The 72089-nt window shown below is 37.5% G+C and overlaps 1 protein-coding gene across 1 annotated transcript in view; it reads left to right on the top strand.

Annotated features, from left to right (window-relative positions):
• Positions 1-71809: 71809 nt before the first annotated feature.
• LOC112711199 (protein SIEVE ELEMENT OCCLUSION B-like) overlaps positions 71810-72089 on the top strand; it is a 5774-nt gene continuing 5494 nt past the window's right edge. The window contains exon 1 of the mRNA XM_072203165.1: positions 71810-72089. This exon is cut by the window's right edge and continues 74 nt beyond it. Within this exon, the coding sequence (XP_072059266.1) occupies positions 71891-72089 (199 nt within the window). The 5' untranslated portion in view covers positions 71810-71890.

Here is a 72089-nt window from a genome sequence, read left to right as displayed (position 1 = left end):
ATGGCCGAATTTGGAGAGGAGGAAGAGGCAGTGAGCACCACTGAGGAAGACCTCAATGGATGTCCATTGGCCTCCAATGAGTTCCATAATGAGGAACCATGGGAATCTGAGGCTCACACTGAGACCATAGAGATTCCATTGGATTTACTTCTGCCATTCATGAGCTCTGATGAGTATTCTTCCTCTGAAGAGGATGAAGATGTCACTGAAGAGCAAGTTACTAAATACCTTGGAGCAATCATGAAGCTAAATGACAAGTTATTTGGTAGTGAGACTTGGGAGGATGAACCCCCTTTGCTGACCAAAGAACTGGATAACTTGAATAGGCAGAAATTACCTCAAAAGAGACAGGACCCTGGTAAGTTCTCAATACCTTGTACAGTAGGCACCATGACCTTCAAGAAGGCTCTGTGTGACCTAGGGTCAAGCATAAACCTCATGCCCTTCTCTGTAACAGAGAAGCTAGGGATCTTTAAGGTGCAAGCCGCAAGAATCTCACTAGAGATGGCAGATAATTCAAGAAAACAAGCTTATGGACTTGTAGAGGATGTTCTGGTAAAGGTTGAAGACCATTACATCCCTGCTGATTTCATAGTCCTAGAGACTGGGAAGTGCATGGATGAATCCATCATCCTTGGCAGACCCTTCCTAGCCACAGCAAAGGCTGTGATTGATGTTGACAGAGGAGAATTGATCATTCAAGTGAATGAAGAATCCCTTGTGTTTAAGGCTCAAGGATATCCCTCTGTAACCATGGAAAGGAAGCATGAAGAGCTACTCTCAAAACAGAGTCAAACAGAGCCCCCACAGTCAAACTCTAAGTTTGGTGTTGGGAGGCCACAACCAAATTCTAAGTTTGGTGTTGAACCCCCACATTCAAACTCTAAGTTTGGTGTTGGGAGGTTCCAACATTCCTCTGAGTATCTGTGAGGCTCCATGAGAGCCCACTGTCAAGCTACTGACATTAAAGAAGCGCTTGTTGGGAGGCAACCCAATGTTATATTTATCTATTTTCCTTTGTTATTTTATATAGGTTGATGATCATGGGAAGTCACAAAATCAATTGAAAAAGCAAAAATAGCATGAAAAACAGAAAGAAAAATAGCACACCCTGGAGGAAAACTTGCTGGCGTTTAAACGCCAGTAAGGGCAGCAAATTGGCGTTTAACGCCCAGTCTGGCACCATTCTGGGTGTTTAACGCCAGAAAGGGGCACCAGACTGGCGTTAAACGCCAGGAAGGGGCAAGAAGATGGTGTTAAATGCCAGAAATGGGCACCAGCCCGGCGTTTAATGCCAGAATTGGCAAAAGGAGCATTTTTGCCCGCCACTTGGTGCAGGGATGAATTTTCCTTGACACCTCAAGATCTGTGGACCCCACAAGATCCCCACCTACCCCACCACTCTCTCTCTTCTTCACCCATTCACTAATCACCTCAACACCTCTTCCCCAAAAAAAACCCTCACTTATCAAATCCCACTATTCTCTTCACCACTCACATCCATCCTTCATAAAACCCCACCTACCTCACCATTCAAATTCAAACCATTTTCCCTCCTAAACCCACCCATACATGACCGAACCCTACACCCCATCTCCACTCCTATATACACCCATCTTCACTCCTTCCTTTTCACACAACCTAAACACTACTTATCCCCCTTGGCCGAACCACAAAGCAACCTCCATCTCCTCTATTTCTTCTTCTTCTACTCTCTTCTTCCTTCTTTTGCTCGAGGACGAGCAAACCTTCAAAGTTTGGTGTGGTAAAAGTATTGCTTTTTGTTTTTCCATAACCATTTATGGCATCTAAGGCCGGAGAAACCTCTAGAAAGAGGAAAGGAAAGGCAAAAGCTTCCACCTCCGAGTCATGGGAGATGGAGATATTCATCTCAAGGGCGCATCAAGACCACTTCTATGAAGTTGTGGCCATGAAGAAGGTGATCTCCGAGGTCCCTTTCAAACTCAAAAAGGGTCAACTTTGATCAAAGGTTGGACCAAGTCCTCATGGATACCACTAAGAAAAGGATGGAGCAAACAAGAGATCACACTCATCATGAAATCCCTGAGATGCCTCAAGGGATCCACTTTCCTCCACAAAACTATTGGGAGAAAATCAACACCTCCCTAGGAGAATTGAGCTCCAACATGGGACAACTAAGGGTGGAGCACCAAGAACATTCCATTCTCCTCCATGAAATTAGAGAAGATCAAAGAATCATGAGAGAGGAGCAACAAAGGCAAGGAAGAGACATTGAGGAGCTCAAAGCACTCCATAAGATCTTCAAGAGGAAGAACAAGCCGCCATCACTAAGGTGGACCCGTTCTTTAACTTCCTTGTTCTTTACTTTCCTGTTTTTCGAATTTTCATGCTTATGTTTATCTATGTTTGTGTCTTATTATCATTAGTGTCTTAGTGTCTATGCCTTAAAGTTATGAATGTCCTATGAATCCATCACCTTTCTTAAATAAAAAAATGTTCTTAATTGAAAAAGAGAAGAATTGCATGAATTTTGAATTTTATAGCAGATTAATTTTTTTGATGTGGTGGCAATACTTTGACTTCTGAATGTATGCTTGAACAGTGCATATGTCTTTTGAATTCGTTGTTCATGAATGTTGGCTCTTGAAAGAATGATGAAAAAGGAGACATGTTACTGAGGATCTGAAAAATCATAAAAATGATTCTTGAAGCAAGAAAAAGCAGTGAATACAAAAAAAAGAGAAGAAAAAGAAAAAAATAAAATCATGATCCAAGGCAAAAAGAGTGTGCTTAAGAACCCTGGACACCTCTAATTGGGGACTCTAGCAAAGCTGAGTCACAATCTGAAAAGGTTCACCCAGTTATGTGTCTGTGGCATGTATGTATCCGGTGGTAATACTGGAAGACAGAGTGCTTTTGGGCCACGGCCAAGACTCATAAAGTAGCTGTGTTCAAGAATCATCATACTTAACTAGGAGAGTCAATAACACTATCTGGATTCTGAGTTCCTATAGAAGCCAATCATTCTGAATTTCAAAGGATAGAGTGAGATGCCAAAACTGTTCGGAGGCAAAAAGCTAAAAGCCCCACTCATCTAATTAATACTGATCTTCATAGATATTTTTGGAATTCATTGCATATTCTCTTCTTTTTATCCTATTTGATTTTCAGTTGCTTGGGGACAAGCAACAATTTAAGTTTGGTGTTGTGACGAGCGGATAATTTATACGCTTTTTGGCGTTGTTTTTAGTATGTTTTTAGCATGTTTTAGTTAGTTTTTATTATATTTTTATTAGTTTTTATTTAAAATTCACTTTTCTGGACTTTACTATGAGTTTGTGTGTTTTTCTATGATTTCAGGTATTTTCTGGCTGAAATTGAGGGACCTGAGCAAAAATCTGATTCAGAGGTTGAAAAGGACTGCAGATGCTGTTGGATTCTGACCTCCCTGCGCTCAAAGTGGGTTTTCTGGAGCTACAGAAGCCCAATTGGCGCGCTCTTAATTGCGTTGGAAAGTAGCCATCCTGGGCTTTCCAGCAATGTATAATAGCCCATACTTTTCTCGAGATTTAATGGCCCAAACAGGCATTCCAAGTCAGCTCAAGAATTCTGGCGTAAAACGCCAGAATTGGCACAAGAATGGGAGTTAAACGCCCAAAGTGGCACAAAAGCTGGCATTTAACTCCAATAAAAGTCTCTACACATAGAAGCTTCAATGCTCAGCCCAAGCACACACCAAGTGGGCCCGGAAGTGGTTTTTTATGTAATTTACTCATCTTTGTAAACCCTAAGCTACTAGTTCTCTACAAATAGGACCTTTTACTATTGTATTTTACATCTTTTGATCATGTGTTTATGATTGAAACATCTTTGGGAGGATGGCCTCTCGGCCATGCCTAGACCTTGTTCTAATGTATTTTCAATGGTGGAGTTTCTACACACCGTAGATTAAGGTGTTGAGCTCTGCTGTACCTCGAGTATTCATGCAATTACTATTGTTCTTCTATTCAATTCGGCTTATTCTTGTTCTAAGATATTCATTTGCACCCAAGAACATGATGAATGTGATGATTATGTGACGCTCATCATCATTCTCACCTATGAACGCGTGCCTGACAACCACTTCCGTTCTACAAGCAAACAAGGCTTGAATGTTTATCTCTTGGATTTCTTAATCGGAATCTTCGTGGTATAAGCTAGAATTGATGGCGGTATTCAAGAGAATCCGGAAGGTCTAAACCTTGTCTGTGGTATTCTGAGTAGGATTCAAGGATTGAATGACTGTGACGAGCTTCAAACTCCTGAAGGCTGGGCGTTAGTGACAGAGGCAAAAGAATCACTGGATTCTATTCCAACCTGATTGAGAACCGACAGATGATTAGCCGTGCTGTGACAGAGCGCGTTGAACATTTTCACTGAGAGGACGGGACTGTAGCCATTGACAACGGTGATGCCCAACATACATCTTGCCATGGAAAGGAGTAAGAAGGATTGGATGAAGACAGTAGGAAAGCGGAGAAACGAAAGGGACAGAGCATCTTCATACGCTTATCTGAAATTCTCACCAATGAATTACATAAGTATCTCTATCTTTATTTAATGCTTTATTCATAAATCATTCATAACCATTTGAATCTGCCTGACTGAGATTTACAAGATGACCATAGCTTGCTTCATACCAATAATCTCCGTGGGATCGACCCTTACTCACGTAAGGTTTATTACTTGGACGACCCATGCTGGTTAGTTGTGCAGAGTTGTGATAAAGAGTTGAGATTACAATTGAGCGTACCATGTTGATGGTGCCATTGATGATCACAATTTCGTGCACCACACGTCCTATACTAGTCCATAAGCCTTTTTCATGGATCTGTCTGCCATCTCTAGTGAGATTCTTGCAGTTTAAACCTCAAAGATTCCCAATTTCTCCATTACAGAGAGTGGCATGAGGTTTATGCCTGACCCCAGGTTACACAGAGCCTTCTCAAAGGTCCTGGTGCCTATGGTACAAGGTATTAAGAACCTTTCGGGATCCTCTTTCTTTTGAGGTAATGTTTGCTGAACCCAGGTATTTAGTTTATCAATGAGCAATGGAGGTTCATCCTCCCAAGTCTCATTACGAAATAGCCTGGTATTCAGCTTCATGATTGCTCCTAAATACTGGGCAACTTGCCCTTCAATAATATCTTCATCCTCTTCAGAGGAGGAATAGTCATCAGAGCTCATGAATGGCAAAAGTAGGTTCAATAGAATCTCTATGGTCTCTAGATGAGCATCAGATTCCTTAGGTTCCTCAAATGGGAACTCCTTTTTGTCCAGAGGATGTCCCATGAGGTCTTCCTCACTGGGATTCACGTCCTCCTCCTCCTCTCTAGGTTCGGCCACACCAAGTAAGGTTATGGCCTTGCACTCTCTTTTTGGATTCTCTTCTGTATTGCTTGGGAGAGTACTAGGAGGCGTTTTAGTGACTCTTTTACTCAGCTGGCCCACTTGTGCCTCCAAATTTCTAATAGATGACCTTGTTTCATTCATGAAACTTAGAATGGACTTAGATAGATCAGAGACTATGTTTGCTAAGCTAGAGGGGATCTGCTCAGAATTCTCTGTCTGTTGCTGAGAGGATGATGGAAATGGCTTGCTATTGCTAAACCTATTTCTTCCACCATTATTAAAGCCTTGTTGAGGCTTTTGTTGATCCTTCTATGAGAAATTTGGATGATTTCTCCATGAGGGATTATTGGTGTTTCCATAGGCTTCACCCATGTAATTCACCTCTGCCATTGCAGGGTTCTCAGGATCATAAGCTTCTTCTTCAGAAGATGCTTCTTTAGTACTGTTGGATGCATTTTGCAAACCATTCAGACTCTGAGAAATCATATTGACTTGCTAAGTCAACATTTTGTTCTGAGCCAATATGGCATTCAGAGCATCAATTTCAAGAACTTCCTTCCTCTGAGGCGTCATATTACCCACAGGATTCCTTTCAGAGGTGTACATGAACTGGTTATTTACAACCATTTCAATGAGTTCCTGAGCTTCTGTAGGCATTTTCTTCAAGTGAATAGATCCACCTATAGAATGGTTCAATGACGTCTTAGACAATTCAGACAGACCATCATAGAACATATCCAGGATGGTCCATTCTGAGAGCATGTCAGAAGGACACTTTTGGGTCAGTTGCTTGTATCTTTCCCAAGCTTCATAGAGGGATTCACCTTCTTTCTGCCTGAAGGTTTGAATATGCACTCTAAGCTTGCTCAGCTTTTGAGGAGGAAAGAACTTGGCAATGAAAGCCGTGACCAGCTTATCCCAAGAGTTCAAGCTATCTCTAGGTTGAGAGTCCAACCATATTCTAGCTCTGTCTCTTACAACAAAAGGGAAAAGCATAAGCTTGTAGACCTCGGGATTAACTCCATTGGTCTTAACAGTATCACAGATCTGCAAGAATTCAGTTAAAAACTGAAAAAGATCTTTAGATGGAAGTCTATGAAACTTGCAATTCTGTTGCATCAGAGAAACTAATTGAGGCTTTAGCTCAAAAATGTTTGTCCAATGGCAGGGATTGAGATGCTTCTTCCATGGAAGTTGGAAATTGGTGCAGTAAAGTCACCAAGCACCTTCCTTGTATTGTTGTTGTTGGTTTCAGCTGCCATATCATTTTCCTGTTCGAAAATTTAAGTTAGGTCCTCTTCAGAGTAATGTGCTTTAGCTGCTCTTAGCTTCCTCTTCAAGGTCCTTTCAGGTTCAGGATCAGCTTCAACAAGAATGCCTTTTTCCTTGTTCCTGATCTTATAAGAGAGAAGAAAACAAAGAAAGTATGGAATCCTCTATGTCACAGTATAGAGATTCCTTTATGTGAGTATAAGAGAAGAAGAATAAGAATGAGGAAAAAAAGAGAAAAATTTGAACTCAGAGAGAGGGAGAGGGTTCGAATTTTTTATGAGTGGAGGAGAAGTGTTAGTAAATAAATAAAATAAATAAAGGAAGATGAGAGAGAGAGTTTTTGAAAATAATAAAAACGAAAAGGAAAATATTTTTGTTTTTATTTGAAAATTTAGTTAGAATTCGAAAATTAAGAGAAGAAATAAAATTTAAATTTAAATTTAAAACAATTAGTTAATTAAAAAGAATTTTGAAAAAAGAAGGTGATTTTCGAAAATTAGAGAGAGAAAAGTAGCTAGGTGGTTTTGAAAAAGATAAGAAATTGTAAAACAACAAAAAGTCAATTAGTTAATTGAAAAAGATTTGAAAATCAATTTTGAAAAGATAAGAAGTTAGAAAAAATTTTGAAATTGATTTTGAAAAAGATATGATTTGAAAAAGATATGTTTGAAAAGATATGATTGAAATTTATTTTGAAAAATATTTGAAAAGGGAATTAAAAAGATTTGATTTTTAAAATTAAAACTGATTACTTGACTAACAAGAAACTAAAAGATATGATTCTAGAATTTAAAGATTGAACCTTTCTTAACAAGAAAGTAACAAACTTCAAATTTTTGAATCAATCACATTAATTGTTAGTAAAGTTTTTTGAAAACTTGAAATGAAATTAAGAAAAAAATTTTGAAAAACAATTTTTAAAAAATTTTCGAAAAACATGAAAGAAAAGATGAAAAAGGTTTGATTTTTGAAAAAGTTTTGAAAAGATAGGATTTTTGAAATTGAAATCTTGACTTGACTAACAAGAAACAACTTATTTTAAAAAATTTTTACTAAGTCAACCCAAAGATTTCGAAATTTATGAGTGAAATAAGGAAAAGATATTTTTTATTTTTGAATTTTAATGTGGAAAGAGAAAAACACAAAAATGGCTCAAAACATGAAAAATTAAGATCAAAAGAAAGAAAATATGCAAGAACACTTTGAATGTCAAGATGAACACCAAGAACACTTAGAAGATCATGATGAACATCAAGAACATATTTTTGAAAATTTTCAAGAAAAGAAAAACATGCAAGACACCAAACTTAGAGATTTTTCATGTTTAGACACTATGAATTTAAAAATGCATATGAAAAACAACAAAAGATACAAAACAAGAAAATATGAAGATCAAACAAGAAGACTTGTCAAGAACAACTTGAAGATCATGAAGAATACAATGCATGAATTTTTTGAAAAATACACAAATTTTAAAAACATGCAATTAACACCTAACTTAAAAATTGACACTAGACTCAAACAAGAAACACAATATTTTTGTTTTTTATGTTTATTAATTTTTTTTGGATTTTTTGAAAATTATTTTGGAAAAAGAAAAAGAAGAGAAATTTTGAAAGATTTTTGAAAACTTTTTGAAAACAAAAAAAAGGTTGACATAAGTAGAAAATTAGCTAATCTAAGCAACAAGATGAACCGTCAGTTGTCCAAACTCAAACAATCCCCGGCAACGGCGCCAAAAACTTGGTGCACGAAATTGTGATCATCAATGGCGCCATCAACATGGTACGCTCAATTGCAATCTCAACTCTTTATCACAACTTCGCACAATTAACCAGCAAGTGAACTGGGTCGTCCAAGTAATAAACCTTACGCGAGTAAGGGTCGATCCCACGGAGATTGTTGTTATGAAGCAAGCTATGGTCATCTTGTAAATCTTAGTCAAGCAGATTCAAATGGTTATGAATGATTTATGAATAAAGCATAAAATAAAGATAGAGATACTTATGCAATTCATTGGTGAGAATTTCAGATAAGCGTATGGAGATGCTTTGTCCCTTCCGTCTCTCTGCTTTCCTATTGTCTTCATCCAATCCTTCTTACTCCTTTCTTTGGCAAGCTGTATGTTGGGCATCACCATTGTCAATGGCTTCAGTCCTGTCCTCTCAGTGAAAATGTTCAACGCGCTCTGTCACAGCACGGCTATTCAGCTGTCGGTTCTCGATCATGTCGGAATAGAATCCAGTGATTCTTTTGCGTCTGTCACTAACTCCCCACAATCGCGAGTTTGAATCTCGTCACAGTCATTCAATCCTTGAATCCTACTCAGAATACCACAGACAAGGTTTAGACCTTCCGAATTCTCAAGAATGCCGCCATCAATTCTAGCTTATACCACAAAGATTCTGATTAAGGAACCCAAGAGATATCCACTCAATCTAAGGTAGAACGGAGGTGGTTGTCAGGTACGCGTTCATAGGTGAGAATGATGATGAGTGTCATGGATCATCACATTCATCAAGTTGAGGAACAAGTGATATCTTAGAATAAGAATAAGCTGAATTGAATAGAAGAACAATAGTAATTGCATTAATACTCGAGGTACAGCAGAGCTCCACACCTTAATCTATGGTGTGTAGAAACTCCACCGTTGAAAATACATAAGAAGTTTAGGCATGGCCAAGAGGCCAGCCCCCATGATCTAAGATAGCATAAGACTACTCAAAGATAGCTACCAAGATGTCTAATACAATAGCAAAAGGTTCTATTTGTAGAGAACTAGTAGTTTAGGGTTTACAAAGATGAGTAAATGACATAAAAATCTACTTCCGGGCCCACTGGTGTGTGCTTGGGCTGAGCATTGAAGCATTTGTGTGTAGAGATTCTTTTTGGAGTTAAACGCCAGCTTTTGTGCCAGTTTGGGCGTTTAACTCCCATTCTTGTGCCAGTTCCAGAGTTTTACGCCAGAATTCTTGAGCTGACTTGGAGCACCTGTTTGGGCCATCAAATCTCGAGCAAAGTATGGACTATTATACATTTCTGGAAAGCCCAGGATGTCTACTTTCCAACGCAGTTTAGAGCGCACCAATTGGGCTTTCGTAGCTCTATAAAATCCACTTCGAGTGCAGGGAGGTCAGAATCCAACAGCATCTGCAGTCCTTTTCAGCCTCTGAATCAGATTTTTGCTCAGGTCCCTCAATTTCAGCCAGAAAATACCTGAAATCACAGAAAAACACACAAACTCATAGTAAGGTCCAGAAAAGTGAATTTTAACTAAAAACTAATAAAAATATAATAAAAACTAACTAAAACATACTAAAAACAATGCCAAAAAGCGTATAAATTATCCGCTCATCAGAGGTACAGAGGTATGCTAAGAAAATGCCCCTTTGAAATGTTTTCAGAGTGGGTACAGTTAGACATCTTCTATTATGGGCTCACAGAAAAAGCTCAGATGTCTTTAGACCACTCAGCTGGTGGATCTATACACATGCGGAAGACGATTGAAGAGGCTCAAGAGCTCATAGATACAGTTGCTAGAAATCAACATTTATACTCAAGCAGTGAGTCCCCTATAAAAAAGAAGCTATGGCAGTAACTATTGATCCTAACCCTCAAGAACAGATGGTTGAGCTTAATCAGCAATTACTCATGATGACAAAACAGTTAGCAGAATTTAAAGAGATGCTCCAAGAAACTAAAATTGCTAACAAGAATATGGAAGCACAATTAAATCAGACAAGACAGCAACTATCTAAACAGATAACAGAAGAATGCCAAGCTGTTAAATTAAGGAGTGGGAAAACATTGAATGTATCAACTCAAAGCAGCAGAAAGCTAAGAAAGGAACAACTGACAGAGGATAACCAAACCACTGTCCAAAATCCCTCTGAGGACAGTAAGAGCCCAGAAAGGAATACTTCTGGCGTGTGGGAAAAATTAGTGTTAAACGCCCATTCCCTGCCCAGTTCTGGCGTTCAAACGCCAGAAAAGGGGGAAAAGTTGGCGTTAAACGCCCATTCCTCACCCAATCCTGGCGTTCAAACGCCAATGAGGAATCAAACACCTGAGAGTGCTGATAGTAACCCCTCTAAGAAGGCTTCTCCAACCACTTCTGTAGGAAATAAACCTGCAACAACTAAGGTTGAAGAGTATAAAGCCAAGATGCCTTATCCTCAGAAACTCCGCCAAGCGGAACAGGATAAGCAATTTGCCCGCTTTGCAGACTATCTCAGGACTCTTGAAATAAAGATTCCATTTGCAGAAGCACTTGAGCAAATACCTTCTTATGCTAAGTTCATGAAAGAGATCTTAAGTCATAAGAAGGATTGGAGAGAAACTGAAAAAGTGTTTCTCACTGAAGAATGCAGTGCAGTCATTCTGAAGAGCTTACCAGAGAAGTTTCAAGATCCAGGAAGATTTATGATACCATGCACATTAAAAGGTGCTTGTACCAAGACAGCCCTATGTGACCTTGGAGCAAGTATCAATCTAATACCTGCATCCACTATCAGAAAGCTTGGATTGACTGAAGAAGTCAAACCAACCCGGATATGCCTCCAACTTGCTGATGGCTCCATTAAATACCCATCAAGCATAATTGAGGACATGATTGTCAAGGTTGGGTCATTCGCCTTTCCAACTGACTTTGTAGTGCTGGAAATAGAGGAGCACAAGAGTGCAACTCTCATCCTAGGAAGACCCTTCCTAGCAACTGGACAAACTCTCATTGATGTACAAAAAGGGGAAGTGACCCTGAGAGTCAATGAGGATGAGTTCAAGTTGAATGCTGTCAAAGCTATGCAGCATCCAGACATAACAAATGACTGCATGAGCGCTGAAATTATTGACTCTTTAGTGGAAGAGATCAATATGACTGAGAGTCTCGAATCAGATCTAGAGGATATCTTTAAAGATGTTCAGCCTGACCTGGAGGAACCAGAGGAAATAAAAGAACCTCTGAAAATTCCTCAGGAAGAGGATAAGCCTCCTAAACCCGAGCTCAAGCCACTACCACCATCCCTGAAGTATGCATTTCTGGGAGAAGGTGACACTTTTCCAGTGATTATAAGCTTTGCTTTAAACTCACAGGAAGAGGAAGCACTAATTCAAGTGCTAAAGACACATAAGACAGCTCTTGGGTGGTCCATAAGTGATCTTAAGGGCATTAGCCCAGCAAGATGCATGCACAAGATCCTATTGGAAGATAATGCCAAGCCAGTGGTTCAACCACAGAGACGGCTAAATCCAGCCATGAAGGAGGTGGTGCAGAAAGAGGTCACTAAGTTATTAGAGGCTGAGATTACTTATCCTATTTCTGATAGCCCCTGGGTGAGCCCTGTCCAAGTTGTCCCCAAGAAGGGAGGCATGACAGTGGTTCATAATGAAAAAAATGAACTGGTTCCCACAAGAACAGTTACAGGGTGGCGTATGTGTATTGACTACAGAAGGCTCAATACAGCCACCAAAAAGGATTATTTTCCTTTACCATTCATAGACCAGATGTTAGAGAGACTAGCAGGTCATGAATATTATTGCTTTTTGGATGGCTATTCAGGTTACAACCAAATTGCAGTAGATCCTCAGGACCAAGAGAAAACAGCATTTACATGTCCTTCTGGAGTATTTACCTACAAAAGGATGCCTTTTGGTCTGTGTAATGCACCTGCAACCATTCAGAGGTGCATGCTCTCTATCTTCTCAGATATGGTAGAGAAATTTCTGGAAGTCTTTATGGATGACTTTTCAGTATTTGGAGACTCATTCAACTCCTGCCTTAACCATCTAGCACTTGTTCTGAAAAGATGCCAAGAGACCAACCTAGTTTTAAACTGGGAAAAATGTCACTTCATGGTGACTGAGGGGATTGTCCTTGGGCATAAAATTTCAAGCAAGGGAATAGAGGTAGATCAAGCAAAGGTAGAGGTAATTGAAAAATTACCACCACCTGCCAATGTTAAGGCAATCAGAAGCTTTCTGGGACATGCAGGATTCTATAGAAGGTTTATAAAGGATTTTTCAAAAATTGCAAAACCTCTGAGTAACCTGCTAGCTGCTGACACACCATTTGTGTTTGACACACAGTGTCTGCAGGCATTTGAGACCCTGAAAGCCAAGCTGGTCACAGCACCAGTCATCTCTGCACCAGACTGGACATTACCATTTGAACTAATGTGTGATGCCAGTGACCATGCCATTGGTGCAGTGTTGGGACAGAGGCATAACAAGCTTCTGCACGTCATTTATTATGCTAGCCGTGTTCTAAATGATGCACAGAAGAATTACACAACCACAGAAAAAGAGTTACTTGCAGTGGTTTATGCCATTGACAAGTTTAGATCCTACTTAGTAGGGTCAAAAGTGATTGTGTACACTGACCATGCTGCTCTTAAATACTTACTCACAAAGCAGGATTCAAAACCCAGGCTCATAAGGTGGGTATTGCTTCTGCAAGAGTTTGATATAGAAATAAGAGACAGAAAAGGGACAGAGAACCAGGTAGCTGATCATTTGTCCCGAATTGAACTAGTAGTTGTGGCGTCCCTCCCTTCTACTGAGATCTCTGAAACCTTTCCAGATGAGCAACTCTTCGCGATCCAGGAAGAACCAAGGTTTGCAGATATTGCAAATTATAAAGCTGTGAGGTTCATACCACAGGAGTACAGCAGGGTGCAAAGAAAAAAAATTAATTTCAGATGCCAAGTACTACCTATGGGATGAGCCATATCTCTTTAAGAGATGTACAGACGAAATAATCCGCAGATGTGTACCTAGAGAGGAAGCACAAAGGATCCTGTGGCATTGCCATGGATCGCAGTATGGGGGACATTTTGGAGGTGAGAAAACAGCCACTAAGGTCCTCCAATGCAGATTCTACTGGCCTACTATCTATAGGGATGCCCGGGAGTTTGTGCGTAACTGTGACAGTTGCCAAAGAGATGGTAACTTGCCTCATGGTTACGCCATGCCTCAACAAGGGATCCTAGAGATTGAATTGTTTGATGTATGGGGAATTGACTTCATGGGTCCCTTCCCACCATCATACTCAAACACTTATATTCTAGTGGCAGTAGACTATGTGTCTAAATGGGTAGAAGCAATTGCCACACCCAATAATGATACCAAGACCGTACTGAAATTCCTACAAAAACACATCTTCAGCAGGTTTGGTGTTCCCAGAGTACTAATCAGTGATGGGGGCACTCATTTCTGCAATAAACAGCTGTACTCTACTATGGTCCGATATGGAATTAGCAACAAAGTAGCAACTCCGTATCACCCACAGACAAATGGGCAAGCTGAAGTCTCTAATAGAGAGCTAAAAAGAATCCTGGAACGGACTGTTATTGCCCGTAGAAAGGATTGGGCAAGGAGCTTGGATGATGCTCTGTGGGCATACAGAACAGCCTTCAAGACTCCTATAGGAACCTCTCCATACCAACTAGTGTATGGGAAGGCTTATCATCTGCCCGTGGAACTGGAACATAAAGCCTATTGGGCAACTAGATTCCTAAACATGGATGCTAAGTTAGCTGGTGAAAAAAGATTGCTCCAGCTAAATGAGCTAGAGGAGTTAAGACTCAGTGCCTTTGAAAATGATTTATAAGGAAAAGGCAAAGAAGTGGCATGACAAGAAGTTGTCATCCAGAGTCTTTGAGCCAGGACAAAAAGTTCTACTCTTCAACTCTAGGCTCAGACTATTCCCAGGAAAACTTAAATCCCGGTGGAGGGGTCCGTATGTGATTACAGGGGTCTCACCATATGGATATGTTGAGCTTCAGGATATTGATTCTGACAAAAAGTTTATTGTTAATGGACAGAAAATCAAACATTATCTTGAAAGCAATTTTGAGCAGGAATGCTCAAAACTGAGGCTTGAATGAGTCTCAGTAAAGGTCCAGCTAAAGACAATAAAGAAGCGCTTGCTGGGAGGCAACCCAGTCATTAGCAGGTTAATTGTTCTTTAAAAGTTTGATATACATATTCTCAAAGGGCGATCATCAAAATTGAAGGAATTCAAAGAGATACAGAAGGATTCAGTGCAAAAAGCAGAGAAAAGGAGCTTGCGGGCGAAAAAACGCCAGTAAGGGGTACTCTGTGCGTTCAACGCCAGAATGGATACCATTCTGGGCGTTTAACGCCAGTAAAGGTACCATTTTGGGCGTTAAACGCCAGAATGGGCACCATTATGGGCGTTTAACGCCAGGTGTGCAGCATCCTGGGCGTTTAGCAAAACGCTTAGTGATAAAGGGGTTTCTGGCGTGTAACGCCAGCCAGGGCACCTGGCTGGGCGTTAAACGCCCATAATGGCCACCAAGTGGGCGTTAAACGCCAGAATGGATACCATTCTGGGCGTTTAACGCCAGAAAGGCAGGGGAAGGAGATTTTGTTTTCCACTTTAAATTTTTTCAAACTTTCTTGTTTTGATCCATAATTTTCTGAATATACACATTACAAACTTTCATCATTCATCCTCAAAATTCGAAAATTAAACAATTTTCTATATCATTCTTTAAATCTCTTTCAAATCCTTTCCAAATCTTCTCCAAAAAACTCAATTATCTTCTCAAATTCTTTCCATATCTTCTCAAATCTCCTCCAAAATTTTCGAAATCTCTCCCCCTTCTTTTATAAATAAAGCTCGGCCATCCCTCTCTCCCCACCATTCGAATTTTCTCTCCTCCTCTCTCTCCTCTTTCCTTTCTTTTGCTTGAGGACAAGCAAACCTCTAAGTTTGGTGTGCTTTTCCGTGATCACTAAGCCAAGATTTATCAAGATCATGGCTCCTAAGGGAAAATAAACCAATTCAAGAGGCAAGAAAGAGAATACTCCAAAGAATCTTTGGAGTCAAGAGAAGTTCTTAACCAAAGAACATGCAGACCATTACCACAAAATAATGGGTCTAAGGTCAGTGATCCCGAAAGTCAGATTCGATCTGAAAGAAGATGAATATCCAGAGATCCAAGAGCAGATTCGAAACAGAGGATGGGAAGTTCTAACCAACCCTGAGACAAAGGTTGGAAGAAACATGGTTCAGGAATTCTACTCAAATCTGTGGCTGACAGATAAGCAGAGAATGACTGGAACTGCTTTTCATACCTACAGAACCATGGTCAGAGGGAGAATTATTTACTTCCATCTGGACAAAATAAGAGAGATATTCAAATTGCCTCAACTGCAAGATGATCCTGAATCCTTTAATAGGAGAATGGTGAGAGCAGATAAGGGATTGGATCAAGTTCTAGAGGACATATGCCTCCTTGGAACTAAGTGGACAACCAATTCAAAAGGTGTCCCAAACCAACTCAAGAGGGGAGATCTCAAACCAATTGTAAGAGGTTGGCTAGACTTCATTGGGCGTTCCATATTGCCCACTAGTAACCGTTCTGAGGTCACTATCAAGAGAGCAGTGATGATTCATTGCATTATGCTGGGAAAAGAAGTGGAGGTTCATCATCTGATTGCTTATGAGATCTACACAATTGCAAACAAGAACTCCACTGAAGCCAAACTGGCTTACCCAAGCTTAATCTCTTTGCTATGTAAAGATGCTGGGGTGAGGATGGGAGTAGATGAATTCATCCCAATTGAACACCCAATCACCAAGAAGTCAATGGAAGGACAAATGCAAGACAACTCTATCAAAAGGAGGGCACAGGAGTCCCTCCTTGAACTTCCTAAAATTGACCACTGGACCCGCCTAGAAGCATCTGTTGCCAAGCTGCAAGAAGCTATGGAACAAATTAAGGAAGAACAGCAGAATCAAAACTGCATGCTCTGCAAATTGCTGAAAGAACAAGAGAAGCAGGGGCGTGAGCTACAGGAGCTAAAGCGCCAGAAGCTCTCCCTTGAAGGGTCAAATACCCCACAAGTTAAGGGAGCATCCACTTCTCAAAATCAAGGTTGTTGAGTCCTAACTCTATGATAACTTCTATCATTAGGAGTCTATTTTAGAGTCATTTAAATTTTTGTTTTCTATTACTATTAGTCTTATCTTATATTTATTTTTGAGTCTTGTTCTTAATTCATGATTAATAAAATTCAAGGTTCATGTCTTAAAGCTATGAATGTCTTATGAATCCATCACCTCTCTTAAATGAAAAATGCTTTAATCACAAAAGAACAAGAAGTGCAGGATTTTGAATTCATCTCTGAAACTAGTTGAATTAGTTTGATGTGGTGACAATACTTTTTGTTTTCTAAATGAATGCTTGAACAGTGCATATGTCTTTTGAATTTGTTGATTAAAGAATGTTAAAAAGTTGGCTTTTGAAAGAATGATGGAAAAAGAGAAATGTTATTGAGGATCTGAAATATCATCAAATTGATTCTTGAAGCAAGAAAAAGCAGTGTATTCAAAAAAAAATGATCCAAGGCAAAAAGAGTGTGCTTAAGAACCCTGGACACCTCTAATTGGGGACTCTATATAAAACATACTAAAAACTATATAAAAACAATGCCAAAAAGCGTATAAATTATCCGCTCATCAATCATCATATTTTAAAGTTTTTCAGACTCAACAATCTCCCCCTTGATGACGAACATTATTAAAAATAGAATAGAAAAGGATTAAGGATTAAGAGAACTCCATTGAGGATTTTGAATCCTCCCCCTTTCCATTTATCATACAGCTCCCTCTTAATGCGTGCAATTTTCTAGTGGGAGAATTAGCTGAAACATTCTTAAAACATTCTTTAAAACAGTTCCAAAAATTATAATGTGAACACTTCAAAGAAAAACATGTTGAACAACTTGATTTTTAAGAATAATCAAAACTTAATTTGTTTTCTTTTAGGTAACATGCTGCCCACAAAATAAAACAAAGTATGCCAGAGTACTTTTAGAGTACATAGCAGCAAATAACCAGGACTCAACATACTTTATATCAACATGTTCAAAACATAAATCAAAGCCCTTCCAAATTATTTTCTGTCAATCAAAGCAATGAAACAGAGCATATAACATCCTGCATATATAACATCCTGCATATAACACCCTTTTAACCATAAGAACAGAGCATGAATCAATAATCATCAGAGAGAAAAATCAGAATTTTTAGAGCACAAGCTTAAACAAATTTTCAGCCCTGTTTTCTTTGTTTCTATTCTTTTTAATTCCTCCCCCTTTTGTCATCAAGAAGGGACCTGCAAAACAAATGAAGAACAGCATGCTAATAATGCAAAATATTTGATTAAAAACAAACGAAGGAGTTAAAGTAGCTTAGTACAGTCATCCAGCAGTTTATAAAACACTAAATCAAAAGAACAATAAAACAAACAGAGTTCAAAGTAATGAGCAGCAAGGAACACATCAGTCAAGCATCAGAAAGATTTATATCCGAGCCGAGTTGATCATCTTCTTCATCCGACTGGGCCAAGTCTTTCTCTAGGCTCTTGATCAGTAGATTGACCCTCTTATTACATTTGGTCCAAGCCTGTTTGTTCTCATATGCTTGTTTCCTGGCTTCTTTGTAAGACTTGACCGTCAGATTAGACCTGAGAGAACTCTTTCAACACATCCTTGACATACTCAGAAAGTTTAGATGATTTAGAAGGAAGAGATTAACTTTCACTATAAGAAAGTGATGAGCGGATAATTTATACGCTTTTTGGCACTGTTTTTAGTATGTTTTTAGTATGTTTTGGTTAGTTTTTAGTATGTTTTTATTAGTTTTTATTTAAAATTCACTTTTCTGAGCTTTACTATGAGTTTGTATGTTTTTCTATGATTTCAGCTAATTTCTGGCTGAAATTGAGGGACCTAAGCAAAAATCTGATTCAGAGGCTGAAAAAGGACTGCAGATGCTGTTGGATTCTGACCTCCCTGCACTCGAAGTGGATTTTCTGGAGCTATAGAAGCCCAATTGGTGCGCTCTCAAATGCGTTAGAAAGTAGACATCCTGGGCTTTCCAGAAATGTATAATAGTTTATACTTTGCTCGAGATTTGATGGCCCAAACCGGTGTTGCAAATCAGCTTCAGAATTCGCAGCGTTTAACGCCGGAACTAGCACAAAAATTGGAGTTAAACTGGCACAAAAGCTGGCGTTTAACTCCAGAAAAAGTCTCTACACATGAAAGCTTCAATGCTCAGCCCAAGCACACACCAAGTAGACCCCGGAAGTGGATTTTTACGTCATTTACTCATTTCTGTATACCCTAGGTTACTAGTTCACTATTAATAGGACCTTTTGACATTGTATCTTTACCTCATGACACATTACACGTTTCTTATTGTATCTTCTATGGCATGAGTCTCTAAATCCCATGGTTGGGGGTGAGGAGCTCTGCTGTGTCTTGATGGATTAATGCAATTACTACTGTTTTTCATTCAATCACGCTTGCTTCTATTCTAAGATATCACTTGTTCCTCAACTTGATGAATGTGATGATCCATGACACTCATCATCATTCTCACCTATGAACGTGTGCCTGACAACCACCTCCGTTCTACTTTAGATTGAGTGAATATCTCTTGGATTCCTTAATCAGAATCTTCGTGGTATAAGCTAGAATTGATGGCGGCATTCAAGAGAATCCGGAAGGTCTAAACCTTGTCTGTGGTATTCTAAGTAGGATTCAAGGATTGAATGACTGTGACGAGCTTCAAACTCCTGAAGGCTGGGCGTTAGTGACAGACGCAAAAGAATCACTGGATTCTATTCCAACCTGATTGAGAACCGACAGATGATTAGCCGTGCTGTGATAGAGCGCGTTGAACATTTTCACTGAGAGGATGGGAGGTAGTCATTGACAACAGTGAAACCCTACATACAGCTTGCCATGGAAGGAGCCTTGCGTGCATGAAGAAGAAGACAGTAGGAAAGTAGAGATTCAAAAGATAGAGCATCTCCAAAACCTCAACCTGTTCTCCATTACTGCAAAACTAGTATTTATTTCATGTTCTTTTACTTTTCACAATTAAACCTGAGAATTATTGATATCCTGACTAAGAGTTACAAGATAACCACAGCTTGCTTCAAGCCGACAATCTTCGTGGAATCGACCCTTACTCACGTAAGGTATTACTTGGACGACAGAGTGCACTTGCTGGTTAGTTGTGCGAAATTGCAAGAGTGTGATTGCAATTTCGTGCACCAGAAAGCATGGATGCCATTGAGCTTTTTCCCCTTTCTATTTTTTATAGATTCAGAAACTCTACCTCCCTTTATTGTAGAAACCCTGTTTTCTACAGGCTCATTGAGCAAATCAACATTAAAGTATTCAAATATTCATGTAAGAAAATCCTATAAGGTAAATTACCCTTTTTATCGCTGCGAACACAATCTCACATGTGTTGCACCATGAGATATACAAAAGAGATAGATGCAGAGTTGAGAATAGCAAAAAGTACAATAGTGTCATAAACCGTAACCCTTTGATAGGAGCCGCTTTGAGGCATGAGAACATGGTTGTTGATGCGGTGAAGCAAAGCTCTCACAGGACCTAGAGCTTTGTGGGTGAGATTAGTTCCTTCAAGTGCAGAAAAATTTTCACACACACGGGTAAGAGCTACTTAAAAGGTAATCCCAACATGATTGTCCCATTTTCCTGACATGTAAGCCAGGGCGCCTTCATCTACATACCCCAAGGCTGTGCTTACAGTCTCTCTATTCAAGGTAAGATGTACCGTTTTGACAAAGGAATGCAGAGCACCATCATGTTCGCATAGAACTCTCGAACCATGATGATGTTGGTCTCTTAATAAAAGATTTTTTGGCTTCTCCTTGGTTTTCCTGGCCCAATAGACATAATAATAATTTAGCCACAATGCTTTGAAAGATTTTTGTAGCAAAGGCTGAATATTTTTCTCAACATATTAGACCATGATGTTTTTAGCCCAATAGCCAAATCTGCACATTAGCAAATTATTAATCACCCAAATGAAATTAACAACTTAATAATTTTGCAATTAATTATTTTTAACAATGTTTGATCATCATCATATTTTAAAGTTTTCCAAACTCAACAAACATGGTTGAGAGACTCGAAAAAGAGTTGAACAACATCTTTTATGATGCCCAACATGATTTAGAGGAGTCAAAAGAAATGAAGGAACCTTTGAAACTTCCTAAGGAAGAGGATAAGCCTCCTAAACTCGAGCTCAAGCCATTACCATCATCCTTGAAATATGCATTTCTAGGATATGGGGATACTTATCTTGTGATTATAAGCTCTGCCTTAGAACCACAGGAAGAAAAGGCACTAATCCAAGTGCTAAAAACACACAAGACAGCTATTGTGTGGACAATAAATGACCTTAAGGGCATTAGCCCAACCCGATGCATGCACAAGATCCTACTGGAAGATGATGCCAAATGTGGTGCAACCACAAAGGTGACTAAATCCAGCCATGAAGGAAGTTGTGCAAAAGAAAGTCACAAAATTATGGGAGGCTGGGATTATTTATCCCATTTCTGACAGCTCCTGGGTGAGCCCTGTCCAAGTTATTCCCAAAAAGGGAGGCATGACAATGGTTCATAATGAAAAGAATGAACTGATTCTCACAAGAACAGTTACAGGGTGGCGTATGTGTATTGACTACAGGAGGCTCAATAACACCACCAAAAAGGATCATTTTCCTTTACCATTTATAGATCAGATGTTGGAGAGACTGGCGGGTCATGCATTCTACTACTTTGTGGATGGCTATTCAGGATATAATCAAATTATAGTGGACCTTCAAGACCAAGAAAAGACAGCATTCACATACCCATATAACGGGTTTGCTTATAGGAGAATGCCATTTGGCCTGTGCAATGCACCTGTAACCTTTCAGAGGTGTAAGCTCTCCATTTTCTCTGATATGGTGGAGAAATTCCTTGAAGTGTTCATGGATGACTTCTATGTCTTTGGGGATTCATTTGAGTCATGCCTTGACCATCTGGCCCTAGTTCTCAAATGATGCCAAGAAACAAACCTGGTTGTAAACAGAGAAAAATGCCACTTTATGGTGATTGAAGCAATTGTTCTTGAGCATCGGATTTCAAACAAGAGACTAGAAGTGGATCAAGCTAAGGTGGAGATAATTGAGCGATTACCACCACCCACTAATGTAAAGTCAATCAGAAGTTTCCTGGGACATGCAGGGTTCTACAGGAGGTTCATAAAGAATTTTTCCAAAATTGCAAAACTCCTGTGCAACTTACTAGCTACTGACACTCCATTTTTTTTTTACCAAGAGTGCATGCATGCCTTTGAAACTCTGAAGGCTAAGCTTATCACTGCACCTGTCATCTGTGCACCCAACTGGGACTTACCATTCGAACTCATGTGTGATGCCATTGACCATGCCATTGGCGCAGTTCTGGGGCAGAGACATGACAAGCTTCTGCATGTCATTTATTATGCCAGCCGTGTTCTAAATGACGCACAGAAGAACTATACTACCACAGAGAAGGAATTGCTTGTAGTGGTTTATGCCATTGATAAGTTCATATCTTATTTAATAGGATCTAAGGTCATTATCTATACTAACCATGCTGCTCTCAAATATCTATTCACCAAGAAGGATTCTAAGCCAAGGCTGATAAGATGGGTGCTACTTCTGTAAGAGTTTGATATAGAAATCAGAGATAGAAAAGGGTTAGAAAATCAAGTGGCTGACCACTTGTCTCGGATTGAACCAGTAGCAGGGGCATCTCCCCCCTCCACTAAGGTATCTGAAACCTTTCTGGATGAGCAACTCTTTGCCATTCGGATAACACCTTGGTTTGCAGATATTGCAAATTACAAGGCTATAAGATTCATTCCCAAGGAATACAGTAGGTAGCAAGCCCAAAAAATCATTCATGATGCAAGATACTACTTTTGGGATGAACCATATCTCTTTAAGAGATGCTCAGATGGGATAATCTGCCACTATGTGTCTAAAGAAGAGGCACAGAAAAGCCTATGGCATTTCCATGGCTCAGATTATAGAGGACACTTTGGAGGTGAGCGAACAGCCACAAAGGTTCTCCAAAGTTGTTTCAATTAGCCCACACTCTTCAAGGATTCCCGAGAGTTTTTCCGTCACTATGACAGTTGCCAAAGGGCTGGCAATCTTCCTCAAGGTCACCACATGCCTTAGTAAGTAATCCTAGAGATTGAGTTATTTGATGTATGGGGTATAGACTTCATGGGACCTTTCTTACATTCATACTCAAACACCTATATCCTCGTGGCAGTAGATTATGTGTCTAAATGGGTTGAGGCAGTCACATTACCCACGAATGACACTAGAGTAGTGATGAAGTTCCTCCAGAAGAACATCTTCAGTAGGTTTGGTGTCCCTCAAACACTGATTAATGATGGAGGCACTCATTTCTGCAACAAACAGCTTGACTCTATTCTACACCATTATAGAGTTCACCATAAAGTGGCAACCCCATATCATCCACAGACAAATGGGCAAGCTGAAGTCTCAAATAGAGAACTAAAGAGAATCCTGGAAAGAACAATGAGCACCTCTAGAAAGGATTGGGCAAGAAAGCTTGATGATGCTCTTCGGGAATACAGAATAGCTTTCAAGACCCCTATAGCAAAGTCACCATATCAATTGGTGTATGAGAAGGCATGCCACCTGCTAGTGGAACTGGAACACAAGGCCTATTGGGCGACCAAACTCCTAAACCTTGATGCAAAGGCAGCAAGAGAGAAGCAGTTGCTCCAGCTAAATAAGTTGAATGAATTCTGACTTGTTGCATTTGAAAATGTAAAAATTTATAAAGAAAGGGCCAAGAAGTGGCATGACAGAAAGATATCTTCCAGAATCTTTAAACCTGGACAAAAAGTTCTACTCTTCAATTCTAGACTGAAGCTCTTCCCTGAGAAGCTCACGTCACGTTGGACAGGACCTTTTCTTATCACTAATGTATCACCTTATGGTCATATAGAACTCCAGAGTAACCACTCTGATTTACTGTTAATGACCAGAGAGTGAAACACTACTTGGGTGGTGAAATTGAGCAAGAAAGATCCACCCTATTACTAACATGAGCACAGTTAAGTCCAGCTAAATGATAGTAAAGAAACGTTTCTTGGGAGGCAACCCAACGAATAAGAGTATATTATGGTTTTCTGTTTCTTTAATTATTCTCAATTGATTTATTTTTCTTTCAATTTCAAGTATTTTTCATAGTTACTTTGCTTTCTAATATTTATGATCATGTGTACCTCCTATAACAGAGACAACAATGTTTAGAACTAAAAACAGAGCACCTTGGGAAAGCCTCTTGCTGGCGTTAAACGCCAGACAAGAGGGAAGGATGGGCGTTCAACACCCTAAAGGAGCAACAAGACTGGCATTGAATGCCAGCCAGGAAGCATTGGCTGGGCATTTAATGCCCTGAAAGGGGAAGAAAGCTGGCATTGAACACCGTCCAGGGAGCACTAGTTGGGCGTTCAACACCCAAAGAGGAGTGGCAAACTGGCGTTGAACGCCAGCCAGGGGGTACTGTCTGGGCGTCCAACGCCCAGGAGGAGCACAAGGTTGGCGTTGAACGCCAGAATAGGAGTATTCTGGGCGTTCAATGCCAAACAAAGGTGGGGAGGTTTGACTTTTTCAAAATATATCTTTTTAAATTTTATCTTTTCAATCATATCTTTTAAGACATTAACTTTTAAATTCAATCTCTTTCCCTAAAATCTTTTCAAATCTTCTTCAATTCTTTTTCAAATCTCTTTCAAATTCCAATTGTTTTTCAATTTCTTTTCAAATGTTTCATTAAACTTTTAAATCTTTTTTATACCTTTCATACTTTCTATCTTATCTTTTCTATCTATTTCATATCTTTAACGATTCAACAAATTTTAAAACATAACTCTTTTTATCTTTTACCAAAATTTGAACCATATCTTTGTTATCTTTTATTTAATAAAACTTCGAAATCCACCCTACCCCTCCCTATATATACCATTCGCACCACACACTCCCTCATCCACATCCCATTTGAATCTTTCTCCTCTTCTTTGTCTTCTTTCTCTACTTTTTGCTTGAGAACGAGCAAACCTTTTAAGTTTGGTGTAGAAAGAGCCTTGCTTTCTCACTCCATTCGAACTCCACGGCTCCAAAAAGTGAAAAATCCACTTCAAGAAGCAAGAAAGAAGATGACCCAACAGCTGTTTTTAAACCTTTCAGATTCTACACCAAGTAGCATGAAGAACATTATTACAAAATAATGTGCAAGAGGACAGTAATCTCGGAGGTCAAATTCAAATTAAAAGAAGATGAGTACCTAGAGATCCAAGAGCAAATTCAAAAGAGAGGCTGGAAGACCCTGGCCAACCCTGTGACCAATGTTGGAATAACAATTGTCCATGAATTCTATGCAAATTTGTGGATGACAGATAAGTAAAAGAAAGATGGACAATGGTTCCATACCTTTCGCACCATGGTCCGAGGGAAAACTCTCTATTTTCATCTTGACAAGGTGAAAGAGATCTTTAATTTACCCCCACAAAGGGATGATTCAGAATCCTTTAATAGGAGGGTAGTAGCTAATCCAAAGCTAATTCAGATTCAAGAAGACATATGTCTACCTGGAACTTGTGGAATAATAGCACAAAAGGTAAACCAAACCAACTAAGAATAATGGATCTCAAACCAGTTGCTAGGGGTTGGTTGGATTTCATTGGGCGTTCTATACTCCCTACTAGCAACTGCTCTGAAGTCACCATTAGAAGAGCTGTGATGATTCACTATGTCATAATGGGGAATGAGGTGGAACTCTACCAACTAATCCCTATTGAGCTGTACAAGGTTGCAAATAGGATGTTAAGTCAAGCCAAATTGGCCTATCCAAACCTTATCTTTCGCTTGTGTAAAGAGGCTGGAGTCCTGATTAATAGAGACTCATGTCTCCCAGCAGGTAGCCCAATCACCAAGCAAGTGATGGAAAGCTCCAAAATTCTAGATGATCATCCCAAGAGGAAGACACCTGAGCCTCCTCAAATACAGAAGGTCCCTCTAATTGAATATTGGACCCAGCTAGAAGCATCTGTTGCACAATTACAAACCATCTTGGACCAATTAAGATAGGAGAAAAAAGACCAAACTAGCATGCTTTACAAACTAGTTAAGGAACAAGAGAAGCAAGAGCGTGAACTAGAAGAGCTGAAGCATCAGAAATTATCTCTTGAAGAGCCTAACGCAAACCAGGATTAAGGTGGTTGAGTATCACCTCCCTATCTCTGTGCCTATTTTAATTGCTATTTCTTATGTTTAGATTTACATGATCACTAGTAGCATTTAAGATTTTATTCAAGTTTCTGTCTTTTAATTTAAGAATTGCATGAGCATTATTAGGATTTAAGTTTCTATTTTCCTTTTTTTCAATTAGGTATAAAATGTTCCTTTTATCATCTCATTGAACTTGAATAAAAAAAATTTTTAGAAGCAGTAAAGATACATAAATTTTGAGTTATATAACAAGAATAGTTCAATTATTTGATGTGGTGACATTGCATTTATTTTCTAAATTTATGAATGAATAGTGCATGTTTGATGTTAGAGTTAAAAATGTTAGCTCTTGAAAGAATGATGAAAAAGGAGAAGTATTATTGGTAATCTAAAAAATCCAAAAAGATTGATTCTTGAAGCAAGAAAAAGTAGCAAAAAAAATCACAAAGCAAAAAAAGGGAGAGAAAAAGCCAGCAGCTCTTTAAACCAAAAGGCAAGAGCAAAGGTCTAAGGTTTTAAGCATCAGTGGTTAGGAGGGCCTAAAAGAAACAAAATCTTGCCCTAACAGTTCAAATGAACTCCTCCCCCTAACTAAATGCTTGTGGTGTGAAGGTATCAAGTGAAAAGCTTGAGACTTAGCAGCTAAAGTCGTGATCCAAAGCAAAAGAGTGTGTTCAAGAACTCTGGACACCATTGGCTGGGGATTCTAGCAAAGCTAAATCATAATCCTAAGGGGTTCACCCAGTTAAGTGTCTGTGGCATTTATGTATCCGATAGTAATACTGAAAAACAAACCGCTGGATTCTGAGTAAAAATAGGAGAATCAATAGTATCATCTGGATTCTGAGTTCCTAAAGATGCCAATTATTTCGAGCTTCAAAGGAAAGTGAGGTGCCAATACTATTCAGAAGCAAAAAGCCACTAGTCCCACTCATCTAATTGAAACCAAGCTTCATTGAAATCTCTGAAATTTATTGTATCATTCTCTTATTTTTAATCTTACTTTGTTTTTGGTTGCTTGACAAGCAACAGTTTAAGTTTGGTGTTCTGGTGAGCGGATGTTTTGTACGCTTTTTGGCATCATTTTCATATAGTTTTTGTTATGTTTTGTTTAAGTTTTATTACATTTTCATAGGTTTTAGTGCAAAATTTACATTTTTGGATTCTACTTTGAGTTTGTGTGTTTTATGATGATTTCAGGTATTTTCTGGCTGAAATTAAAGAGTTTTGGCAAAGTCTGATTCAAATGCAAGGAAAGCGTAGTAGATGCTGTCAAGATCTGACCTCTGTCATTCAAACGAGCATTTCTGGAGCTACAGAAGTCCAAATAATGTGTTCTCAACGACGTTCGAAAGCTAACTTTCAGAGCTTTCCAGAAATAGATGATGATTTATAATTTTCTTCGAAGGAGTGTGCCCATTCTGAGCGTTGAACACCAAGGATCTATCCCCTAGCTGGCGTTCAACACCCCAAAGGAGATCCAAAGCTGGCGTTGAATTCCAACCACCCCCTAATGGGCGTTCAATGCCCATTCCTCCAAGTGGACGCCAAGCTCAACCCAAAAACTCAACTCAAGTGGGCCCGCAAGTGGATTTTCGTACCTCTAGTCTATTCTATCATATTTTTGTACTTCTTAGTTACTAAATTAGTATATATATGAGAAGATCAACCATGTTTAGGATCTTCTTCCCCCACTTTTACTTTCAAACATTATTGTGCAGTATGAGCCACTGACCTCCTAGGTTAAGGTTAGGAGCTCTGTTGATTCTTATGGATTAATAATATCATGGTTCTATTTCAACCTATATTTGATTCTATTCTAAGATGTATCTTCGTTCTTCATCCTAATAAATTGGGAGTGTAACTTGACCGTCATCCCCATTCTACATGGGTTCTTGCAAGTCCTTGACGAGATAGTATTGAACCACAGGCTTGATTATACATCTCTTAGATGGATGATAAACCCCATTTTGAGGGTACATCTTGTGCTTAATTTAGGGGGTTTTATCACCTTTTACCCACATTTATCCAATGAAATAACATGGTTTCATGATTGTCTCCTATATTATGCTAAGTGTGAAAACATGCTTTTTAGGTTTTAATTAGTTAAATTTAATTCACCTTTGATTCCACTAGATGCCTTGATATGTTTGTTAGTGAATTTAGATTGGAAAGGCTAGGGATGGATCAAAGGGATGGAGAGGAAAAGCATGCAAGTGGAGAACTCATGAAGAAACAAGGATTTGGGATGCATTCATCGATGCGCATGCGCAGCAGACGCACAAGCGTGGATTATGGAGTCGCATGGGGACATGTACGCGTATATGACGCGTACGCGTGGATAGGGAATTGCCAAGTGACGCGTATGCGTACATGGCGCGTACGCGTCGATGCTCGCACGTGATTCACTTAAAGGTAAAACGCTGGGGGTGAATTCTGGGCTTCCCAAGCCCAGATCCAACTCATTTCTGAGGCTATTTAAGGTAGAATTCAAGGTGGAGTCAACACATTAGAATCACTCATCACATTAGTTTAGTTTAGTTTTGGGAGGGAAAGTTAGTTTCTAGAGAGAGAATCTCTCTCTTCTCTCTAATATTAGGATTAGGTTTAGGTTAATCTCTTAGATCTAGATCTACTTCTTCTCTTGCTTTAATTTTCCTTTTTCTTTATGAATTCTTTTGTAGATCTACATTTCTTCTTCAATGCAATTGGTAAGTTCTTTGTTGTTTCATAATTGTTTTGCCTCTCTATTGTTAATCTCTTACTTTTGTAGTTGTAGATCTCATTAATTCTTGCAATTCATGTTGTTTACCTTTAGTGCCTTCTATGTGTTTATTGAAATGCTTCTTTTAGTTATGAGTTAGATTTTGTTCCTCTTGGCTTTGGTTGAGTAATTGGTGATTCTTGAGTTATCAAACTCTCTTGTTGATTAATAATTGGAAATTGATGGTCAATTTGCATGTCACTAAAGCTAGTCTTTCCTTAGGATTTGACTAGGACTTGTGAATCCAAATTGATTATCCTCACTTGGCTCTCCTTCATAGTTAGAGGTTAATTAAGTGAAGCAAGGAACAATTGTTGTCACAATTGATAAGGATAGCTAGGATAAGACTTCTAGTTCTCATACCTTGCCAAGAGCTTTTTTAGTTGCTAGTTTATTTCCTATGCCATTTATATTTCTTGTCTATTATCTCAAAAACCCTAAACATACCTCACAACCAATAACAAGAACACTTTGTTGCAATCCCTAGGGAGAACGACCTGAGGTTTGAATACTTCGGTTATTTTTATAGGGGTTTGTTTTAGTGACAACCAAATTTTTGTATGAAAGGAGTATTGTTGGTTTAGAAACTATACTTGCAACGAGATTTCATTTGTGAAATTCTATACCATACAAAAATCCAATCATCAAAATGGCGTCGTTGCTCGGTGACGAGAGGATTCTTGCCAGTAAAGAATTTCATAAACATATTCTCGTTGTAAGTATAGTTTCTAAACCAATAGAGAATCCTTTCGTACAAAAGTTTTGGTTGTCACTTAAGCAAACATAATAAAATTTATAACCGAAGTATTTAAACCTCGGGTCGTCTCTCAAGAAATTGTAGGGAGGTGTGTTTATTATTGGTTATGGGAAAAGTATCTTTTTGGGTTTTTGAAATAAGGAACAAGTAATTTAAATGGCAAGAAAAATAAATTAATAATTAGAAAAACTCTTGGCAAGGTGTGAGAACTGGAAATTCCATCCTAGTTATCCTTATCAGGTGTGATGAGAATTGTTTATTGCTCCCACTTAGTTAACCCTTACTAAAAAAAGGAAAGTCAAGTGGACTAATCAATTTGATTCCTCAAGTCCTAGTCAACTCTTAAGGAAAGACTAGCTTTAGAGGGATCCAAATCAATCAGCAAATTCTAATTTTCAATCAACAGCTGAGTTTGATAACTCAAGTGTCACCAATTACTCAACCAAAGCAAAGAGAGAAAAAATCCAAATTATTTATATCATAAATAGAAGAAAGCAATCATAAATCTGAAATACCTCAAATTATATTGAATATAAAATCAAATCTAACATGAGAATTCATAAATCAAAGTAATAAAAATAGCAGAGAACCAAAGTAAAGGAACATTGAACCTGGAATGAAGAAGAAACAATCATAAAGCTAAGAGAAATCCTAAATCCTAAAACCTAAGAGAGAGGAGGGAGTCTCCCCCTCTAAAAGCTACATCTAAAACTAAAATTGTGAATAATGAATGTTGTGTCTATGTTCTCCCTTGAATGGATGCATTCCCCCACTTTATAGCCTCTAATCTGTGTTTTCTGATTTGGGCCGAAAAAGAGTCCAAAAATTACTGGGGACGTTTTCTGCAATTTTCTGCACGTGGCGTCCGTCACGCGTGCACGTGGGTCACGCGTGCGCGTCATTTGGAAGTTTTCCTTGTCATGCGTACGTGTCAGTCACGCATACGCATCACTTGTGCTTTGCGCTAGGCATGTGTTCGCGTCGTCCACACGTGCGCGTCACTTGGGTTCTGCGCAAGTTACGCGTGCGCGTCGTCCACGCGTGCACGTCACTGCCATTTCCTTCAAAACTTCATTTTCGTGCTTTCCTTCCACTTTTGCATGTTTTCTTTCTGTTCTCTAAGCCATTCCTGCCTTATAAAGCCTGAAAATACTCAACACACGGATCACGGCATCGAATGGTAATAAAGGATAATTAAAATTAATAATTTTATGGTCTAGGAAACATATTTTCACATATATTAAGGAATAAGGAAGGAATTGTAAAACCATGCAATTTATATGAATAAGTGAACAAAGATTTGATAGAAACTACCCAATTGAGCATAATATAAATCATAAAATAGTGTTTTATCAACCTCCCCACATTTAAACATTAGCATGTCCTCATGCTAAGCTCAAGAGAATTAAAAAAGTGAAGAGGAATGGTAGAGAGTATGAAATGCAACCTATCTATGTGAATACAACTACATGTAAAATGTTTCTACCTACTTAGTTAAAAGTAAACAAATCCTTCTAGAACAAATATGGGACCATCAAAGATGGGAGGAGCCTTAAGGAATTGATCACTCCTATTGGCAACAACCTCCGGATACTTATAGGTATAATTCACATCCTAATGCATGCCAATTCAATGGCTATGATGAACCTTTTTGTGACTATCAACAATCACCATCATATGCCTATGACTCTTATCCTCAACATGATCCTCAACCATACTCACAAGCCTCTTTTTATCAAGCACCTTCATATGACCCCTATCCATCATATAACCAATCACCCCTATCCTACGCTTGTGACTATTATGAGCAAGAACCTTTAGAACCACCACAACCCTATCATGATTACTACCAAGAACAACCTCAATACACACCATCTCCACACCCTTACCAAGAAGAACCACCTTCTTACTATGAACCCTTTTTCCAAAATGATGAACCCTCCCATCCACCCCAAGCCCCAATGAACAATTCTCTCACTTTGCTACTTCAAGGACAAGAGGCCATGCAGAGGAATGCACTAGAGTTTGTGACTAACTTGACCGAGGTAGTGCACACTTTAGCCTACTATTGCTTGAACACTCAAGGTACTTCCATGGCCATATGTGAAAGATCCAAAGAAGAGCATAGCATGAAGGAGAAATTAGAAAGTCCGGTGGAGAGTGAGAAGTTCCACTTTGTATTGGAACAATTGGAGGAAGCCATGATTGTTGAAGAAGAGGAAAAAGTGGTTGAAGATTTAGGAGATGCGGAACCACCATGGGAATCTCAAGAACCTCTCTCTAAGAAGCTTAATATTGATGTTGAGGAGGGTGTGCAACCTCCGAAGCATATCATAGTTGGAGACTCTGAAGAAGTTAACCAAGAGGAAGATTTCATCATTGATAAATTCTTATCCAAAATGGAATCCTCTCCCATGGAATTTGAAGTTGAAGTTATTGAAGACAACTCACCATCAAGTAACACTGATGACCTTGTTGAAGACTCTTCCAATGACTGTGAAGCCGATGTTGAAGTAGATTTCACATAACCTCCAAAGTTTGACTTGATTGATGATGAGGAGGAATTGGAAGAAGTTGACAAGCAAGAAGAATTTGAAGAAAGTTGTCAAGAGGTGGAGATATCCAAAGAAGAACATAGGGGAATAGACTTCGCATTGTCTAAGTGTGGGGAGGTCACCCTTCCTAAGCCACCATCCAACACAACATTCAAGTGGATAAAATTCCTATCCTTAAGCTTCACTCTCTCACTTGAATATGGTTTGATTGAGAATGATGGTCAACTTAGAGTTCTTTGTAGAACTAAGAGTAAAAGGGAGTTATGTGGTGGTTGGAAGTTCAGAATTAGGCTTATTGAGGTCAAATTTTTAAGGCATAGGGACCATGATTGGATAAATGCTACTTTGTATGGGTCTAGGAAGAGAATTTGGTGTCCTAAAGAGAATTCTATGTGTCAACCACCCGAATGGACGAACAATATATGGGATCCCGGATTGAGGCATGAAGACCAACTATGGAAGCTCATATCTTAGGTAGAACTCTACCCACTCTTGGTGAAGACCGTTGGAATTTCTGTCGACCACCTGAGGAGCATGGATCCTTGGATAATCAAGGACGAGTACAAGTATAAGCCACCATGACAAAGAGCTTCCCAAATGTCCAACTTAAGGACTTAAACTAAAAGTGCTAGGTGGGAGACACCCCACCATGGTAAACTCTTTCCATTCTCTTGTATATATACTTAATAATTGATTTGAGTTACCATTGTAAGTAGTTTTCTTTTCATATAGGCTTCCTTTAATAATTGGTTGTTGGTTGCTTGACATGCAATTTATACTTGTTTAGTAGTTGGGAAAGTTACAAAACCAAAAAGAGATTTTTGTTAATTTTGCATTTTGTAGTTGGTTGTGTGTTGTAGGTAGTGTTAGGGAGGTTTTAAGCTATTTTTAGTTTTTCTGAAAAAAAAGGGGGGGAAGGGACGCGTACGCGTGCTGTACGCGTACGCGTCAATGAGCGGATGCAGCCTGATGAGTGGATAATTTATAGGCTTTTGCATTATTTTTAGGTAGTTTTTAGTAGGATCTAGCTACTTTTTGGGATGTTTTTATTAGTTTTTATGCAAAATTCACATTTATGGATTTTACTATGAGTTTGTGTGTTTTTCTGTGATTTTAGGTATTTTCTGGCTGAAATTGAGGGACCTGAGCAAAAATCTAATTCAGAGGCTGACAAAAGACTGCTGATGCTGTTGGATTCTGACCTCCCTGCACTCGAAGTGGATTTTTTGGAGCTACAGAATTCCAAATGGCGCGCTCTTAACTGCGTTGGAAGGTAGACATCCAGGGCTTTCCAGCAATATATAATAGTTCATACTTTTCCAGAGTTTTGATGATGCAAACTGACGTTCAAACGCTCCTTCTCTGCCCTATTCTAAAGTCAAAACGCCAGAGCTGGCATAAAAGTTGGAGTTAAACGCCCAAACTGGCACCAAAGCTGGCGTTTAACTCTAATGAAAGCCTCTACACGTGTAAAGCTCAATGCTCAGCCCAAGCACACATCAAGTGGGCCCAGAAGTGGATTTCTGCATCATTCACTTAATTCTGTAAACCCTAGAAACTAGTTTCATTATAAATAGGACCTCTTACTATTGTATTTTCATCTTGGGAATTAGACATCTTTGGAACATTTTCCTTAGACATTGGGGGCTGGCCTCACGGCCATGCCTACCTTCATCACTTATGTATTTTCAACGGTGGAGTTTCTACACACCATAGATTAAGGTGTGGAGCTCAGCCGTTTCTCGAGTATTAATGCAATTACTATTGTTCTTCTATTCAATTTATGCTTATTCTTATTCTAAGATATCCACTCGCACCTCAACCTGATGAATGTGATGATCCGTGACACTCATCATAATTCTCACCTATGAACGTGTGACTGACAACCACCTCCGTTCTACTTAAGATTGAGCGTGTATCTCTTAGCCTCCATTCCAAAAGATCGAAGTCTTCGAGGTATAAGATAGAATTATTGGCGGCCATTACTGAGATCTGGAAAATCTAAACCTTGTCTGTGGTATTCCGAGTAGGATCTAGGAAGGGATGACTGTGACGAGCTTCAAACTCGCGAGTGTTGGGCATAGTGACAGACGCAAAAGGATCACAGGATTCTATTCCAACATGATCGAGAACCGACAGATGATTAGCTGTGCGGTGACAGCGCGTTTGGACCGTTTTCACTGAGAGGACTGGCGATAGCCATTGATGCCGGTGAAACCTGAACATACAGCTTGCCATGGAAGGGAGTATGAAGGATTGGATGAAGGCAGTAGGAAAGCATAGATTCAAAAGGAGCAAAGCATCTCCATAAACTTATCTGAAATTCTCACCAATGAATTAAATAAGTATCTTTATCTTTATTTTCTGTTTATTTATCTTTTTACTTATTAAAACTCCATAACCCATTTTAATCCGCCTGACTGAGATTTACAAGGTGACCATAGCTTGCTTCAAGCTGACAATCTCCGTGGGATCGACCCTTACTCACGTAAGGTATTACTTGGACGACCCAGTACACTTGCTGGTTAGTTGTGCGGAATTGTGATGAAGTGTGATTCACGTTTGAGCGTACCAAGTTTATTGGCGCCATGGTTGATGATCACAATTTTGTGCACCAAGTTTTTGGCGTCGTTGCCGGGGATTGTTCATGTTTGGACAATTGACGGTTCATCTTGTTGCTCAGATTAGGTAATTTTCCTTATTTTATTTTCAAAAAGTTTTCAAAAATCTTTTTAAAAAAATTTTTCTTTGCTTTCGTTTTTCCACAATTAATTTTTGAAAAATACAAAAAAATTCATAAAATCATAAAAACTAAAAAACATTTCATGGTTCTTGTTTGAATCTAAGGCCAAATTTTAAGTTTGGTGTCAATTGCATGATTTTAATTGTCTTGCAATTTTCAAAAGACATGCATAATGTTCTTGATGATCTTCAAGTTGTTCTTGATGAATTGCCTTGTTTGATCTTCATGATTTATTGAATTACACTGCATGATGTTCTACATATGCATTCTTGCATTCATATGGCCCAAACATGAGAAAGTTCTAAGTTCATATATACCTCTAAGAGGAATCCTGTGAGTAATGGGACGCCTCAAAAGAGAGGAGTTCTTGAAATTGATGCTCTGAATGCCATACTGGCCCAGAACAAAATATTGACCCAACAAGTCAATATGATCTCTCAGAGTCTAAATGGATTGCAAAATGCATCCAAAGTACTAAAGAAGCATCTTCTGAAGAAGAAGCTTATGATCCTGAGAACCCTGCAATGGCAAAGGTGAATTACATGGGTAAAGCCTTTGGAAACATCTATAATCCTTCATGGAAAAATCATCCAAATTTTTCATGGAAGGATCAACAGAAGCAAGGCTTCAATAATAACAATGGTGGAAAAAACAGGTTTAGCAATAGCAAACCTTTCCCAGCATCATCTCAGCAACAGACAGAGCATTCTGAGTAGAATCTTTCTAGCTTAGCAAACATAGCCTCTGATCTATCTAAGGCCACTCTTAGTTTCATGACTGAAACAAGATCCTCCATTAGAAATTTGGAGGCACAAGTGGGCCAGCTGAGTAAAAGGGTTACTGAAACTCCTCCTAGCACTTTCCCAAGCAATACAGAAGAGAATTCCAAAGGAGAGTGCAAGGCCATTGATATAATCAACATGGCCAAAACCTTAGAGGAGGAGGAGGACGTGAACCCCAATGAGAAAAACCTTTGGGAACGTCCGATGGTCAGTACCGAATCCCCTAATAAAGAACCAAAGGAACCTGAGGCTCATACAGAGACCATAGAGATTCCCTTGGACTTCCTTTTACCATTTATGAGCTCTGATGACTATTCATCTTCTGAAGAAGATGAAGACATTGTTAAAGGGCAAGTTGCCCAATATTTAGAAGCAATCATGAAGCTGAATGCCAAGCTATTTGGTAATGAGACTTGGGAGGAAGAGCCTCTCTTGCTCACCAATGAAATGAATACATTGGTTCAGCAAAATTTACCTCAAAAGAAATAGGACCGTGGTAAATTCTTAATACCCTGTACCATAGGCACCATGACCTTGGAAAAAGTTCTGTGTGACCTGGGGTTAGGGATAAACATGATGCCCCTCTCTGTAATGGAGAGACTGGGAATCTATGAGGTACAGACTGCCACATTCTCATTGGAGATGGCAGATAAATCTATGAAAAAGGCTTATGGACTAGTAGAGGACATGCTAGTGAAGGTTGAAGGCCTTTACTTTCCTGCTGATTTCATAATCCTAGACACTAGGAGGGATGAGGATGAATCGATCATCCTTGGAAGACCCTTCCTAGCCACAGCAAGAGCTATGATTGATGTTGACAGAGGAAAGTTGATCCTTCATGTGAATGAAGAATGCCTTGTAGTAAAGACTCAAAGTTCTCCATCTATAACCATGGAGAGTAAGCATGAAGAGCTTCTCCCAATACAGAGTCAAACAGAGCCCCCACATTCAAACTCTAAGTTTGGTGTTGGGAGGCTACAGCCAAACTCTAAGTTTGGTGTTGAGAAATCTCAACCATGCTCTGATCATCTATGAGGCTCCATGAGAGCTCACTGTCAAGCTATTGACATTAAAGAAGCGCTTATTGAGAGGTAACCTAATTTTTTTTATTATCCAATTTTATTTTATCTATGTTATTTTATGTTTTCTTTTAGGTTGAGGATCATGTGATATCACAAAGAAAATTACAAAAATAAAGAGAAAAATCAAAAAGAGCATTGAAAATAGCACACCCTGGAGGAAGGACTTACCGGTGTTTAAACGCCAGTAAGGGCAACAAAATGGGCGTTTAAACGCCCAATCTAGCACCTTTCTGGACGTTTAAACGCCAGAACAGGGTACCGGACTGGCATTTACACACCAAATCAGGATAGCAAACTGGCGTTTAGATGCCAGAACAGGAAAGAAAGCTAGCGTTTAAATGCCAAAATAGGGCAGTAGAGGTTTAAATGCCAGAATTGCACACTAAGGCGTTTTGAATGCCAAATTAGAGCAGGAATGAAAAATCCTTGGCCCCTCAGGATCTGTGGACCCCACAGGATTCCCACCAACCTCAACTCACTCTCTCTCCTCTTCACACCTTTCTACAACACTCTTCCCCAAATACACCTTCCATCTCCTCCATTTTCTTCTTCTTCTACATCTTTCTTTCATCTTTTGCTCGAGGACGAGCAATCCTTCTAAGTTTGGTGTGGTAAAAGCATTGCTTTTTGTTTTTCATAACCATTTATGGCACCTAAGGCCGGAGAAACCTCTAGAAAGAGGAAAGGGAAGACAAAATCTTCCACCTCTGAGTCATAGGAGATGGAGAGATTCATCTCAAGGGTCCATAGCTCAGTAGTAGAGCATTTGACTACACATCAAGAGAGCCCACTCATGGACCTCAATAAGAGCATGAGGAATTCCCTCATCAAGAAATCCCTGAGATGCCTCAAGGGATACATTTTCCTCCACACAACTATTGGGAGCACCAAAATCACTAGGGATGGAGTAAAAAAGGCAAGGAAGAGACATAGAGGAGCTCAAGAGCACCATTGGTTCTTCAAGAGGAGGAAGATGCCACCCTCACTAAGGTGGACTCATTTCTTAATCTCCTTGTCTATTTATTTTTCTGTTTTTCGAATTTTTGCTTGATGTGCTATCAATGTTTGTGTCCTTACTACATGATCATTAGTGTCTAGTGTCTATTCCTTAAAGCTATGAACAAATGAATCCTTCACCTCTCTTAAATGAAAAAATGTGCTTAATTACAAAAGAACAAGAAGTACTTGGATTTCAAATTTTATCTTGAAACTAGTTTAATTATTTTGATGTGGTGGCAATACTTTTTGTTCTCTGAATGAATGCTTGAACAGTGCATATTTTTTATCTTGTTGTTTATGAATGTTAAAGTTGTTGGCTCTTGAAAGAATGCTGAGCAAAGAGAAATGTTATTGATAATCTGAAAAATCATGAAATTGGTTCTTGAAGCAAGAAAAAGCAGTGAAAAAAAATGAAAAAAAATTGGCAAAAAAAAAGAGAAAGAGAAAGAAAAGAAAAAGAAAAAGCAAGCAGAAAAAGCCAATAGCCCTTTAAACCAAAAGGCAAGGGTAAAAAGGATCCAAGACTTTGAGCATTAATGGATAGGAGGGCCAAGGAAACAATATCCAGGCCTAAGCGGCTAAATCAAGCTAACCCTAATCATGTGCTTGTGTCATGAAGGTCCAAGTGAAAAACTTGAGACTGAGTGGTTAAAGTCATGATCCAAAGCAAAAAGAGTGTGCTTAAGAACTCTGGATACCTCTAACTGGGGACTTAAGCAAAGCTGAGTCACAATCTAAAAAGGTTCACCCAGTTATGTGTCTGTGGCATTTATGTATCCAGTGGTAATACTGGAAAACAAAGTGCTTAGGGCCACGGCCAAGACTCATAAAGTAGCTGTGTTCAAGAATCAATGTACTGAACTAGGAGAATCAAAAACACTATCTGAAATTCTGAGTTCCTATAGATGCCAATCATTCTGAATTTCAAAGGAAAAAGTGAGATGCTAAAACTGTTCAAAAGCAAAAAGCTACAAGCCCCGCTCATCTAATTAGGACTAAGTTTCATTGATACTGTGGGATTTATTGTATATTCTCTTCTTTTTATCCTATTTTATTTTCAGTTGCTTGGGGACAAGCAACAATTTAAGTTTGGTGTTGTGATGAGCGGATAATTTATACGCTTTTTGGCATTATTTTTAGGTAGTTTTTAGTAGGATCTAGCTACTTTTGGGATGTTTTTATTCGTTTTTATGCAAAATTTACATTTATGGACTTTACTATGAGTTTATGTTTTTCTATGATTTCAGGTATTTTCTGGCTGAAATTGAGGGACCTGAGCAAAAATCTGATTCAGATGCTGACAAAGGACTGCTGATGCTGTTGGATTCTGACCTCCATGCACTCGAAGTGAATTTTCTAGAGCTACAAAACCCCAAATGGCACGCTCTCAACTGCGTTGGAAAGTAGACATCTAGGGCTTTCCAGCAATATATAATATTTGATAATTTTCCCGCATTTTGATGACGCAAACTGACGTTCAAACGCCCCTTCTCTATCCTATTTTGAAGTCAAAATGCCAGAGCTGGCATAAAAGTTGGAGTTAAACACCCAAACTGGCACCAAAGCTGGCGTTTAACTCCAAGAAAAGCCTCTACACGTGAAAGCTCAATGCTCAGCCCAAGCACACACCAAGTGGGCCCGAAAGTGGATTTCTGCATCATTCACTTAATTCTGTAAACTCTAGTAGCTAGTTTCATTATAAATAGGACCTCTTACTATTGTATTTTCATATTGGGAAATAGACATCTTTGGAACATTTTCCTTAGACATTGGGGGCTGGCCTCATGGCCATGCCTACCTTCATCACTTATGTATTTTCAACTGTGGAGTTTCTACACACCATAGATTAAGGTGTGGAGCTCTGCTGTTTCTCAAGTATTAATGCAATTACTATTGTTCTTCTATTCAATTTATGCTTATTCTTATTCTAAGATATCCACTCGCACCTCAACCTAATGAATGTGATGATCCGTGACACTCATCATCATTCTCACCTATGAACACGTGACTGACAACCACCTCCGTTCTACTTAAGATTGAGCGTGTATCTCTTAGCCTCCATTCCGAAAGATCGGAGTCTTTGTGGTATAAGCTAGAATTATTGGTGGCCATTCCTGAGATCTGGAAAGTCTAAACCTTGTCTGTGGTATTCCGAGTAGGATCTGAGAAGGGATGACTGTGACGAGCTTCAAACTCACGAGTGTTGGGCGTAGTGATAGACGCAAAAGGATCACGGGATTCTATTCCAACAATATCGAGAACCGACAGATGATTAGCTGTGCGGTGACAGCGCATTTGGACCGTTTTCACTGAGAGGACTGGCGGTAGCCATTGTTGCCAGTGAAACCCGAACATACAGCTTGCCATGGAAAGGAGTATGAAGGATTGGATGAAGGCAATAGGAAAGCAGAGATTCAAAAGGAGCAAAGCATTTCCATACACTTATCTGAAATTCTCACCAATGAATTACATAAGTATCTCTATCTTTATTTTCTGTTTATTTATCTTTTTACTTATTAAAACTCCATAACCCATTTTAATCTGCCTGACTGAGATTTACAAGGTGACCATAGCTTGCTTCAAGCCGACAATCTCCGTGGGATCGACCATTACTCACGTAAGGTATTACTTGGACTACCCAGTGCACTTGCTGGTTAGTTGTGCGAAATTGTTAGGAAGTGTGATTCACGTTTGAGCATACCAAGTCTATTGGCGCCATGGTTGATGATCACAATTTCGTGCACCATAGCCCCATACATGAATCCAGAGAGTTGGGCGTACATCGCGCCAACATTAGGCTTCTTGCATAAGCCGCACCCCACGCGGACGCGTACATGACGCGTACCTGTCGATGCGGTAGTGCAGCACCAATACTTATGACCCGAGAGTCATGTGAGCTTGAGGCCAACACTATGCCTCTGGCCCAACTCTCAACCCACACGGACGCGCATAGTACGCGTACGCGTCCATGCACACATCGTCATTCCACGTTTCAGCGCACATGATGCTTCCGCGTCCATTCCTTCTTTGCCCATCCACGTGGACACGTACAAGACGCGGACGCGTGAATTAAAAACCTTAACCCCCATCCACGTGAGAACCCTAGCATCGCGTCCCTCATTCCTTTCACTTTCAACGTTTCATTCCCTCGTCTCCTTCACTCACAGAACCTCCATTGCAGCTCCTCAAACTCTCCAGAACCGCCGACCACCACCTACTCCGGCAACTCACCGCCACCGACTACCACCCCCCTTCCTTCTTTCCTTCTCTCTCACTTTCTTTTTCCCTCTCTCACCGATCCTTCCTCCTGCTCCCGCCCAAATCACTGCGGCAACTCCATTACCACCGACGAAACACCCACCATCTCCACAACCTCTTCTCTTCTCTTTCCCCATTCCGCCCCATTTTTCCTACTGCTCCAATCATCACTCTTCCCCTTTGCCCTGCAATACTCTCTGCTTACCCTTACCTTCCACCATCTCACCTTTGCCACTTCTGTTTCCCACTTCTCGGCGCCGCCGCAGACTCCTGGTCATCACCATCTTTAGGTGGCACTGCCCTTTACTTTCCCTTACATTTTCCAATTCTGCTCTGCTTACATTCCAGGTCTCCCCTGCCCCCCTGTTTTATCTCTTTTCAATTAATTTTGTTGTTATTTTAGTTAGATTAGTGATTGCTTCTGCTTGCTAGGTTAAATAGAGATGTATGTTGTTAGGTAGATAGGATGTGGTTAGATAATCTTAGGCCTGATAAATGCTCCGTTCTTGTCCTCTAAATGCTTGAATTGTTGATGAGCGGATAATTTATACGCTTTTTGGCATTATTTTTAGTATGTTTTTAGTATGTTTTAGTTAGTTTTTAGTATATTTTTATTAGTTTTTAGTTAAAATTCACTTTTCTGGACTTTACTATGAGTTTGTGTGTTTTTCTGTGATTTCAAGTACTTTCTGGCTGAAATTGAGGGACTTGAGAGCAAAAATCGGATTCAGAGACTAAAAAGGACTGCAGATGCTGTTGGATTCTGACCTCCCTGCACTCGAAGTGAATTTTCTGGAGCTACAGAAGCCCAATTGGCGCGCTCTCAACGGCGTTGGAAAGTAGACATCCTGGGCTTTCCAGCAATATATAATATTCTATACTTTTCCCGAGATTTGATGGCTCAAACCGGCATTTCAAATCAGCTCAAAACTGCCCGGCGTTAAACGCCGTAACTGGCACAAGAATGGGAGTTAAACGGCCAAACTGGCACAAAAGCTGGCGTTTAACTCCAAGAGAAGTCTCTACACGAAAATGCTTCAATGCTCAGCCCAAGCAAACACCAAGTGGGCCCGGAAGTGGATTTTTATGTCATTTACTCATCTTTGTAAACCTTAGGCTACTAGTTCTTTATAAATAAGATCTTTTGCTATTGTATTCTCATCTTGGTAGCTATCTTTATTCTTATGCTATCTTAGATCATTGGGAGGCTGGCCTCACGGCCATGCCTAGACCTTGTTCTTATGTATTTTCAACGGTGGAGTTTCTACACACCATAGATTAAGGTGTGGAGCTCTACTGTACCTCGAGTATCAATGCAATTACTATTGTTCTTCTATTCAATTCAACCTATTCTTGTTCTAAGATATTCATTTGCACCCAAGAACATGATGAATGTGATGATTATGTGACACTCATCATCATTCTCACTTATGAACAAGTGCCTGACAACCACTTCTGTTCTACAAGCAAACAAGGCTTGAATGTTTATCTCTTGGATCCCTTAATTGGAATCTTCGTGGTATAAGCTAGAATTGATGGCGGCATTCAAGAGAATCCGGAAGGTCTAAACCTTGTCTGTGGTATTCTGAGTAGGATTCAATGATTGAATGACTGTGACGAGCTTCAAACTCGCGATTGTGGGGCGTTAGTGACAGACGCAAAAGAATCACTGGATTCTATTCCGACATGATCGAGAACCAACAGCTGAATAGCCGTGCCGTGACAGGGTGCGTTGAACATTTTCACTGAGAGGATGGGAGGTAGCCACTGACAACGGTGAAACCCTACATACAGCTTGCCATGGAAAGGAGTAAGAAGGATTGGATGAAGACAGTAGGAAAGCAGAGAGACGGAAGGGACAAAGCATCTCCATACACTTATCTGAAATTCTCACCAATGAATTACATAAGTATCTCTATCTTTATCTTTATGTTTTATTCATACATCGTCCATAACCATTTGAGTTTGCCTGACTAAGATTTACAAGGTGACTATAGCTTGCTTCATACCAACAATCTCTGTGGGATCGACCCTTACTCGCGTAAGGTTTATTACTTGGACGACCCAGTACACTTGCTGGTTAGTTGTGCAAAGTTGTGATAAAGAGTTGAGATTACAATTGTGCGTACCATGTTGATGGCGCCATTGATGATTACAATTTCGTGCACCAAGTTTTTGGCGCCGTTGCCGGGGATTGTTCGAGTTTTCGGCAAGCTTTGGTCCGGTAACATCAGTGCCAAATTTCTGATCCGGCAACAGCACCAAGTTTTTGGCACCGTTGCCAAGGATTGTTGAGTTTTGACAACTGACGGTTCATCTTGTTGCTTAGATTAGGCATTTTTCTTCAGAGTTCTTAAGAATGAATTCTAGTGTTTCAAGGTGATGTTCTTATCATCACCAAGGCTGATTGATTTTCATCAATTTAGCTCTTGAATGCAATGTCCTGCTGAAGCTTGGCTAGCCATGTCTAATTCCTTTAGACTGAAGCTTTAGACTAACATTGCATGATTCCTGGAATTCTCATTAAGAATTTTGATATCTTTTCTTTTCCACTTAATTTTCGAAAAAGCACAAAAAAAATTTACAAAATCATAAAAACCAAAAATGTTTTATGTTTCTTGTTGAGTCTAGAGTCTCATTTTATGTTTGGTGTCAATTGCATATTTCTGTTCTTCTTGCATTCATCCATGTGTCTTAAGGATCTTCAAGTTGTTCTTGATGATTTTACTTGCTCTGATCTTTAAATTCTCTTATCTTGAGTGTTTTGTTGTTTATCATATGCATTCTCAACTTGTTAGTGTTATTAGTATACAAACTGTTAAGTTTGGTGTCTTGCATGCATTGTTATTTGATTTCAATTGCAGTTTTGATTATTCCTCATTATTAAAAATCCAAAAATACTTTTAATTTGTGTCTTTTCAAGTCAATAATACAGAGAATTGAAGATTCAGAACATATAGCAGAGGAATTACACAGAAAAAGCTGGGCGTTCAAAACACCCAATGAGGAAGGCAAACTGGCGTTTAAACGCTAGCCAGGGTGCCTGGCTAGGCGTTTAACGCCCAAAAAAGGAGTGCTTTGGGCGTTAAATGCCAGAATGTGCACCATTCTGGGCGTTTAACACCAGGATGGCACAAGAGGGAAGATTCTGTTTTTAATTCAAATTTTTCTCAGGTTTTCAAAATTTTTCAAAATCAAATCTTTTTCAAATCATATCTTTTCAATCAAATCTTTTTCAAAATCAATTTCTTTCCATTTTCAAAAATACTTGCTATCAATTAATGATTTGATTCAACATTTCAAGTATGTTGCCTTTTCTGTTGAGAAAGGTTTAATGTTTGAATCATATCTTTTCTTGTTAGCCAAGTCATTAATTTTCAAAATTAAATCTTTTTAAATTGCTTTTCAAATCATATCTTCTCAATCACATCTTTTTAAAACCATAACTTTTTAATCATATCTTCTTAATCATATCTTTTTCAAAATAGTTTTCAATCAAATCTTTTTTATTTCTAATTTCAAAATCTTTTTCAAAAATCACTTGATTTCTTTTCCACTCTTGGTTTTCGAAAATCAATTAGTGTTTTTCAAAATGTTTTCAAAATCTTTTACTTAATTTTCGAAAATTACTTCCCCTCTTCTCACATCCTTCTATTTATGGACTAACAATATTCCTCAATGAACAATTCGAACTCCATCTCTCTTGATAAGTTCGAATTCTTCTACTTCTGCCTTCTATTTTTCTTTTCCTCTGACACCTCAAGGAATCTCTATACTGTGATGTAGAGGATTCCATATTTTCTTGTTTTCCTCTCTTTCATATGAGCAGGAGCAAAGACAAAAGCATTCTTGTTGAGGCTGACCCTGAACCTGAATGGACCTTGAAGCAAAAGCTAAGAGAAGCTAAGGCACAACTCTCTGTAGAGGACCTAACAGAAATCTTCAAAGAAGAAGACATGGCAGCCGAAAACAACAACAATGCCAACAATGCAAGGAAGGTGCTGGGTGACTTTACTGCACCTACTCCCGACTTCTATGGGAGAAGCATCTCTATCCCTACCATTGGAGCAAACAACTTTGAGCTTAAGCCTCAATTAGTTTCTCTAATGCAACAGAATTGCAAGTTCCATGGACTTCCACTGGAAGATCCTCATCAGTTTTTAGCTGAATTCTTGCAAATCTGTGACACTGTCAAGACTAATGGGGTTGACCCTGAGGTCTACAGACTTATGCTATTCCCTTTTGCTGTAAGAGACAGAGCTAGGATATGGTTGGACTCACAACCTAAAGAAAGCATGAACTCTTGGGAAAAGCTAGTCAATGCCTTCTTGGCAAAGTTCTTTCCACCTCAAAAATTGAGTAAGCTTAGAGTGGAAGTCCAAACCTTCATACAGAAGGAAGGAGAATCCCTCTATGAAGCTTGGGAAAGATACAAACAATTAATCAGAAAGTGTCCCTCTGACATGCTTTCTGAATGGAGCATCATAGGTATTTTCTATGATGGTCTGTCTGAACTGTCCAAGATGTCTTTGGATAGCTCTGCTGGAGGATCTCTTCATCTGAAGAAGACACCTGCAGAAGCTCAAGAACTCATTGAAATGGTTGCAAATAACCAATTCATGTACACTTCTGAAAGGAATCCTGTGAACAATGGGACGAATCAGAAGAAAAGAGTTCTTGAGATTGATACTCTGAATGCCATATTGGCTCAGAACAAAATATTGACCCAGCAAGTCAATATGATTTCTCAAAGTCTGTCTGGAATGCAAAATGCACCAGGCAGTACTAAGGAAGCTTCATCTGAAGAAGAAGCTTATGATCCTGAGAACCCTTCAATGGAAGAGGTGAATTACATGGGAGAACCCTATGGAAACACCTATAATCCTTCATGGAGAAATCATCCAAATCTTTCATGGAAGGATCAACAGAGACCTCAACAAGGTTTCAACAACAATAATGGTGGAAGAAACAGGTTTAGCAATGGCAAGCCTTTTCCATCATCTTCTCAGCAACAGACAGAGAATTCTAAGCAGAACCACTCTGACTTAGCAACCATGGTCTCTGATCTAATCAAAACCACTCAAAATTTCATGACTGAAACAAGATCCTCCATTAGAAATTTGGAGGCACAAGTGGGTCAGTTGAGCAAGAAAATTACTGAACTCCCTCCTAGTACTCTTCCAAGCAATACAGAAGAAAATCCAAAAGGAGAGTGCAAGGCCATCAACATGGCCGAATTTGGAGAGAAGGGAGAGGCAGTGAACGCCACTGAGAAAGACCTCAATGGACGTCCACTGGCCTCCAATGAGTTCCCCAATGAGGAACCATGGGAATCTGAGGCTCCCACTGAGACCATAGAGATTCCATTGGATTTACTTCTGCCATTCATGAGCTCTGATGAGTATTCTTCCTCTGAAGAGGATGAGTATGTCACTGAAGAGCAAGTTGCTAAATACCTTGGAGCAATCATGAAACTAAATGACAAGTTATTTGGTAATGAGATTTGGGAGGATGAACCCCCTTTGCTCACCAAAGAACTGGATGACTTGTCTAGGCAGAAATTACCTCAAAAGAGACAAGATCCTGGGAGGTTCTCAATACCTTGTGCCATAGGCACCATGACCTTCAAGAAGGCTCTATTTGACCTAGGGTCAAGTATAAACCTCATGCCTCTCTCTGTAATGGAGAAGCTAGGGATCTTTGAGGTGCAAGCTGCAAATATCTCACTAGAGATGGCAGACAATTCAAGAAAACAAGCTTATGGGCTTGTAGAGGATGTTATGATAAAAGTTGAAGACCATTACATCCCTGCTGATTTCATAGTCCTAGAGACTAGGAAGTGCATGGATGAATCCATCATCCTTGGCAGACCCTTCCTAGCCACAGCAAAGGCTGTGATTGATGTGGACAGAGGAGAATTGATCATTCAAGTGAATGAAGAATCCCTTGTGTTTAAGACTCAAGGATATCCCTCTGTAACCATGGAGTGGAAGCATGAAGAGCTTCTCTCAAAATAGAGCCAAACAGAGCCCCCACAGTCAAACTCTAAGTTTGGTGTTGGGAGGCCACAACCAACTTCTAAGTTTGGTGTTGAACCCCCACATTCAAACTCTAAGTTTGGTGTTGGGAGGTTCCAAACATTGCTCTGAGCATATGTGAGGCTCCATGAGAGCCCACTGTCAAGCTACTGACATTAAAGAAGCGCTTGTTGGGAGGCAACCCAATGTTATATTTTATCTATTTTCCTTTGTTATTTTATGTTTTCTGTAGGTTGATGATCATGAGAAGTCACAAAATCAATTGAAAAAGCAAAAACAGAAAGAAAAACAGGAAGAAAAATAGCACACTCTGAAGGAGAACTTGCTGGCGTTTAAACGCCAGTGAAGCTAGCAAATGGGCGTTTAACGCCCAGTCTGGCACCATTCTGGGCGTTTAACGCCAGAAAGGGGCACCAGACTGGTGTTAAACGCTCAGAATGGTGCCAGACTGGGCGTTAAACGCCCATTTGCTAGCTTCACTGGCGTTTACGCCAGTAAAGGGCAAGAAGTTGGCGTTAAACGCCAGAAATGGGCACCAGCCCGGCGTTTAACGCCAAAATTGGCACAAAGGGCATTTTTGCTCGCCACTTGGTGCAAGGATGACTTTTCCTTGACACCTCAGGATCTGTGGACCCCACAGGATCCCCACCTACCCCACCACTCTCTCTCTTCTTCACCCATTCACCAATCACCTCAACACCTCTTCCCCAAAAACCCTTCACCTATCAAATCCCATCTTTCTCTTCACCACTCACATCCATCCTTCATAAAACCCCACCTACCTCACCATTCAAATTCAAACCACTTTCCCTCCCAAACTCACCCATACATGACCGAACCCTACCCCTCTCTCCACTCCTATATAAACCCATCTTCAATCCTTCATTTTCACACAACCTAAACACTACTTCTCCCCCTTTGGCCGAAACACAAAGCCATCTCCATCTCCTTCATTTCTTCTTCTTCTACTCTTTTCTTTCTTCTTTTGCTCGAGGACGAGCAAACCTTTTAAGTTTGGTGTGGTAAAAGCATTGCTTTTTGTTTTTCCATAACCATTTATGGCATCCAAGACCGGAGAAACCTCTAGAAAGAGGAAAGGGAAGGCAAAAGCTTTCACCTCCGAGTCATGGGAGATGGAGAGATTCATCTCAAGGGTGCATCAAGACCACTTCTATGAAGTTGTGGCCTTGAAGAAGGTGATCCCCGAGGTCCCTTTTAAACTCAAAAAGAGTGAATATCCGGAGATCCGACATGAGATCCGAAGAAGAGGTTGGGAAGTTCTCACCAACCCCATTCAACAAGTCAGAATCTTAATGGTTCAAGAGTTCTATGCCAATGCATGGATCACCAAGAACCATGATCAAAGTGTGAACCCGGACCCAAAGAATTGGCTTACAATGGTTCGGGGGAAATACTTGGATTTTAGTCCGAAAAATGTAAGGTTGGCATTCAACTTGCCCATGATGCAAGGAGATGAACACCCTTACACTAGAAGGGTCAACTTTGATCAAAGGTTGGACCAAGTCCTCACAGTCTTTTGTGAAGAGGACGCCCAATGGAAGAGAGATTCAAGAGGAAAGTCGGTTCAATTGAGAAGGCATGACCTCAAGCCTGTGGCTAGGGGATGGTTGGAGTTTATCCAACGCTCAATCATTCCCACTAGCAACCGGTCCGAAGTTACTATAGACCGGGCTATCATGATTCATAGCATCATGATTGGAGAAGAAATAGAAGTTCATGAGGTTATATCCCAAGAACTTTATAAGGTGGCGGACAAGTCCTCTACCTTGGCAAGGTTAGCCTTTTCTCATCTCATTTGTCATCTCTGTTATTCAGTTGGAATTGACATAGAGGGAGACATCCCTATTGATGAGGACAAGCCCATCACTAAGAAAAGGATGGAGCAAACAAAGGACCCCTCTCATCATGAAATCCCTGAGATGCCTCAAGGGATGCACTTTCCTCCACAAAACTATTGGGAGCAAATCAATACCTCCCTAGGAGAGTTAAGTTCCAACATGTGACAACTAAGGGTGGAGCACCAAGAACATTCCATCCTTCTCCATGAAATTAGAGAAGATCAAAGAATCATGAAAGAGGAGCAACAAAGGCAAGGAAGAGACATTGAGGAGCTCAAGCACTCCATAAGATCTTCAAGAGGAAGAACAAGCCGCCATCACTAAGGTGGACCCGTTCTTTAATTTCCTTGTTCTTTATTTTTCTGTTTTTTTTTTCGAAAAATCATGCTTATTTTTATCTATGTTTGTGTCTTGTGATCATTAGTGTCTTAGTGTCTATGCCTTAAAGCTATGAATGTCCTATGAATCCATCACCTTTCTTGAATGAAAAATGTTCTTAATTGAAAAAGAGAAGAATTGCATGAATTCTGAATTTTATAACAGATTAATTATTTTGATGTGGTGGCAATACTTTTGTTTTCTGAATGTATGCTTAAACAGTGCATATGTCTTTTGAATTTGTTGTTCATGAATGTTGGCTCTTGAAAGAATGATGAAAAAGGAGACATGTTACTGAGGATCTGAAAAATCATAAAAATGATTCTTGAAGCAAGAAAAAGCAGTGAATACAAAAAAAAGAAAAGGAGAAAAGAAAACGGAAAAAAAAAGAAAAAGAAATAAAGTTGTGATCCAAGGCAAAAAGAGTGTGCTTAAGAACCCTGGACACCTCTAATTGGGGACTCTAGCAAAGCTGAGTCACAATCTGAAAAGGTTCAGCCAATTATGTGTCTGTGGCATGTATGTATCCGGTGGTAATACTGGAAGACAAAGTGCTTTGGGCCATGGACAAGACTCAATAAGTAGCTGTGTTCAAGAATCATCATACTTAACTAGGAGAATCAATAACACTATCTAGATTCTGAGTTCCTATAGAAGCCAATCATTCTGAATTCCAAAGGATAGAGTGAGATGCCAAAACTGTTCAGAGGCAAAAACCTAAAAGCCCTGCTCATCTAATTAATACTGATCTTCATAGATGTTTTTGGAATTCATTGTATATTCTCTTCTTTTTATCTTATTTGATTTTCAGTTGCTTGAGGACAAGCAACAATTTAAGTTTGGTGTTGTGATGAGCGGATAATTTATACGCTTTTTGGCATTATTTTTAGTATGTTTTTAGTATGTTTTAGTTAGTTTTTAGTATATTTTTATTAGTTTTTAGTTAAAATTCACTTTTCTGGACTTTACTATGAGTTTGTGTGTTTTTCTGTGATTTCAGGTACTTTCTGGCTGAAATTGAGGGACTTGAGCAAAAATCTGATTCAGAGACTAAAAAGGACTGCAGATGCTGTTGGATTCTGACCTCCCTGCACTCGAAGTGGATTTTCTGGAGCTACAGAAGCCCAATTGGCACGCTCTCAACGGCGTTGGAAAGTAGACATCCTGGCCCGAGATTTCATGGCCCAAACCGGCATTCCAAATCAGCTCAAAACTGCCCGGCGTTAAATGCCGGAACTGGCACAAGAATGGGAGTTAAACGCCCAAACTGGCACAAAAGCTGGCGTTTAACTCCAAGAGAAGTCTCTACACAAAAATGCTTCAATGCTCAGCCCAAGCACACACCAAGTGGGCCCGGAAGTGGATTTTTATGTCATTTACTCATCTTTGTAAACCTTAGGCTACTAGTTCTTTATAAATAAGACCTTTTGCTATGTATTCTCATCTTGGTAGCTATCTTTATTCTTATGCTATCTTAGATCATTGGGAGGCTGGCCTCACGGCCATGCCTAGACCTTGTTCTTATGTATTTTCAACGGTGGAGTTTCTACACACCATAGATTAAGGTGTGGAGCTCTACTGTACCTCGAGTATCAATGCAATTACTATTGTTCTTCTATTCAATTCAGCCTATTCTTGTTCTAAGATATTCATTTGCACCCAAGAACATGATGAATGTGATGATTATGTGACACTCATCATCATTCTCACTTATGAACGAGTGCCTGACAACCACTTCTGTTCTACAAGCAAACAAGGCTTGAATGTTTATCTCTTGGATCCCTTAATTGGAATCTTCGTGGTATAAGCTAGAATTGATGGCGGCATTCAAGAGAATCCGGAGGTCTAAATCTTGTCTGTGGTATTCTGAGTAGGATTCAATGATTGAATGACTGTGACGAGCTTCAAACTCGCGATTGTGGGGCGTTAGTGACAGACGCAAAAGAATTACTGGATTCTATTCCGACATGATCGAGAACCGACAGCTGAATAGCCGTGCCGTGACAGGGTGCGTTGAACATTTTCACTGAGAGGATGGGAGGTAGCCACTGACAACGGTGAAACCCTACATACAGCTTGCCATGGAAAAGAGTAAGAAGGATTGGATGAAGACAGTAGGAAAGCAGAGAGACGGAAGGGACAAAGCATCTCCATACACTTATCTGAAATTCTCACCAATGAATTACATAAGTATCTCTATCTTTATCTTTATGTTTTATTCATACATCATCCATAACCATTTGAGTTTTCCTGACTAAGATTTACAAGGTGACTATAGCTTGCTTCATACCAACAATCTCTGTGGGATCGACCCTTACTCGCGTAAGGTTTATTACTTGGACGACCCAGTACACTTGCTGGTTAGTTGTGCGAAGTTGTGATAAAGAGTTGAGATTACAATTGTGCGTACCATGTTGATGGCGCCATTGATGATCACAATTTCGTGCACCAATTGTACTTGCTTTGCTGATTGTAATTGATGCTACTATTCTGTGTTTATTGTCACTGCTGTATTGCCTTTGATTAATATGAATTGTGTAATTGCTGCCTGGCTGATTTGAGCAATATGACTCTGCTTAGTGCCACCTGAGCATATGAGTTGTTTAGTGTTTACATACTTGCTGCACTCTGCACTCATATGACTATTTTTGCTACTTTTTGCTATTCGCGAACATCTGATTTACTGAAGGAATGCTGCCCAAATTTCTAGAAATTGTTTTGTTTTTAAACTTGCAACCTAGAATTGAACTTGATATTTTTGGAATTGAGTTTTACTCGACTTACACCAAGTTCACTTCTTAGGTTATTTTGGTTGGCATTTTCGGGTGTATTTTGTTTCCCATGATATGCATTGAACCTTCATGTCCTTTCACTTCTCTGGTTAATCAAATGCCGTTTGACTCATACTAAGCTTACCATTTGACCTTAACTTGGATTTTCTTTCTTGAATATGGTTCATTTATTTGTAATACTTGGTACACTCCACTAGTGTAACCCTTGTGAAATTGTTTCCAACTTGCTTTTGGTTACACTAGTGCATATTTTAACCTTACAACACCAAGTATTGCACACCTAGTGACCTTGTGCATTGTTGATGACTTGCTTTCATTTCTATGCTTTATGCAAAGTCATACTTCATCATCAATGACTGCATCCCCCTCATGATTGTGAGTGTGCTTGTTATCCTTGTTTTCTGCATTTATCTTGGTTGAGCCAATAACCGTCACACCGCTAATCTTTGAACCAGTTTTCTAACTTCTAACTTGCCTAACATGCTGATTTTCCTTTTTAGTTTTTAGACTAACCCTTTCACTATTCTTTTGGGTATGACGCTTGTTGCACTTAATAAACAAGCATTGTGCTAGTATTGCTTGAATTCTTAGTTTATGGCTTTGGTTAAATTCTTATTTTTGTTGCTTACAATCCAAGAATTCTTTCCTTTTTAACTCACTTCATGGTTACATGTCAATCCTCTTGTTTTCTGAATATGTCATTCCTTGCTTTCTTTTCCTCTACTTAGCTTAATTGTTTATATCCTGTCATATCTATTTTTTTCAGGATGGCTAACAGAGGGAAAGCCAAGGTTACTTCTAGAAAGAGAAAGAAACCTCAAGCCTCCACTCTTTCATCATACGCCAATTATGCTAAAAACCCACTTTCAGAGAAGAACAAAGAGGATTAGCAGCTACCGCCTACCTATACAAACAGGTTTCCTAACCTGTATTGTGTGCTCCGCTTCTCGACCTATCAGAAGAAGAACCTCAATATAGAGAAAAAACTGGGCATTCCCGCCGACCTGAGGCAATCCATTGAGGCCCGTATTCAGGGGCTGGGTCTGGGCTTTGTTGATAAGGAGCTGGGTAGGATAAACACATCATGGATCAAGGAGTTTTACTGTAATTTCTTTCGAGTGACCCTTGATTCGGTTTACCTGCGAGGCGGACAGATATTGGTTACAAAGGCCGCTATTGAGGATGCACTCCATTGTCTGCCTAAGACCGATGCCACAGATGCCTATGAGCAGGCGGAAGTGGAGATGCATTGTATGACTTTTGATTATGATGCTTTGAGGTGTGTTATTGCCACCCCAGATGCCCATTGGGTGATGGATGCTGATAACAAGAAACCCAAGGGGATGCTATTTGCTCATCTATCGAGAGAGGCTAGGACATGGCAGCAGATCTTTGCCCACTGTCATGCCTACCACACATTTTACTAAGATTTCGGTGGACATTCTCATCCTGATCGGCTGTGTTATGGAGGGGAAGGAGGTGTACTTTTCCCGGTTGATCCGGAGATACATGTGGCGAGCACATGTCCGTGGCATCCTCCCATTTCCCACTTTGGTCACTAGGATGGTTGAGTTAGCCGGTGCCCCTTGGAAAGCGGATGATGTGTCACCACTGCCCTTAGTCGACGGCAAGGAGGACTTTATTTTGTGGGGGACGTGGCAAACAAGAAGCCTCTATCCCGGCGTGCATCTAAAGCTCGAGCCAGAGCAGCAGCAGCAGCTGGCCCTTCTTCTTCCTCTGCTGCAGTAGGACCCTCAACACTAGCAGCACCTTTAGCACCACCACTAGCACCCCAATCTACTTATCTATTGGTATAGCATCTCTTCCGCTTCATGGAGCGTAGCGAGCGCCGCATCATGCGACGCCTTGATATAGTGGATTAGATGTTTATGGCACTGAGTGTTGAGTTATCCCCTCTTCCTGACTCTTCCGTATTCGACGATGAGGAGCATGAGGAGGAGTAGGCTCAGCCAGAGGCACCTCCAGAGACACAGGCCACCCCGGAGAAGCAGCAACGACCCGAGGAGCCATAGCCTCAGCCCCAGCAGCCAGATGCGACCGTTGACCCTCACTCTGAGCCCGAGCAGTAGCATCGAGGACGATGCTTCCTTCTAAATTTGGAGAGGTCACCATCATCACCGTCGGTGGATAGCTATCTTGGGTGAACACTTTCGGACATTTACCTCTTAGTTTATGTTATTTTGCTTTATTTTGCACTCTTTTGGGATTATTGTACATACTAGTATTGGGGATACTTTTATTTTAGTTGTTGCATACTTTTATCTTAGTTGATGCATTTTATACCTTAGATTAGATACATTTCATATTTTTAGTTGGATTTTCTTTATATAGTTATTTTAGCTTTTTGGTTGTGATTAGAAAAAAAATATTTTGAATTGTTGGAACCTAGTAAACCCTTTTTGCATATAAAAGTTGATTTTGATTGAAAAAAGGGGATAAACTAGGGAAATTTTAGAATTTCTCAATCACAACATTGCATGTAGGATAAGCTTAGTCAAAACAATGAGATTTTTCCAACGCATTTATCTATAGGGCACCAACCCCAATTGATTGGAAAATTTTTGTAGAACTTGCTTGAATTTTATATTTTGTGAAGCATGTTTTGAGCTAAGAACACAAGCTTATGAGATTTGAGCCTAATGATGTGGTTACATCTTATAACCACTTATTTTTCCTTCTTGTATGCAATTGTTCTCTCTCTATGATTGTGATCCTTGATTTGCTTAATTCTAGATGTTCAATTATTTCTTGTATTCATGCATTTATATGATTGAGGCCATTATTTCATTAGCTCACTTACCCACATGGCCTACCTTTTACTCTCCATTGTTAACCAATTTTGAGCCTATGCTTAACCTAATTGTTCTTTATTTTAGCACATTACAAGCCTAAAATGAAAAATAATAAAAGTTCCTTGTTTGGATCTTTTATTAGCTTAGGCTAGTGAGAGTGTTTATTATTCAAGTTTGGGGAGATTTGGGAACATTGGTTGGGATAAAATGGTGTTTTATATTTCTATATTTGGGAATTAGGTGCATGCTCATGTATAGATTAAATGTATAAACCTTATGCATTGACATTTTTGTACAAAGCTTGAAAAAAAATGAGAAAAATGAAAGAAAAAGAAAAAGAAAAAATATACATAGAAAAAAAAGAAAAAAATATGGAAAAGAAAGAAAAAAAGAAGAAAAAACAATAAAAAGGGGACAAAATGCCCCAAATGTAAGTTTCAATAAAAATCAATGCATAGGTGTGGTGAAATGAAAAAGGAAATACATGAGTATGTGAAAAAGTGAAGAATTGGTAGTTAGGTTAGTTTTGAATTTGTAGAGGTCATTATATAGGTTAGGTGGGAAAGTCTAGGTTAACCAAAGATTCAAAATCTAGTCCACTTAACCATATATGATCCCACCTTGACCCTAGCTTCATTACAACCTTTGAGAAAGACCTCATGATATTTGTATGCATGCATTGGATGATTGTTGATTGTTAGATGAAGAAAAAATTTTGGAAAGCATGATTAGGGGAGAATTGAGTGAATCAACCCCTAAACACTTGAGTGACTAGAGCGGATACACATCCGGTGAGGGTTCGATTGTTCAATCACATGTGTTCACCATATTCATTCTTATTCTTTCAAGTTTGTAAATCCTTTTGGTAATTCAATGCAATTGTGGGTTTGGTTTGGTTTAGCTCCTATTGCTTTGGCCCTTATGCTTACATATGTTTTCTTGAAAGTTGATTTGTTTTGACCAAGCATTTGCATTCATAAAGATAGTTGCATTTAGATAGTTTGCATATAGTTTAGTTGCATTGAATAAATGTCATACCCCTTATTTCCATCTTGGTTTAGCATGAGGACATGCTAAGGTTTAAGTGTGGGAAGGTTGATAAACCCCATTTTTAGGGTTTATCTTGTGTCGAATTTAGAGCATTTTGTTAACCTTTCTTCATATTTATTCAATAAAATAGCATAGTTTCATGATTGTCTCCTAATTTGTGCTCAAAGTGAAAACATGCTTTTAGACCCTTGATTTGATAATTTTAAACTTCCTTTGATTCTACTAGATGCCTTGATGTGTTTGCTAGTGATTTCAGATTGAAAAGGGCTAGGAATGGATCAAAGGAGTGAAGAGAAAGTATGGAAAGTGAAGAAATCATGAAAAGCCAAAGATTTGGGATACGTCCATGGACGCACACGTGCACTAGACGTATACGCGCGGATTGTAAAAATCCCATGGACGCGCACGCGTGCTGTACACGTATGCGTCAATGCTGGCACGTGATTTTTAAGTGAAATCGTGCCTAGCGAATTTACAGAGGCTGTGGGGCCCAGTTTGGAACCAACTTTGACGCCAAAATGCTTAAAAGGACCAAGGCTTGAAAGGAAAAGGGTTTTTCCATCATTCATTCCATCATTAGGACTTTAGATCTAGTTTTAGAGTTAGTTTTCTAGAGAGAGAAGCTCTCTCTTCTCTCTAGAATTAGGATTAGGTTTAGGTTAGAATTTCTTAGATCTAGGTTTTAATCTTTGCTTTCATCTACTTCTACCTTTCAATTCTTTGTTTTTACATCTTGTTCTTCTATTCTCTTGTTGTAATTGTCTCTATTTTGTCTCTATACTTTGTAGTTGATCTACTCTTGTTCCTTTTATTTCCTTTTAATGCAATTTGAGGTAATTCATGTTAATTGTGTTTGCTTTGATTGTTGTAGTTAATTCCTTGCAATTAATTGTTGTTAGAATTCATTCTTGTTGTCAATTTACTATGCTTTCCTTTTATGCCTTCCAAGTGTTTGATAGAATTCTTGGATGGATGTTAGAGTAGAATTTTATGTTCTTGGCTTGAGATGGTAACTTAGGAACTCTTGAGTTACTAATGTCCAAGTGATTGATGATTTGTAGCCATTAACTCTAGCTATCATTAATTTAATTAGTGAATGGCTAGGACCATATGGACTTGGATTGATATAGCTCATTTGACTCTTCTTTACTAATTAGAGGATGATTTAGTGGGATTGATCCTTGCAATTATCATATTGTGATTAGTGATAAGGATAGAGATCCTTGACCACCAAACCTTGCCAAGACCGTTTTATCATTTGATTTTCACTGCCATTTACTTTTCATGTTTCTTATCCAAAACTCCAAAATATACAACTCATAACTAATAACAAGAACACTACCCTACAATTCCTTTAAGAGACGACTCGAAGTTTGAATACTTCGGTTATTAGATTTATTAAGGGTTTGTACTTGTGACAAACAAATTTTTGTATGAAAGGATTATTGTTGGTTTAGAAACTATACTTGCAACGAGACTTCATTAGTGAAATTCTAGACCATCAATTTTCCGATCATCAATGGCTAATCCACGACTTCGTTGGGGACTTGGAGACATCAATTCAGCCGAGGTACAGGGAGATTAGGACCTTTGTGGTATAGGCTAGAATCAAGAAGCAGTGTTCTCTAATCTGGAAGATCCGACCTTGTCTGTGGCATTTTGAGTAGGATCACTAAGGGAATGGATTAAAAGAGCTTCACCCCCGTTCAGATTGGATGACCACTGAACTAACGTTTGATCTGAAGCAGAGGAGATTAATGACTACTGACCTGGCGTTAATCACTAATTTCACACCTATCCAGTAATACTCTATTTATTCTATTTCTATGCATTTTTTACATCAACTATATTTTCTACCGTCTGACTAAGATCTAGAAGATAGCCATTGCTTGTTCAATTCGACAATCTCCGTAGGATCGACCCTCACTCACCTGAGGTATTACTTGGACGACCTGGTGCACTTGCTAGTCTATCTGTGCGAATATTGCGGAGTCAATTTTGCACACCAGTTACTTACTTAGAAGTACAGTGCACTAATTCAGAATGAGCTACTAAGGAAAATGCCAAACCCAAGGAGTTTTCAAATTCTATGTACTATTGGAAAGATCACTTTTGGCAAAGCCTTATATGATCTTGGCTTAAGTTTAAATCTGATACCTTCATCTGTGATGAAGAAACTGGAAACTCAAAAGGCACAAGCAACAAGGATCACCTTGCAATTAGATGACCATTCCCTGAGGCAGACACATAGGCTAGTGGAGAACCCACTAGACAAGGTTAAAGAGCTATTACCCCTAGCAGGCTCTGTGATACTTGACAAGGGAGAAGAAACAGATGACCCCATCATTCTAGAAAAACCATTCCTAGCCACTACAAGAGCCCTAATAGATACTAAGAGAGAAGAAAAAGGAACTGAGGTTGCATGAGAACTTCATGGTTATTAAGGATTTTAAACCTCCAAGACCCCCTAACAAGCGAGGTACCTGCATGCAGAGTACAATACTGAAGCCTCCTCCCTTGGTGGAAACTCATACAGTTTCCTCAGACATCAAACCTAAGTTTGGTGTTGGACAATCATTCCCCACCAAGGAGGAACGTCCCAAGAGGAAGAGGCATAGGGAATGGAGAAACAATCCAACCCCTACCCTAACAAGTAAGGAGAATAACTCTGATAACAATACCAGAAAGCATTTTAGGAGGAATTCACATCCGATGGCACTAATCTTCTCCTCTTCTCCCATAGAGTCATTTCTTTTAACCAACTGGAAAAAGAGGAATAAAGTCAACAATCAAGTGTCAAGCTACTGACAGTAAAGAAGCACTTGTTGGGAGGCAACCCAACCATGAATTTTGGGGTGAATCTGGCAAGTTTTAGCAAAGTCTGATTTAGAAGCGAAGAAAGTAGTGTAGATGTTGTCAAATCCTGACCTCCATGCATTCAAACGAGCATTTCTGGAGCTACAGAGATCTAATTGAGGCGTTCTCAACGGCGTTGGAAAGCTAACCTCCAAGGCTTTTGGGCTTTCTAGCAATATATAATGATCTATACTTTTTTTTTGGATTGGACGGCCCAAAATGGGCGTTGAATGCCTAACATACCCCTTTCTGGCGTTCAATGCCCCAAAGGGAGCAACCTCCCAAGTTGAACACCCAAACTGGCATTCAACAGCCCAAAGGGAGCAGAAACCAAAGTTGAACGCCCATAACTCAAGTTAGACAAAAGGCAACAGCCTAAATACTAAGTGGGCCCCAAAGTAGATTTTTGCACTCCTTAGCTTAGTTTTGCATATCCTTGTACTTTTAATTTTAAATTAACATCTTTTAGGGTTAGCATCTCCTATTTAAAGAGGAGAACACTTAGGAATTAGACACGCCTCCGAGGGAGGATGGATACCATACTTTACACCTAAGTTTCTCTGTAAATTATGAGCTACTAAACCTCTTAGGTTAAGGTTAGGAGCTCTAGTGATTCCTATAGATTAATACAATTACTTTTCTATTCCAATGAATTTGTGCTTCTATTCTATGATGCATTGTCATTCTTCATCCTTATGAATCTCAATTCTACATGAGTTTCTTACGAGTCCTAACCTGGATAGTGTTGAGCTACAGTTTGAGGGTGCATCATGGGTTATAACAGAATTATCTGGATTAATTGTGGTATGTGACATATAACCTTGTTAGTCAAGGGTAATTGAGGTTCCTGTGGCTCTAAGGGCTAGAACCATAAGAGCAGCAATTTCTGATCCGGAAGATCCAACCTTGTCTGTGGCATTTTGAGTAGGATCAACAAAGAGATTGACTTGCGCACGCTTCACCCTCTCCCAGATTGATATGGTCTGCTCGGATGTTTGGTCTAGACCTGAGGAGATTAATGACCACGACCCATGGCTTAGTCACTTACAGTCTTGCCATTGAAGGAACCATTCATCATTGGAGTAGTGAGCATGATGTGTTAATCTAGAAGAGGAAGAAACTCTGAAGCCTTAACTGACGTCTCATCACTGTCTCTACCATATCCATTTACTACGTTTGTTATTGTTGTTTATGCACCTATAACAATCAAAACTACCTTTCTATTCGCCATACTAAGACCTGCAAGATAACCACAGCTTGCTCAATACGGCAATCCTCGTGAGATTCGACCATCACTCACCTGAGGTATTACTTGGACGACCCGGTGCACTTGCCGGTTCAGGTGTGCGAGTTTAAATTTCACGCACCACATTGCAAGAGTGGCGGAAGACTACTTCAAAAATATTTTTTTTGCCTCCTCTGCCCAGGCAAACCCTGAGCCTTTTTTTTACAGATTTTGAACCTAAGGCTATAGCTAGCATGAACCGAAGGTTATGCAGGCCTGTCTCTTGATGAAGAGGTCAAGAGAGCCACGTTTAGGTTCCACCCTCAAAGTGCTCCCGGGAGGATGGCATGACGGCCAAATTCTTTCAGTGCTACTAGGACATTGTAGGTACAGACGTAATTAAAGCAGTGCGAAGCTTCTTTGGTGGAGGGAGAATCCTAAAACACCTCAACCACACTAATATTTGCCTAATTCTGAAAGTGCTAGATACCACTAGCATGAGTCAGGTGAGACCTATTAATTTATCTACAGTTATGTATAAGATTATATCTAAAGTTCTTGTCATAGATTTCAAAATTGTATCAGTAAGCTGATAAGCCCTAACCAGAGTGCCTATCTGAAAGGGAGATTTATTTCTGATATCTTAATTGCTCATGAATTTATGTATTATCTTAAATAAAAAGAAAGGCTTGGAATATGAAATGGTGATGAAATTAGACATGACTAAGGCATATGATAATGTGGAATGGTAGTTTTTACGGTTTATTATGGAAAAATTAGGCTTTGATACAACCTGGATTAGGTGGATTTGTGAATTAGTGACTACAGTTTCTTACTCTGTTATTGTGGAAGGTCAACCATTTGATTTTTTTTTAAACCAAATAGAGGAATCCGTCAAAGAGACCCTCTATCCCCATATCTATTTCTTTTCTGCACTGAAAGTTTATTCTATTTGCTACACAAAGCAGAGCAGAACGATCTAATTTAAGGCATTAAAATTAACAGGAGATGTCATACTGTCAACCACTTACTATTTGAAGATAATTTAATTCTATTTTGTAAAGCCTCAAAGAAAAGTTGTCAAAAATTGTTAAAACTGCTTATTATCTATGAGAGTTTTAATGGTCAGAAAGTAAATCTAGAAAGATCGGTGGTGTTTTTAATAATAATACCCTAGGTCCGAATCGGAAAAAAAATAGATACAAGGCTAAATATTACCCATATTGGAGCACAGGACAAGTATCTAGAACTTCTTTCGGTGGTAAATAAATCAAAGAAGGCTACTTTCGGTTCTATCAAGGAAAAGGTGCTTAAAAGAGCTTTGGGATAGATTGAATAAGTCACTCCTATCTTGTGGTGGTCATCAAACCCTTCTTAGAGTAGTGGGGGAAGCCATTTCTATTTACACATTATCCTATTTCAAACTCCTAGATAGCCTTATCCAAAAAATTCACAGTATTTTAAATCAATTCTGATGGAAACAGTATGGCTCAGAAAGTTGGATTTGCTGGAATAAAATAACTCATCTTTTAAAAGAGGGAGGCCTCGGTATTAAAGATTTCAGAGCTCAAAATTTAGCTTTTTTAGGTAAATAAGTTTGGATATTAGTTACTTATCCTAATTCACTCATATAGCAAAGGTATACAAAGGTAAATATTTCATGTATGGATACATATTATGGACAAAAAAGGACACCTTATCAGCTTAGAGTTGGAAAAGCATGTTGGAAGATAGGCGTGTTCTGAAAAAAGTCCTCAACTGAAAAGTGGTTTTTGGAGATTCCATCTGTATGTGGAAAGATATATGACTTCCTCCTCCTTATCCATTTTAAATCTAGAATAACCCCAACAATTCTCAGCTGACTCAACAGCTCTACTTAATAAAGAATCTGATAAATAATAATAGGCAATGGAGACATAATGTTATTATAGAAAATTTTTAGTTATTAGAGAAACTCTACTTGCGAGCTCCTGAACCATAGTTTCCTTTCTTCTTCTTTGATTATTAAGAATTTGGTTGCTTTACTCTTTCATGGTTTGTGTAAAAGGGAACTACTAATTCGATCTTTGTGCATTTTTCAGAATGACAACACGATTCCTCAAGATAAAAACGATCTATTTCGGTCCATGTCCTCTACTTCCGCGATACTGCGGTTGCTATAAGTGTTTCTCCATCAACTCTGAACGAAAAATGCTAACATGTCAGGTTCAGAAATGGACAAGAGCCTAATTGTGTCTAAATTCAAATTGGTTAGGAGTTTATTTGTCCTTATTCTTTAAACAATAATTTTTCAAATTATTTTTTATTCATTATATTAATAATTTTTTAATAAATTATTAAATATATGATATAATAAGTACAAAACTAATTACTAAATTATTCAAATTTAAAAATATCATTTATTATAAAACTAAATAAATAATTCTCAAATATAATTTTTAAATATATAAATAATAAATATTAAAATACGGTTAATATATTAATAATAATAACCTTATGATAATATATTATTAGTATTATGATCTAGATAATTTTTACCATAAAATAAAAGTTAATAAACACATTATTTGATATATAGTAATTTTTTTGAGTAATGACAAATTTATTTTTTTTTCTATTTGATATCTTTGCACTAAAATACATTATGAGTAGACTATTAATACTAAATGAAGTAAAATATAATATTATATTATGAAGACCATATATAAACTCAACAAACTCAAAATATCAATATTATTAATTTATTAATAATACATATTCTCATAAGGCACACATCGATAAAAATTTGTCAATATAAGAAGAATGTGAATTAACTAAAATTTTATATATATATTAAAATTCAATTAAATTTATATATATATTACTCAAAATATTATTAATGGGTTAATAAAATTATTGATGTTTTGAGCTCCTTAGGTTTATAAATGGTTTCCATAATTAATATATATATATATATATATATATATATATATTATTTTATTTTATTTTATTTAGTATTAGTAGTCTATTCAAAGTGTATTTTAGTGTAAATATATCAAATAAAATTATTAATTTATTTTAAATAGATAAAAAAATTAAATTTGTTATTACTCAAAAATTTCACTATATATCAAATAATATATGTTCATTAGGTTTTATTTTATTGTGAAAATTATCTAGATCATAATACTAATAGTATATCGTAGGGTTATTATTATTAATATATTAATCAAATTTTAATATTTATTATTTATATATATTTAAAAATTATATTTGAGAATTATTCATAATAAATAATATTTTTAAATTTGAATAATTTCTTAATTAATTTGTACATGTACGTATTATACAATATGTTCAATAATTTATTGAAAAAAGAATATTAATATAATGAATGAAAAAATTTTAAAAGATATTGTTTAAAAAATAAAGACAAATAAACTCCTAACTAATTTGAATTTAGAGATAATCAAATCTCTATTCATTTTTAAATCTGACATGTCAGTATTTTTCGTTCATAATTGACAAAAAAATAACTATAAAAAACATATTGTATTATAAAAGTAGAGGATAGGAATCAAAATAAATTATTTTTATTTTAAAACATCGCATTATTATTTTGAGAAATGAACACAATTGATAGTTTATTCGTTTGTGTAATTACATGGGAGACCCCACTCTTTATTTGCTATATAGTCCTTAACTTGGGACAAATTGTATTTGTTCTCTGGTTGAATAAAATCATTTCTATCTTTGACCAAAAAAAAAAAAGTTATCTTACCGATACGACTATATCATCAATTAAATTATGAAGTTATTAATCGAATAATAAATCCGTTCAAGGATGCATGTGTTGGAATAGAAGATCAATAATTGATGTTTTTTATTTTAGTAGTTAGAGAGCTGCACACGTAAGACAAATTAGAAATCTCGTCAGTGAATCGGAGTTTACCACCTGAAATAAGAAATTGAACTTTACTGCCATCGTGATTTAGCACATGAACTTTATCACAATATTTTTTCATTATTATCATCATTAATATATTTAATAATGTACGACACATGTTTCTGTAACACACTATGATACACGCATATTAACATAAACGCGAGATATAACAGGATATGGTAGAAACGGAACTAAAAATATTTTAAGAGGCTAATAACATATATAATATTAAAATAAAATTTATATAAATAAATTATATAATATAAAATATATTTTAAATATAAAAAATATATATTTTTTACTAATGAAATAATATACATCAATTGTTCATATATCATAAAACTTATTAATAATAACATTTATATTAAATTTTTTAATAATTTTTTTAATGTAAATTAAAATACCATTAACAAAAAATTTATATTCGTTTTTATCTTCGAGTCTATTCGTTATAATATTTATAACTGAAAAAAAATATCTTAATTGTAGTAATTAAAACACAAAGAATTAATACTAAACAAATTAAATAATAAGTCAAATAATAAGTTTCATTAGCTCTTAACATAACTCAAAAATTGTGTATAAATAACTTAATTCAACATTATTAAAAATATCAAGTTTATAAAATTAAATTTTCATTTTAATGTAAAAAAAATTTTGGTTACTAAATTTATTTGGATAAAATTGTTCTATTATTTCACTTACTTTTTAAATATTAAAGATCATTAATATTTAGGTTAAAATTTTATTTATATTAAACTAAACACTAAATATATTTTTTAAACAAAAAATAAAATTAAATAATATATAATAATTTTATATACTTAATAACTTATTATTATCTTTTTAAAAAAAATCGTGGGAGTCAAGACTTCTATTTGTCTTGAATATATATGTGAATATATGAATTTTAAATATATATATATATATATATATATATATATATATATATATATATATGAATATATGAATTTTAAATTTTTATAATATGATATGGAAATATAGTATATATAAAATATAAAATATTTTTTAAATAAATTATAATAATATTTTAATATTTTTTATTAATGTTAAAATATAAATTATTCTTTTATTATTTTTAATTTTTTTATTTTTATAATATATTTAAAATGTTTTTTAATAAATTATAATATATAATATTTTTAAATTTATTTTTAAAAATATATGTTAATAATAAGACAAAATATATTAATACATGATGATATTTAAATATATCTAAATAGATGTGTCTAAAAAATATTTTATTTTTTTATCAAAAAATAGTTGAACACAAAAAATAAAAGTGTTAGATGAATATTATGTCCAAATATCAACTGAAGACGTAATCGCGATAATTTAAAGAACTATCTGTGTTTCATAGATAACACGTGTATGCACTTCGGAAGTCCACGGCATCTAACGGAATCATAGGAGTGAGCTCCCCACTGTTGCTGCCTTGCTGGCACATGTATTAAATCCGTCGCGAGAATGATTAATTTTTTTTATATTGGACTTCAAGGTGTAATTTGTAAAACAACCATCTTAGATTATACTAAAAATTAATTATCAAATATAAAATATATAAATATAAAATATATATTAAAAATAAATTAAATAATAAATTTTTTTTATTAATTAAATAATAATATATAAATAAATAATAATTAATTTAGTGTCTAATTTTTAATGTGTGATATATATAATATTTTTGCTTGTCAAAATACGGTGAGTTTTGATTAAATTTGTTAATATAGAAGTTGTTTTGGAAAAACAAAATCATAAGTGGCATTTTGCTGCTTCTTTTTAAAATTAAAAAAAAATTGCCAGTGGCGATTTTGTTAAATAAGAGTTTTAATATTTTTATTTAAAAATCAAATCACAAGTAGCGATTACTATTTTTTCTGTTTTTTTATTTTTAAAAACTATAATTTATGAAATCATGAGCCACGATTTTGGAATACATAGTAAAAGAGATAAATCGACACTAACTACTATTTGTGTTTCTGTTAACAAATTGGCACTATCGATTTCACTGCATCTATACTTATTGCTATTCATCGTTACTGTATCATTTTGTTACAATTCACATCAACTGCAACTCCATATAAGAAATAATTTCCGCAAGAGTTTGTACCTGGTTGTCGAATATTTTATTTCTTTATATTTAGTGGATGTTTGGTTAATGATAAATATTACAAATAAGAATTAGAATTTTGTGACGTAATATGCGATGCTTACCTCTTTAACCTTAGCCATGTAGTTGGGCTTGAAAGAGAAGTGTAACTATTTCTTTGAGCATAATAAATTAAAATTGTGGCAGTGACATTAGGACTCAAAGTAAACCGAATTAATTAAGTCGAGTCAAATTAAATTTAAGTTTCGTTTATGAAAATTAAATTTGGTTCCTGATTTGGTTCATTAATATTCGAATTTATTTGTAAATTTTAAACCAAGTTCACCAAAAATTCACGAGTCGGCTTAAATAATATAAATATAATCAATAGTTTTATATAAATAAATCATAACAAATATAAAAAAATATCCATATATTATCTATTTAAAAATTATAGTTTATATCCTCTAACTAAAAAAATCATATGTAAAATTATTACTATGAAAACTTATGGATAGAGTATTAAATTAGTCTCTTATATTTGGGTGTAATTCTATTTTAGTCCTTAAAATTTAAAGTGTTTTATTTGAATCCGAAAAATTTTATTTAGCTTAAATGTAGTCTCATTATGAGGTCAAAGTTAAATAATTAACAGAATATCCTATATGACAGTAGTACAAGAACAAAGTCAATAATCTAGAGAATAAGTACAAGTTCTAGATACACAAAATCAACTGTGGATACATCAATACATTTATTTGTTATTCTCTTTAGTTCTATAGAAAATATTTTATTTAAATTGTAAGAAAAATGATAAATAAATGTATTAATACATCCACGGTTAATTTTGTCCCTTTAAGTTTGTACTTATTCTCCAGATTATCGACTTTGTTCTTGTATTGCTATCATGTAAGATATTTCGTTAATTATTTAACTTTGATCTTACGGTGGGACTACATTAAAACTAAATAAAACTTTTTTGAATTCAAATAAGACACTTTAAACCTTAAGGACCAAAACAAAATTACGCCCAAACGTAAATGACTAATTCAATACTTTACCTTAAACTTATATAAAAACTATTGATATATTCTTTACTATTAAAAATAATTTAATTAGATTTATCAAATTCTAATTTCATTATTCAATATCCAATAAAAGAATCAAATATATTACAATTTCAGATATGATAAAAAAAATAAAAACCAATGCACTATCATATATTTAAGAAACATGAATATTATAATTATATGTGTTTAAGATTATAATTTTTTTTAAATTAAAAGTATAAAATGCATAATATATATTAATATAAATAATTATATATATATATATATATATATATATATATATATATATATATATATATATAATCACGCCATCTTATAAACTATGAATTGAACTTACTCAAATTTAAACTCGATTTATTTAATATATAAACTTAAATTATAATTTAAATTCAGCTCAACAAATCACGAATTAATAACTTGACTCTTTTGCTAGTTGCAACAGAACAAGTTGTAAGAGAATAAACTAAAAACCATAACTATCAAAATTTTATAACTACTAAAATTCATTACTAAAATTTTGTTAGAGATTGATATCCATAAAAAAATATTGGCGGCTAACTTTTCTAAAATTATTAGTACTTGACCAATGAATGCATCTAAACGTTATTATTGAAATATGAGTTAAATTTTAAAATAAATACTCAATTCAATCTCTATATATTTTTTTATAAATAAATTAATTCTCAAAAAAAAACTTACAATTTGATCTCCAACCATATATAAAAAGAGTAATGCTAGAGAACTAAAAGGGTATCAACTAAAAACCAGCCAAATATTTTTGGGTGAATCTAAAATTTCTACGAGTTAATATATATAGATGTTTCTTCTGCTAAGTATTAAAATATTGCTTTTTCATGCTAAATGGATGTTCTTTTATATATTTTTCGAATTTCTTTGTATTACAAATGTGAATGTCTCTATTTCTTTAAGAATTTCATAATTTTTTTTAAATTTTATAGATATTTAATTATTTTTTCTAAAATATAACTGGATATTTTTTTTTGTTAAGTATTAGGATGTTTTTTTTCATATTAAATAAATGATTTTTTTTAATAACACCCGTAATGACCCCACTTCATACTCCCTAAAAACACAACCTTCAGAATCCATACTCTCCCTTCAACTATGACCAAGCTGATCCAATATTCCAACCGGCTTCATCGGCTTCCTATGCACCAATTTCCTGCGCCGCGGCACAGTGCAAGTCCCTGGACCTCTCCGAGTGCCGTAGCGAAACCTGCCTCCAAACAACAAGGAAGGAGACCATTACGCTCGGCTCTGTTTCAGTCCCCAATGTATCGGCTGCGGCCACAACAACGAAGGCTTGTTCGTCAGAGCTGCTGGCTTGCTCAGTCTCGGAGGCGACCCGTTGTCTTTCCCACCTCCATGGCTTCTCAGGCTGTTCGCCCGCCCTCGAAATTGCCGCCGCCTTAGGGTCGAGCTCAAGTTCAACTCCAACTGCAACAGCGGCTCTGGTAACACATCTGGTTCACGAAAGGGAAGCGATTCTTATCGACAGTGGCGAATCCGACGAACCAGATGTCAGTGATAGAAGAGGAGTGGGTCACAGTGGGGAGGCTGAGAGGGCCTGACGGTGAGAGAGAGGGGTCTCTATGTGTGATTGTTGGAGGTGGGTAGGTTAATGTGAGAGAGAAATGGAAGATTTTTATAGGTTTTAATTAGGTTGACCTAATCAATTTTAAATTTTTTAAATTTTGAATTTAAAAAATTTAAAATCAATTAATTATTAATATAAATTAATGTGGTTTTGTTTAGTTTTTGCCTAATAATCTCTTGGTTCCATATACTTTTTCATATAAAAAATAACATAGGTAGACACATTAGCACGGCTCATTTTAGTATCCTACTTTAAAAATTATTTTGTCTTATTTTTTTTCTAATTATGAAGACCAAATTGTTATTTTGTATTTAGACAAGTATTTTCCTAATTCGTTTCTGCTTCCAACGAATTACATGCTTTCTCGTAGTTAGTTTTTTAATTCAGCGAATTATATAAAAAAAAAAGTATAGGTAGACAATAAAACAGGTAAATAATGTGAATAAAAGAAAATAAAAAATAAAAAATAAAATTATTAATTAATTATTTTAAATTTTGAAATTTAATAAATAAGGATTAACAATCCAATTTAAATTTAACTTCCTTCTTCTATTTGTCATTTTCAATCCGGAGAAGCACCCCTAGTGGCGTTTCACTTCTCTTCTCTCTGATTTGACGCCACCCAGCCTCCAGCCAACGCCCCCATTTGTCCACTGACGCCGTGTGAACGTCTGATCGCTCCGTGCATAATCTTTCACGTTGTCCATCCACCTGCCAACCCTGCACCTTTTGCAGCCCTGCCTTTATTGTTGCAACTCACCATCACCGTTGACAACAACGACAACCACCTCGATGCCAACGCATTGTTGAAAGCCATGTAAAATTTTCATTCCGTTCTTGCCTCTCACGACTTCGACCGCAAGATTTCATGGTAGTTCTCGCTTTTTTTCTTCCCTTCTTCCTCCACCATCTTCGCCACGAACCTCACAACGCCGCACAATATGGATTAAAAGGCTATGTCTACAGCAACATGCTGGACGTACAGTGGGAAGGCATGCAGCGGAAGTTTTATATACGCATATGAATGTTTATTTTTCATGCAAATGAGATGTTTATTCTTATTGTAAATAGGATGTTTGTTCTTCATATAAATGAAATGTTTGTTTTTAATATAAATAGGATGTTTGTTCTTCATGCGAATTGAATGTTTGTTTTTAATACAGCACTCGAGGTTGGTGACGGTAGAAGATGGCGACAGTGGGGAGGGAGTTTGGAATAGATGAAAGTGTAATTAGAGTTAAAAGGGAGGGAGAAAGTTAAAATTTCCAATGGTAGAATTAAAAAGGATTTTTTAAAATTGATTTAGGGTGTTTTTTTTCAATTTTCAGTGAGCTAAAAAATTAGTCCATTGTTCACGTTGTTCAAAATTTTCATTGTCTACCTAATAAAATCTTTATATAAATTTGTAGAAGGACAAAAATATAACTTGTTTGTAATTACAACATTTGGATAATATTGGGATGAAAATATTTTATTTAAGTAAATTGTCTAAATTTTATTATAAAAATACGTCATGGTTAAAATATGATAAAATTAGGGGTGTTCATGGTCCGGTCTGGTCTGACCTAAAGATCCGGTCCGGTTCTAAACCTTTTAGGGGCTAATTTGGTATAATTTTACTGGGTCTAGGGTCAGGTAAGAGTCTCAAAAATAGACCTGATCATTATTTTGGGTCAGGTCCAAGCCATAACTCGGGTCACCCGAACTCGGGTCACCCGAACTCGGTCGGGTGGCCTGGTCATCATATACAATTAATATTTTGTGTTATTAGTGATGGATGATGGCTATTCTTATGTGGAATTTAAGTATTGTAAACCTTAATATTTTGTGTTATTAGTCATTATAAGACTATAAGTTAATGTTTTATATTTAAAATGCATAAGACTTTAGACTAATGCATAATATTGTGTTATTTGTATTAATTTAAATATTTGGTGTTATTAGATAATATTAGTATTGATTGTCATTATTCTTTAATTTTAGAGAAGGGTTGGTTTTTATTATATTTTTCTAAATGAATTTTACCATGTTAAATAATGGTTGTAGTCTTGGAAATTTGGATATTTTCACCATGCTAGCTTACAAGAAGGTAATGATAATGACCCGGTTTTCACCCGGTGTTTATCCGGTATAATTGTGGTCCGAAAGTGTGTAAGTTTCATTGGGTCTAGGGTTGGGTTTGAGTATAAGAAACAAGCTCGGTATATATTTCGCGTCGGGTCTGGGTCACATCAAACTCGGTTTCATCGGCCCATGAACACCCCTAGACAAAATAGTGAAGCAAGACAAAAATTGACGAAAAGAGGAGTAGCATAAGACGGAAGAAGAGAATGATAGCGGAGATAGTGATAGTAAGAAATATTGTAACGAGGAGGAGGATTGGAATTTGATTGAAATGCATATATTTTGAAGGGAATGAAAAGTGAAGTGACAAATGTTGAACGAGGGTCATTACACCATATCCGGCAAATAGTTAGCAGCGATTATGCAATCGATTAGCAGCAGTTTTTAACCGCTGCCGAACGAATAGCAGCAGTTGATAATTCGTTAGAGTGTGGCTAAACTTTTAGTAGCGGTTAATAGTAACTGCTGGTATATAACCGCTGCTAAATAATTTGAGATTTTTAATCTAAAAATAATCTATTTTTGCTAAAATAATTTTATCAAACATAATAAAAAATAAATAGATCAGTTTAACCTATTAGGTTGGGTATAAATAGTCTAAATTATAAAATTATAACCCGTGAACAAAATAAACTTGAACGGAATAACTCATCTAATCCACGAATTTATACGGTGCAGACGAACTCTATTTGTTAATCCTATTCATAGCATTTTGTACTTGTATACATAGTTGGAATTCTTTTGTAGTTAAATCGTACGTAATGCTTAATTTTCTAACTAAGAAAGCTAGAGATACATCGATTTTACAGTAAAAGAATTTTTAGTAATAACTTAACGAATTTTTTCACTGCTCTTAATTATTGTTTAAATATGTGAAATCTAACTTGGCCTTTCGGTGTGGTGAAAGCTAGAACTATTTTCTTTAATTTGGCGTAGCAATAATCACTAATTACGATTAATAATGAGAAAAGTTGCTTTGCTGAATGAGTGAAAGCTGAACCTGAGAGTGTGCCCACTGCCGATAAATGTACAGTGATATACAGCAAATCATAAGTAGACAGAAATATAATAGTTATAATTGATTAGTAAAATAATTAGCCACGAGGTGATTTTTTAATAGGGGTTTGATTTGAGGCGTGACCACTTGTCATTTTGATGCATACTTTTGAGGCTTATAAATACGGCCAAGTTATGCTCCTAGCATGGCACAACAACATCACAAACAACAGAAACCTCTGAATCCTAATAATCTCTTCTTTAATTTCATCTTTCGAGTTTTGTGAATATGGCCAACCATCTCAAAAAGCCTGCTTCGCTTCTTAGCGCTGCTGCTTCTGCTGTAACAACAACCGCTTCCGCGGCTGTTTCGGCCACTGATTCTGGTGGTTTGCAGGTGGCACAACTGAACCCGTTCAACGTGGGTGATGATGTCATCTCTCAGAACATCATCGGCATCCACGACGCTCAGGCCGTAAGACAAGATG

This window comes from Arachis hypogaea, chromosome 9 (genome assembly GCF_003086295.3).
Source record: "Arachis hypogaea cultivar Tifrunner chromosome 9, arahy.Tifrunner.gnm2.J5K5, whole genome shotgun sequence".
NCBI lineage: Eukaryota > Viridiplantae > Streptophyta > Magnoliopsida > Fabales > Fabaceae > Arachis > Arachis hypogaea.
This window is presented reverse-complemented; position numbering and strand designations above follow the sequence as displayed.